We start from the raw sequence: 72,089 nt of genomic DNA on the forward strand, positions 1-72,089 counted from the left end.
GATGTGAGGACAGCGCGTCGGCTAGGGTAGTACGGCGTGGGCGTGGTGGTGGAGGCGCGGGCACAGGCATGGTGGTGGAGGCACAGGCACGGCGGCGGAGATGCAGGCACGGTGAGGGCAAGGCAGCGTGAACACGGTGATATAAATGAGGGCCCCCTTGTGTTAGTTATAGAAGAAATGGATCTAATCCACATGAGTTGAAGCGACCGGACGCACCGGTGAAAACGACCGGACTCAAAAAAACCAGAGTCCGGTCGAGTACAGAGAGGTCTAGAAATGCCCAAATGGTGATCGGACGCGTCTTATGACACGTGACTGGAGACGCCTTAGAGTCCGATCGTTCTTGAGAACCAACACTCACAAGACCGGACGCGGAGGCACATCACACTTGACGCTGGGCAAACACTGTTCAGCGTCTGGTCCTCCTTCAGGCAGCAGTTCCTCAGAAGTACTAACCGGACGCTCGGTAGCAGAGTCTGGTGCAACAAGCGTCCGGTCACACTTCAGCTACTATTTGCTTCGATCCTACACGCCGTTTTTTCCCAATCGAGTCCCAACTTTAATAAGACCAAATAAACACAAATTGGGACTGATACGAGAGACTTCTCTCAAACCCTCAAAAAAATTTAAAATAATTTGCCTTCGGCTATAATCTTTTTAGGAAATAGGCAACAAAAGGGCGAGGAGCAACATGTGGCCACACAATAGAGTTTAAAAAAAAACCAATAGGAGCTTCAAATGCTCTCCTATTTGTAGACGAACACAGCGGATGCTCAAAAGATAACTAAAAAGAAATGACAAAGTAACACACATGCATATGCAATGCAATACTGAGAAAGTAAATCTAGTTGCTTGTCAAGTTTGATCCAAGGTTAAGCTTCTTCACACTGCTTTTCGGCGGTTATCTTAACCATGTTAGACAAGCCCTAAGTGCATTACTAAAAATTAAACATGTTTATATTACAATGCAATGCAAGGGACAACATGCAAGCTCATTTTTTAGTGAAGTTACTTAGGTCAAGCACATTGAGCTCATTTCCTCAACCGACTAAAATGTAGCCTCATCTAGCGGTTTTGTGAAGATATCCGCCAACTTGATCCTCAGGTCCTTACACCTTCTAGTGATATATCATTTTTAGCAACATGATCTCTAAGAAAGTGATGACAGATATCTATGTGCTTGGTGCTGAGAGTGTTGAACTAGGTTACTTAGCAAGTTTTACCGTGCTCTCATTGTCACACAAAGAGGTACCTTTTCTAGAACTACACCATAGTCTAGAAGAGTTTGCTTCATGTAAAGAATTTGTGCACAACAAGCACCCACGGCAATGTACTCCGCCTCGGCGGTGGACAAGGCCACACTATTTTGCTTCTTAGAGGTCCAAGACACTAGTGATCTACCAAGCAAATGGCACCCTCTGGATATGCTTTTTCTATCAATTTTGCAACCGGCATAATCCGAATCAGAATAGCCAACTAGTTGGAATCTAGCTCCTTTGGGATACCAAAGACCAATGCTTGGTGTGTGCTTAAGGTACCTAAGGATTCTTTTAACGGCAACCATGTGAGCCTCCTTAGGATTAGCTTGAAATCTAGCACACATACACACACTAAACATGATGTTCGGGCCTAGATGCGGTCAAATATAATAAACTACCAATCATAGAATGGTAGAGAGTTTGATCAACCGATTTACCTCTCTCATCTAGGTCGAGATGTCCATTAGATGGCATTGGTGTCTTGATTGGCTTACATTCATCCATTTTAAACCTCTTGAGAAGATCCTTGGTATATTTTTCTTAGAGATGAAAATCCCTCTCTCATTTGCTTGACTTGAAAACCAAGAAAGAATGTAAGCTCTCCAATCATAGACATCTCGAACTCCTTCGACATCAATTCACCAAACTCTTTGCAATAGTCTTCATTTGATGAGCCAAATATGATATCATCAACATATACTTGACAAATGAAGATCTCTCCATCAAGCTTCTTGGTGAATAGTGTGGTGTCGACCTTCCCAATGGTGAAGCCCTTCTCAATGAGGAAATCCCTAAGGCGCTCATACCAAGCTCTTGGGGCTTGCTTTAGCCCATATAGCGCCTTGGACAACCTATAAACATGATTAGGATATCTAGGGTCTTCGAACCCGGGAGGTTGATCAACATAGACTAGTTCATTTATGAAGCCATTTAAAAATGCACTTTTAACATCCATTTGATATAATTTCATTTCATGATGAGATGCATATGCAAGAAGGATACGAATGGCTTCAAGTCTTGCAACCGGTGCAAAGGTCTCTCCAAAATCCAACCCTTCAACTTGAGAGAACCCTTTGCAACTAGCCTTGCCTTGTTCCTCACAACGATGCCTTGATCATCTTGCTTGTTGTGGAACACCCACTTTGTTCCAATGACTCTTGCATCTTGTGGTCGCTCTTCAAGTGTCCAAACTTCATTGCGGGTGAAGTTGTTCAATTCTTCATGCATGGCATTTATCCAATCTGAGATCTTGAAGAGCTTCTTCTACATTCTTAGGCTCAATGCAAGAAACAAATGAGTGATGTTCAATAAATGAAGCAAGTTTTTGAGAGCGAGTCATTACACCCTTTGAAGGACTCCCTATGATGAGATCTTGTGGATGTGCTTGTAAGTAGAGGGTGAAGTTTCTTCTATCAACCACTTGAGGAGGAGGTTGTGGAGCATCAACATCTTGAGCTTGTGCCACCATTTGATCATGGAGACATGAGTATCTTCATTTTCTACTCTCCCATCTTTATCATCATCTTGTGGCACATTTGATGAAGAGGGTGGATCAATCACTTGTACATCATCTTCATCATCTTTGGGCTTGATGTCTCCAACCTAGAAATGTTCCTCACGACCTCCCTCAATGGTTCATCACTTACAATCATCAAGATTCTCATTGCTTCTTGGGAGACATATATTCATCAAATTCCACATTATATGTTTTCTTCAACCAAACCGGTGGCATGATTAAATACTCGATATGCTTTAGACTTTGATGAGTAACCAAAAGAAAACCAATATCACAACGTCTTTAGAACTTCCTAGGTGTTGTCCGCTTCTTGTAGATTAAACATTTGCAACCAAACACCCGGAAGAATGAGACATCCAGCTTCTTCCCATTGAGCAACTCAATAAGGGGTCTTGCCAAGAAACTTTTGAAGAAATAGGCGGTTGGATGCATAGCATGTCAGGTGTTGATAGCTTCCACCCATAGAGCTCGGGTGTATTGTACTCATCAAGCATTGTTCTTGTAAGGGTGATAAGTGTCCGGTTCTTTCTCTCTACTACATCATTTTGTTGAGGAGTGTATAGTTGTAGAGACCTCATGCTTGATCCCAACTTCATCATAATATGCTTCAATGTTTGTGTTGTCAAATTCTTTTCCATTGTCACTTCTTATCTTCTTGAGCTTCACTTCAAATTCATTTTGTGCTCTCTTGGCAAACTTCTTGAAACATGCGGCCACTTCGGTCTTGTCATGAAGGAAGAACACCCAAGTATATCTAGAGTAGTCATCAACTATCATAAGACAATAGAGATTGCCTCCAAACTCTTGTAAGTTGTTGGTCCAAATAGATCCATGTGGAGAAGCTCTAGCACTCTTGTTGTTGACATGTAAGCTTTGGTTGGATGAGTGTTTGCAACTTGCTTGCTGGCTTGACATGCACTACAAAGCTTGTCCTTCTCAAATTTCACATCCTTCAAATCTCTCACCAATTCATTCTTCATTAGCTTCTTGAGTGAGCTCATCCCAACATGTGCAAGTCTTCTATGCCAAAGCCACCCAAGTGATGTTTTGGTGAATAAGCATGTCTTCAAGTTTGCATCTTCGGAGGTGAAATCCACTAGATATAGGTTGTTGTATCTAAAGCCCTTGAATATAACTTGATCATCATCTTTCTTTGACACAACCACTTCCTTCTCGGTGAACAAACATTGAAAGCCAAGATCACACAATTGACCAACGGATAGCAAGTTGAAACTCAATGAAGCAACATATAGCACATTTGATATTGAATGATCATTTGATATTGCAACTTTGCCCAATCCTTGAACTTTGCCCTTTGAATTATCACCAAATGTAATCCTTTCTTGACCATCTACTTCTTCATCTAGTGAGGTGAACATACGAGGATCACCGGTCATATGTTGAGTGCAACCACTATCAATAACCCAATGACTTCACCGGTCTTGTAGTTCACCTACACATAAGAGATCAAGCTTATTGTTTAGGGACCCAAACTTGATGAGGGCCCTTGACTTTCTCAACTAGTGACTTTGCAACCCAAATTTGCTTAGGCCTATTCTTGTTGGGTGGACCTAAGAACATGACTTTCATCTTTCCACTAGAATCCTTTCTAAGCATGTAGTGAGCATTGAAGGCAAAGGGTCTAGCATGCTTGGGCAAGGGTTGTGGTGGTGGAGTTTGACACTCATGAGCAAAGTGACCTTCTTGTCCACACTCAAAGCATCTCTTTGGCTTAGGCTTTGACTTGTATTGTTGTTGATGTTGAGCTTGAGCTTTCTTCTCTTAATTTGCCAAGTACCCAATACCACTTCTATCCTGTCTTCATCATGGTGTTCATGAGTAGCTCACTTTAGAGATATTGGCCTCTTGTGAACTTGCTCAAAACTGGTCTTGAGATGCTTCTTTCTCCAACTTGAGCTTCTTGTTTTCTTCTCTAAGTTCATCATGATTTTTCTCCATCTTGAGTCTCTTGTTCTCTTCTTTAAGCATCTCATTCTCCATAGCCATATCATAATCATTGTCAAGATTCTCTATCACAATTGTTTTGGTGGTTGATAGCTTTTCAAGATCTTTCTTGAGCTTTTCATTCTCACTCTTGAGCTTGACATAATCATCATAGTTGTTGGACTCAACCACCTTCTTGCCTTTGCTACTAGAACCTTGCTCAATGCTCTCAACAATCAAGTCATCACATGATGTAGCTATATCAATCTTAACAACATTGTTAGTAGCATCATGTGGCTCATTGGATAATAACTCATGAGAAAGAATCAAGATTGTCATGATTAATCTTGAGATTGGTGTACTCTTCTTTTAGCAAATTTTAACTAGTGGTAGCTCATTATGTATCCCCTCAAGTTTATCATGTTTTTCTCTAAGCTCCTTTTTAGAGGTTTTGAGCTCCTTGAGTTTGGATGACATAATTTTATTTTCTTCTCTAAGCTCAACACTAGCTTTTTCGGCTATGTCATACTTTGCTAAGAGTGAGTCCTTCTCAAGTTCTAGCTTTTCATTTTTAGCTCTTGTCTTTCTAATGATTTTAGTGTATTAGTTTAGCAACTTGACAAGATCATCATAAGAAGGTGATTCAAATTCTTCATCACTATCACTACCACTTTCATCATTGCTAGCTTTATCATCATCATCATTTTGTATGTTTCGTTCACCCTTGGCCATAAGGCATAGGTGTATAGAGGATGATGGCGGCGGTGTCGGTGAAAATAGTGAAGAATCAATCACAAGAGCGGCCACCTTCTCCTTCTCATTCTCACTTTCATCATCGGATGAGCCACTCGATGATTCAATGTCCGTGAGCCAATCACCAACATTGTATGCCTTGCCATTCTTCTTCTTCTTGTGAAATTCCTTCTTCTTGCCATCTTTCTTTTGTATGGCTTATTCTTCTTCTTCTCATCATCATCTTCATCACTTGAGTCATCTTTCTTGCCCTTGTACTTCTTCTTGTACTTGTCTTTCTTAGGTTTGGGGCATTGATGAGCAAGATAACCAAGTTCTCCACAATTGTAGCAATCCATTTCGGAGATAGGCTTCCTTCTACTACTAGTGAAGAAGTTCTTATTCTTGCCATCAAACTTGACACCATTCTTGTTTAGCTTCTTAATTATCTTGGCGGTTCTTCTCGCCATGAGAGCAAGACTTGCATCATCAATCTCATCATCACTTGAGCTATCATGATCAACTCTTGCTTTGCCCCTCTTCTCTTGGCTAGCCTTGAATGCCAAATCATTCTTCTTGGTGGAAGAAGAGCCATCTTGTGGAGTGATGTGCATGTACATCTCATGTGCATTGGTCTTCCCCAATATTTGAGTTGGTGTACCGGTGGAAAGATCACCTTGATGAAGCACCATCACAATATGTCCATACTTGTCAATGGGGAGGACACTCAAGATCTTTCTCACAACATTGGATGGTTGCATTTGTGTGAGTCCAAGCCCATTGACTTCCTTTATAAGAACATTCAAGCGTGAATACATCTCGTTGGCACTTTCTCTAGGAAGCATCTCAAATGAATTAAGCTTTTTCATCACAAGGTGATAGCGTTCCTCACGCTCACTCTTGGTTCTCTCATGGAGCGCACAAATATCCAACCATAGTGCATGGGCGTCTTTGTGGTTCCGCACATGATTAAATACATCCTTGCAAAGGCCTCTAAAGAGGGTGTTTCTAGCCTTTGCATTCCACTTCTCGTAGTTAACCTCATCACCTTGAAGGTTGGCGGGATCCTTAGGTTTTGGGAAGCCTTGTGAGGCGGCTCTAAGAACTCCAACATCTAAAGCCTCTAGGTATGCCTCCATGCGAATTTTCCAATAAGGAAAATCATCTCCCTCAAAGATAGGAGGGGGTCTATCCCCGTGAGACACCTTACTCTAGGCGGTTAAGCCTAATTTAGGTAGCATGAGGCTCCGATACCAATTGAAAGGATCAAGATGCCCAAGAGGGGGGTGAATTGGGCTAATTCTAATTTTTACAATAATTAAGCCCTACACTTAGCCCATTTCATCCCTTGTGCTTATAATGTGTTTCTATTGTTCTACCGCACAAAAGTGTTGCACCCTAGGTTCCAATCCTACTCTAGCATAGCAATTCTAGAAATGTAAAGGCATGAAATGAATTGCACAAATATAAATGCTCAAAGTAAAGAGAGGGAAAGGAACACGGCGATGTTTTCCCGATGTATCGGAGAGTCGCCACTCCCCACTAGTCCTCATTGGAGCATCCAGCGCAAGGGTGTAGCTCCCCCTTGATCCGCGCAAGGATCAAGTGCTCTATACGGGCTGATTCTTTGACACTCCAGTCGCGATGAATCGCCCACAACCGCTCACAACATGACTTGGGTCATCCATAAGCTCCATCAGGATGATCACCAAGCTCCCAATCACCACCGAGTCGTCTAGGTGATGGCGATCACCAAGAGTAACAAGCACAAACTCTCACTTGACTAAGACAAGCCTAATGAGATAGGTGGATGCACACTTGCTACTCCCTATGCACTAATGAGGTCCTTAGTCTTGGATTATCAAATCTCAATTACCCCACTAGGCTCTTGCTCTCCCTTGCACTCCAAATGTGTTTCTCAGCTGAACAAATGGGCAAGAGACCTCCCATGGAACGAGTGAGATAAGTATTTATACCCCCTCATTCAAAGCATAACGGTTGGAGGCCAACTCATAAGTTCGGGGTGACCGGACAGGCCGGTCTGGGTGACCGAACGCTCCGATCAGTAGTACACGTCACTTGTGTCAGAGAGAGCCGTTAGCTCTGACCAGGACTCTGACCTGCGTCCGGTCAGCACCCACCAGGACGTGTTCTGGTCAGCAAAATGCCCCTCTAGGATGCTCTCTGATGTTGATTCGGACGCAGGCACCCTAGCGTCCGATCATGTACTATCAGCGTCCGGTTCAGTACATGACTGTAGCTGACTGATCAAATGAAATGACCGGACTCTTCAAGCTGACGTCCGGTCACAACCAAACCGACGTCCGGTCAGTCATTTGACCCTCCATTCACTTCCAATTCAAAATCCTTCGTGAATGAAGTTGACTTCTATCGATCTTAGGGCTATTCCTGAGCTACCTAGTGCTAAGTTTGACACGTGTGCACCACACCTAATCCATTAGACTCACCTAGGTCAAGCTACTAGTCCATACCCCCCTTAATAGTATGGCTAAAGGAAAAACAAAGTCCTAAACTACTCTAAGTGTCTCTCCAACGCTAAACGTCACTTAGAACTAGTCCCTCTGGACTCTGACCTGCGTCCGGTCAGCACGCACCGGATGCATCCGGTCAGCAAAATGCCCCTCTAGATGCTCTCTGATGTTGATCGGACGCAGGCACCCTAGCGTCCGATCATGTACTATTCAGCGTCCAGTCAGTATATGACTATAGCTGCTGATCAAATGAACTGACCGAACTCTTCAAGCTACGTCTGGTCACAACCAAACTAGTGTTCGATCAGTCATTTGACCCTCCATTCACTTCCAATTCAAAATCCTTTGTGAATGAAGTTGACTTCTATCGATCTTAGGGCTATTCCTGAGCTACCTAGTGTTAAGTTTGACATATGTGCACCACACCAAATCCATTAGACTCACCTAGGTCAAGCTACTAGTCCATACCCCTCTTAATAGTATGGCCAAAGGAAAAACAAAGTCCTAAACTACTCTAAGTGTCTCTCCAACGCCAAACGACACTTAGAACTAGTCCGTCCTTAACCTTGTCGTTCATCATTTGAAAACTGAAATGATTTCCATCGATAGGGACATGACAACCATGATTGCCCAATTAATTTCCATTAACATGACCTAACTCAAATTGCCTCTATAAAACACACGTTAGTCATAGTAATCTCATGTCATCATTAATCACCGAAACCCAACTAGGGGCCTAGATGCTTTCAGCCCCCACAAGTCACGCAATTTTTCACGCAAAGTACACGCGCAAGCAGATGCGCTCGACCTCAGGCCTTGCTTGTAGCTGCGCTGACCACTCCAGCCCCAAAGTCACTCGTGACTAAAGGCTAAGTACAATCATTTGGTATTCACTTTGCTAGATTTTCAAATGAGTTTGTGACACCCTAAATGAATTCAAATGAAAAATGTTACAACTAGAAAGTTATAGATATTGTTGAGTACTACAACTTTGGTGTTAATCGTTTCTTCATGCAAGATCTTTTGAAAAATTGGATTCAAAATGTGAGAAATTCCAACAGAATTTTACTTAGATATAAATGATTTCAAATAAAAAAGTATTCAACTACAAAGTTGTATAGCTCTTCGAGATCTATAATTTTGGTTTTTGTCATTTCTCTATCGGAGCTTGTTTCCAAATTTCAACTTCAAAATGTGAGCATTTAAAACTGAGTTTTGGGATCATAGATTATTTCAAATGAAAAAGTTATCAACTGTAATATTTTAGATTTTCTTGAGATCTATAACTTTATTTTTGATCATTTCTCCACCTGAGATCATTTGAAAAAAAATTAAAAAAAAGTGAATTCAAAATAGAACTTCAAACATAATTTTCTGGATATAAATGATTTCAAATGAAAAAGTTGTCAAATACAAAGTTGTAAATCTCTTCTGGATGTACAACTTAAGTTTGTCTTCTTCCAACTTCATTTAAAAAAGTTATGAATTTTATTGCACCTACTCCCTTAATTCCAAATTATAAGACATTCTCGGTTTTGTACATACATGGTAAAAGTTATGTATCTAAACATAATGTATATCTAAGTGCATAGTAAAAGTCGTGTATTTAGAAAAGCCAGAACGACTTATAATTTGGAATAGAGGGACTATTTTTAGAGACGATTCTAGATCTAGCCACATGTATAAATCGATTTGTAGAGACAGCTCTAGAAATCTATTTTTAGAGACGACTGGATCTATAGCCGCCTCTAAAGGTAGAAGCATTTTTAGAGGCAGCTGAAAATACTAGCTGCTTTGAAAAACTGATTTCTAAAGGCGGCTCATTTTAGAAACTATTTTTAGAGAGAAATTTTGATTAAGTCGTCTCTAAAAAAGAGCTTTGCCGCTAAAAATGTCTTTTTTTAGTGATACAGAAAATTCAACATCTTAAATGTCTTGGCGTTAGACTGCGACAAATGTTTGTACCATTGCATTAACTGTAGAGGGTACTTTAGGATCTAGAATCCATTTTTAGATAAAATATAAATTATTTGTTGTTTGCATAAAATATATACTATAAGCATTAAACTTTTAACTTAACACACAATATACCCGCAAAAAAAAACTTATAACACAATAAATTGCAATAACTAGGGCATGGCCAAGTCGCTAACGCTGTGTACAGCCGAACCATCTTTTGCGAGAAATATTGATGCACTAATAATCATTCTCATCAGCAGCAGGGTGGATCAATTATATTAACAGCTGATTCATTACATAAAGTAGCATATCATTTACTCTTATTTATCAACCAAATTAACTTTTAAAAAACAGCCACTTGGCTAACCATTTGATCAGGGGCCCAAGCCCAGTTAATCATAACCCAAAATCAATAACAAACCATCCTGTACTTGTTACTTCATTTCAGCTCACCAATTCGTAACACATGAATATATAGACGATCATCGCGTGCCCGTGCTGCCACAGATGGAGCCTCGCCTAGAGCATGAACGGGACAGCACGCGAGGTCATGAAACAATCAAAGATGAGAGGGTTTCACAATGCTTACCTGGATTTTGTGTTTTTTTTTATAAGACTGCTTACATGGATTGTGCACCAGCTTCAAAAGATGACATCTATATTTCAGTAATACATACGCAGCACAGAGAAGGTTTACTTACTTTGCTATCAAGCAAATCAACGAATAACTGTATCATTGACACACAAACCAAACCAGCAACAGCTAATTCAAATCACTTACTGTATCTAATGACAATCGACACAAGCACACTACACTAGTAAACTATCAACACACAATGGGTTTTACTTACAACAAAACTAGCTACAAGCTACGTACAAGGAGAACCAACAGTCCAACACGCACTAGAGTTACACGCAATCGTATATTCACTTACGCCTGTATTGTCAGCAGTCTAATGCTGGTGCTCACTTCATGTTGCAGCAACTGCACGGTCCTATTTGTATGATAGAGGGCCAGATCTCGACACTGCGAATCTCTGAAGCGAGCCAGCACCATGGCTGCTCCCGGAGCTTGAGCCCTCGACAAACTTCACCTTCCCTGCTCGCACTGAAGTCGAGAGGTCCGGAGCGTCTCATGCTCCGCAGCTGTCCAGTCCCCCTATCCGCATCGTAGCCATCATCGTGCTGGGACCCCGACGAGCTGTAGTAGCTTGGCTCGAAGGTGTGAGACCTGGGAGTTGTCTCCGGTCGATTTTGCCTTGTGGACTGGGGACGCGTGCGCTAGAGAGATCAGAGGTGACTGCCTTGGGGATTGCTCCATCAGTTCCGAGGCCATCAGTGAGGCTCCGTATAGCTGGTGGTATATTGAGCGCAGGATGGTGTATGGTATGTGAACTTCTAAGGTGCTCCTTGGGAGGTAGGGGGACAGCTCGCAGAGTTGATCCAGGAATATCAGCTTTGGAACGATGTGTGGCCTGCATTTAGTGTCATGTAAAAGCCAGCAAACAAGCTATAAAACCTTGCCAACCAAAATCCAAAAATTGCAGTGTGCACCAGGTCAATCCAGTACCTGCTAGTGTCGTTCCATGAATCCAGGACGATCCCTGCAGACAATTTGACGTAGATCTGCATAGAAGATCTAATATTCGCTTCTGCTGAGACACGGCTTGGTAACTCAGCCTCTTGCAGCTCATCTGTATGCCCATTTGAAAGAGAATTTATTCGCAGCTCCCTTTCGACCCTAGTGTATTCGCTTCCCCCAACCACAGCACTTACACACCTGCACAAATACAAGAGATGGATTCGATTCGGTCACCTGTACCTTATTCCTAATAGTATCCTTTTTATCCATCAACTGTCTAATAGAAACTTTCAAATAAAAGTATCTATAATGTAGAATGTGAACACTAGGAGGATTTTAGGAAATCAATAGTCAATATAATAGTGAGAGGCTAGTCTCATGAGAATAGCTACAATCAAAGGTAAGAGGCTTTGTCTATCATGGATACCGATGACTAACAAATGTTGACATCAAACATAGACTTGCACCAGTCAAACATTATTATAGGAAACAAGTCCTTACCTTGCTAGGCAGTGCAAATTGTTATTGAATCCACCTATACTGACATCATAAACAGCACCATTCCAAATGTTGGACACCATAAATGCAGCACAAAGGTATGGAAGTAGGATCCAAGAATTATCATTAGCTGCACCAGCTTCTGCCAGAATTGAGTGTACCCACTCAGCATCATGTTTGTCACCAACACCAACACTGCTTGCAACCTTTCTCAATCTAATTATCTCATTTTTATCAGGTACCTCGTCTGGCAACTGCAAGGCTAATCCTTTGAGCAGAGAATATATGAGAGGTACTTTCTCTTCAAGGACTGCTCCAACAGCCTCAACCAACAGTCGACGGAAAGTTATTGCCTGCCCTGCTTGAATACAGAGGTCAGCCAATGTTTCAAGATCAATAATTTGCTTCAGATTTCGCATCCCTTTCAATCCTATCGCCAGAATTTACACTTCCAGCTAGGCCCTCTAGGGCATCATGATTTGACCTCAACTGCTGAATCAATACAATTTAAAAGCGCAGATGTATGCTCCCTTAGCATCTTATCCATTTTATCTATTCCATAGCCACCAAAAAGACGAACAAGTGATTTAAGTTCTCTTTTATCTGTAAATGCTTCAGCTAAACATCCACCACCAATAGGTTGTGAGCTCCTGAAGCAATTTTGGATTGCATCAAAAGCAACTCCAATGCGAGAAGCATCCTTTACTACATTCTCAATATACCAATTGCATATCGTCTCGAACAGCAGATCCCCCTCCTTGTGTCCCCACTGGAGTCTCAAACATTTGCAGATTAGGAAATGGACCAGTATAACTCTCTGCTAGCAGCACTTCACGTATGCCTTCAGTAAGGTCCATACTTAATATGCTGCTCTGCTAGATGGATGATGCCCAGATGTCTTCTTAGAAGAGATTCTATGATTGATGGTCGCTGAATGCAGTTCTCAGTTCTAATCATACTATGAAATCTTCTCCTGAAATTTCCTACGATGCAGTCTCTCATGTACTGTGAAATTAACAGAATCTAGTTAAGTCAAACAACTCAATGTAATTGTCTTGATTCCAATAAAAGCTTCCTTTATCTAAAAAAGTGTAAGTCAAACAAGGATATGCATGCCAGTTTAAGGAATAAACAACATAAGCAGTAATTTCCTTTAGAAAATACAAAATTCCTTGCATCGTTCTTTTTAGATCCCTGTTGTCATAAGATTATTACCTTAACATGAAAAATAAGGATATTATCCACCAGTTTAATAGCCATGAACCACCAATCATCTTATTATGGCATATTATTTGTTATCCTAAAAACCTAACATGTTGTAAGGTTCCCAAACATGCATATTTACTTCCTCTCAGTGAACATAAATTGTACATACCTCACGTAGAACAAAAACATGGTTGAGAACACAAATAGGCTCCATGTCATTTAGAACAGAACACAAACTTGTCAGCCTTTGCATAGCAGCTTCCAGCCTGTTTTTGAGGCATAAATAATTATACTGAAGTCAATAGAATGATGGAAATATTTAAAGTGGTGTGAAGTAACAAATTGACTGACATCTTAATTGATGAACTATTATCAGGATAGCTCTCATGTCCTGGAGTTAACAAGCTTGAAACACCTTTTGCTCTTGTTGTGCTATTTAAGCGAAGAGCTGCTTGCTCTGGGGAAAGCTGGCAAGATTTTAGAAGTGAGACTTCAAAGATATAACCTATGAGCCAAAAAATCATAAATATAAACTCAGAAGTTATCTACCTGCATCTCTAATGAGCCAAATCCACCTTCTGAATCTAGAATATTTATCAAACCTTCCAATCCACCCATGATAGACTCAATAAGGGACTCCACATAAGAGATAGAATCTCTGCCAATTTTGTTAACCTACATTGCAAACAAAGAAAGATTCACTAATTAATATGCCAAACACGGAAGAGAAGTGCAACCCTGTAGAGGAGGAATCTCAGTAACAGATTGGGGACATATTGTTATGTCATAATAAGAGTTGGAGCATATAGGATTATTATGTCAATGGCAGTTCAAAGCCTTCACATCCCAAGGCATAGGCGGCTGGCTTGCTTCTTGCTCAACAGATCAAGCATAGCAAATGTCCATCTTGCCAAGCAAAAATTAATAGTATATGTGTCGCCTTATAATATATTACTAATCCTCAAAGCCAGCCATGTTGCAGAGCACATCTTCAGGATGCTGTAAGCATCAAAATAATGCTCAAACTGAAATCATATAGATGAATTCAAATATACACCTCTTCAGGAATAATTGCAGAAGCACATTCTGGAAAACTGCAAGCTGCTCCAAGCCAAGCACAACAATGCTGTGGACGACCTTCTGGGCCAAACATTGTATTTCTGAAGACCTGTGGGTCCCAGCAAAAAAAAGGGACTTATAATCAGCATAAAGTCTTACTAGAGAAGATTTAAAGGACTATGCGAATCACACAGCAATAGAAACTTACTGTGGTAAGATGCTGATGATAAAAGTAGAGTTTTTTAAGGCTTCCATGTTTGGAGAGTTGGCTCTCAAGTTCATCCACACATCTGCAGAGCATGTTAACTCTAGTGAGGTTCAAATGATTCTTAAAGAATTTTGATTCAAATTCAAGTATTTGAGTTCTTGCCAAAAGCACAATAACAGAGAACAAGAACTATACAGATGCATGCACAATAAGCAACTACTTTAGTTATTCTACTTTACCAGCTATATTTGTAGTAGTGTAAAATATAGGGATAAGGGACATGCACTTAAATGGCATGAAGATGGTATAAAACAAAGTGTAATTTTAGGAGCATGAAATAGGATTATTTATTTATGTTGGGCCAATTATGCCCGTACCTCTTTGCCTTGGTAATGGATGAAGTTACCAGGAACATACAAGGGGATATCCCTTGGTGTATGTTGTTCGCTGATGATATAGTGTTAGTGGACGAAAGCCAAAAAAAAAAGGGCGTACCCAGTGCAGAGAGCTCCCGCTCTGTGCGGGGTCTGGGGAAGGATGTCAGTGGCAAGCCCTACCCTCGCCTGTGCATTGCGAGGAGACCGCGACTCGAACCCGGGACCTTCCGGTCACAGGCGTGAGTAAATAGGAAACTAGAGTTATGGCGGCAGACCCTTGAGTCTAAAGGTTTTAGATTGAGCAGAACTAAAACCGAATACATGAGATGCGACTTTGGCGGAGTTGCACAAGAAGAGGGAGATGTGAGTTTGGAAGTAGTGCCTAAGATGGATACCTTTCGGTATCTGGGATCGATGCTACAGAGGGATGGAGATATTGATGCGGACGTTAGCCATACAATCAAAGCAGGGTGGATCAAGTGGCGACAAGCTCCTGGAGGGTACTACAAAAGCTAAGAGGCAAGTTTTATAGAACGGCGATTAGACCGGCTATGTTGTATGGAGCAGAATGTTGGCTTACAAAGATTCGACATGTTAACAACTGAGTGTTGCAGAAATGCGTATGTTGCGATGGATTTGTGGTCTCACAAGAATGGACCGAGTTCGGAACGATGATATACGTGATCGCGTAGGGGTAGCACCAATTGAAGAAAAGCTTGTCCAACATCGGTTGACGTGGTTTGGCCATGTCCAAAGGAGACCTCCAGAGGCACCAGTGCATTGTGGAGTCCTAAGCCAAGCTAATAATATGAGGAGAGGTAGAGGAAGACCGAAATTGACATGGGGGGAGGCAATAAAAAGAAATTTAAAAGCTTAGGATATACCTAGAGATCTATGCTTGAATAGGAGTGCTTGAAAAGCAGCTATTGAAGTGCCTGAACCGTGACTTGGGACTCTTGGTGGGTTTCAACTCTAGCCTACCCCAACTTGCTTGGGACTGAAAGGCTATGTTGTTGTTGTTGTTATGTTGGGCCAATTATGCAAAGCACCTTACAGAAGGTGGAGTTAACTCAATACCACATTAACCACAGCAAAGACGCATAATGGGAAATTACCATCCCATGCTTGGGCCTGGGGCCACATGCCATTGACACATAGGATAGCATTTTCCAAATCATGACCCTTTCAGAAAAATATTGGCTGGCAAAAAAAGATAAAAATCTAGCTAACACAAATTAAAGCAGATCTTTCCAATCACCTTGACCAATTATATGCAGCATTGCCTTCTGACACTAAACCTTCCTTCCCAGTAGACACAGTAGCCTTCTCCAAGTGCTTAATGTTTATCGAGGATCGTGAAGACGTGACTATCATCAAAATGGAGAGCCAGTGCTTACGCAGATCCTGCAGCATCAATATCAGGTTTGAAAAGTTCAAAAGGTAAACTTAAATGGAAGACTAAGCATATAGAATTAGATACACAGTTGGTGACATACTTTTCGCTGGTTAATGCAACCAGCAATGTAAAAGAAAACCAAAACCAAGGTGTGAAGCTTTCAAGTTTCAACAAGCAATAGAATATGGTGTTCAACCTTCAACGTGATTAAAAATCATAAAATTGTCAACACATAGAAAAGAGTAAGGTAGCATTCAATAGAGCACAATTCACAGATAATGAGTTCGAGGAGAAGCAAAGTGAGCACTTTTTATCAACAAAAAATAGCTCTGGTGGTAAAGCAAATATATTCTCATCAGTATCTAGAAGTTAGTTTTTGAACAACACCATTGAAAAGTATTCAAAAACTACCTTACAATCCAGAATCTTGATAAATATTAGAACTGTAGTTATCTACATGTAGACTTAAAACATGTGCTACTGCTCAAATGAAACAGTTTTGAGAGGGAAAGCGTGAGTGCTGGAAATTATGCATAACAAACTTGAACTGAAATTGTATAATGTTGTGTGGACCAACAAGAAAACCTTTGCATCAATCTACCTATTACTGGGCATAGAAAATCGTATTGACAACAAGAGTGCAGAAGTTGTAGGAAAATTAGGTATATCATCATAGGTCATTGAGTAAATCTGTATATGATATTAGGTTGTTAACTTACAGTCAAGTCAGCGGTAATGGCAGGAACACTTTCCCCCTGAGGTTTTGGAATGTTCTCCAGACAATGGAGGACTTGCTGAAAAAGGCCCTTCAGTGTTGCATCTAGGTCAAGAGCAACCATTCCTGGAGTACCAAGCAAGAACCGTATTCTTCCAGCACTGGATGACAAATATGATAATGCATAACCTTTTATTGCTGCAAAGAGGAAAAGGTATCATTTGATAAAAAATGAAAAATTTTCAACACTGCTAGTTTAGGACAAACTTAAGTTTTTTTGTTTGTATAATACTTTATTAGCCCAAAAATAAAGAGATGTGCATCAGTATATAAATTCAGCACTGAAAAATGATAATCTTCTTAAGGCATAAATGAAAATTTTACTTAACTCATATTAATGAATATGATCCTACCAGTTGAATCTAATACGCTATATTCTAAAAAGATAGTGCTTGCAACATGAACTAAGCAAACGTTAACTAGCCCAGAATGGGCATGCCAGCTACAAGCCTACAAACTTGTTCACTTGTTCTGACCTCAACATCATAATAAGGTATTTTACTCACAATGACTGCCCTATAAGGCACAGCTAGGACTAGACAAGGAAAAATATTAAAAGAAACACTCAAATAAGGCAACAGGTTTGGAAGAACCTGCTATGTATTTACGAACCAGGCAACAAAGTTTGCCTATTCCATCTAGTAAGAAACCAATAGTTGGGTCTGTCGCATCCTGAAAGTTCAGTCAACAATTAGTATGGAAGGGAACAACGATTTATTTTTTTATTTTATTTTTTTGAGATGAGGAGAAACCTCTGCTTTTAGAAAGCAATAGAATACTGAAACAACGATTCATTGAATCCAAGGAAAAAATAACATCAGAGTAACTCACAATGTCAACAGTTTTCACTCGAGTAGATTTTGATGCTGCAACCCCCACATGTTGGAAGTACCAAATCACCTCGCATTGAGACAAAGCAAGAGCAGAAAAGACCATCTGCACAATGTACCGGCATTATATGTACATCACTTGTGGAATAACATGATCTTAGGTGTGTCCCTCGATATGAAATCATGAAGATCTTTGAAAGTATATAGAGCCTACTCAAGTCTCATGGAATCTACCAAGGTTATCCTTAGTGCACAGAGAAATATTCTCTGGAAATCCATCAGTAGCTAGTAAATCCAAATTAATCACTTCTGCATTTATTTTCTCTTTCTTGTGAATTACCCTCTATTTTGACTATTAATTAATAATACAAATATATAGCGCAATATACTACTGTTTTCCCCTAAAAAGGATATTATATACAGATAAGTTGCCTTACATAAAAGTTGAATTGTTTACAAGTGTAAATGAAAAAAAGATGTCTAATATGTCCAACACCCCAGAATAACTGGTAGAAATGTATGGTAGGGTACATCTTTTATCATGGTTATCAAGGCGGTAAGGTGAGGCGTGGTGACTGACTACTGCCTTACGCTTAAGCGACTAAAGTGTGAGGCGAGGCGACGCCTTAAGTATTAGAGATATGTATAAGTCTAACTCAAGCATCCTCCTCGGATCTTCTGCGGCGCATCATCGACCGTCTTAGCTCCGAGTTCGCCATGACGGACCTTGGGGCTCTACACCACTTCCTCAGGCATCTCCAGTCACCCAGGTCCTCCGACGGCCTCCACTTGTCCCAGAGACAGTATGCCGTCGTACCTTCTTCAGCGGGCTGGCATGGCTGAGTGTCACCCCACGGAAACACCGGTTGACTCCAAGTCCAAGCTGTCTGCCACCGATGGAGCTCCAGGTTGCTAGCCCTTCAGAATACCTGGAGCCTTGCTAGCGCCTTGCAGTATCTCACGCTGACTCGGCCGGACATTGCCTACGCCGTTCAGCAAGTCTGCCTCTTCATGCACGACCCGCGAGAGCCGCATCTTGCTCTGATCAAGCGCATCCTGCGCTATGTGAAGGGCACCCTCGACGCCAGTCTGCACCTCGGCATTTGCAGCGTCTCATCCATCACGGCATACTCCGACGCTGGCTAGGCTAGATGTCCAGACTCTCGGCGCTCTACATCAGGCTATTGCGTCTTCCTCGGAGACAACCTAGTTTCCTGGTCTTCAAAACGGCAGACCACGGTGTCTCGGTCCAGTGCGGAGGCAGAGTACCGAGCTGTTGCTCACTGCAGTTGTTGAGTGCTGCTGGTTGCGCCAGCTTGCTTGAGGAGCTTCATATCTCGATCCCTTCGGCGACCATTGTCTATTGCGACAATGTCAGCACAATCTACATGACCTGCCAATCTGGTTCATCATCGTCGCACGAAGCATATTGAGATTGACATTCACTTTGTTCGTGAGAAGGTGGCTTTGGGGCAGTTCAGAGTGCTACATGTACCCTCAGCTCATCAGTTTGCGGACATTATGACTAAGGGACTGCCTGTACAGTTGTTCAATGACTTTAGGTCCAGTCTCTGCGTCCAGTTCCCTCCCGTTGTGACTGTGGGTGGGTATTAGAGATATGTATAAGTCTAACTCATGTATATTGTATCTTGGCTATATATATGAGATCCACCCCTCCCTAATGGGAGTGAGGTGTTATCCCAATATTCTACATTAAGAATTTAAGGAAAACTTAAAACAGCAGCTTAGAGCAATAGATGATGAAGAAAAAAGAAAAAGAATAGAAGAGTAAGAAATGGGCTGGCCCAGCCCACCAGGCAGCCCATGCGCCCCTCCCCCCTCCTGGTGTGGCTTCATCTAGAAAGGTTTCCATCTCTCAAACTCCCGATCCCCTCCAGCGCCACCGCTCCACTCACTCTCTCTCGTTCCCCACCACTGCCCAGATGTGCTGCTCTGCTTCCCTCCGCCCCTCTGCTTCCCCTCCCTCACTGCTCAGCGCTCTCAGGATCGACAGGCGCCTCCATTCTTGAGGGGGAAGAGGGCGCGGCCTCCTGTTCCTCTACCGCTCAGTGGTAAGCAGAATCTCCCTCACGCCCTCTCTCTCTCTCTCTCTCTCTCTCTCTCTCTCATGCGCTCTATTTCTCCCGCGCACTCTCTCGATTTTTTCCGCCATTTCTCCATGGATCTCCCGCTTTTTCCTGCCCAGATCACCCGTATGGCGCTTGCCACGAGCAATTTGGCACAATTCGGACGCCAAAGCACCGTTTTTTGGACGCCTCAGCTGTAAGGTGGACACCATACGAATCTAAGGTGAGTTGTCTGCTGTGGGCGTCATGCGTGCAGCACTTTGGCGCTTAAGCGATGCCTTAATAACACTGTCCTTATCATTCAGTTTTTTGTTACCTTATAAATTTATAAACATTTTACTTTTCATCAGAAGCTCAAGCATCATTCAAAGAGACTAATATTGGACAAAACATAAAAATATCAAATGCCAGAATCTAATGCATCAACTTTGAGGTCTCATTTACAACAATCAAGAAAAGGTAATAGATTAGTAGTTAACGAAATGTGATACTTGGCACCGAACCTGAATATTAGGTGCTAGGAGGCTAGGTTGATCTGTGAAAAATAAAACCATCCTTCCAATTTCCTGCTTAAGAAGAATTCTCCTTTCACGATGCATAGCATCACATGACACTAGTGCTTGCTCATGCACTTCCCTGTAGAGAGTTAACACAAAACATTAACAAACATCTGAATTCTGAAGAATGACGCCGAGTAGATAAAATCAAAAAGTCCAATAAAAAAAGCAATGACACCAGAAGGGAAAAATGCTAGGTAAAACAGTTCCCAAGTTATGAAGTTAAAAGTCAAAAGAACCAACCAAGAATAGGCTATCTGAACTTGGCAAATCCAAAAAAGTGAATATGCAGAAAGACTTCAAAAAACAATAATCAAAGTATAAGGTAAATAGCCCAAACTTGTGGAACAACAGAACCCTTCACATTACAAGCTATTTTGGAGCATAGGGAAAAGCATAGATGAAAAGGCTGTGCAGGACATACGTTAACATTCTCTCAACCTGCTTTGCAACATTGTACTCCAGATCAGCTTCCTTTTGCTTAGCTCGGCCAGATTTAGCCATTCTCTTTGATTCTAGAACTTTTGGAAGAACGTAAAGTTGATAATTTTCATGAAGTAAGATGTACTACACAAACAAATGAAAGACCAAATTAGAATAGTGACACCAAAGAATTAATCATGCTACCACATTGTCTTTAATTTTACCTCATCTCTGAACAGAGGAAGTATTAAGTTCTCTTTCAGAACAACCTGAAAGTGACCAAGAAGAAACAAATCAAGGCTAAATCACAAATAACATGCTGGTTGCACTGAGGAATCTAAGTTTGGTGAATCTTTACTAATACTAGTACAGTTTCTTGTAACTGATTCATGAAAGATGCTTTCAACCAAATCGATCTAAAATTAGAAATAAATAAATGCTTTTAAAAAGCCACCATAGCACCAAACCGAGACTTACCAGATACCAACATAAGACTTCTTATGATAAAATGGAGTGAGAAAACAAGATGTATGTGCCACTATGTTGGTGGATGTAAGTGTAAAGTGCTCATTGAAACCATTATATACACTGTAATTATTAACTATTCAGGAAAAGAGGGTACGAAACGAACAAAAAAAGACATAGGGCATACCATGGCAACATCTATACTGGTAACCCTAAGTAGTTCATCAGGACAAACAAGATATCCTAGAAGAACCCACTCACGGTATGATGTGACATTAGCCAAGTCTTGGGCCCTCTGGAAGGAAACAGAATCACGTTAAATCTCTAAATTATAATACACATTTATCATGGTATTGGCAGAATAATGAACAGACATTTATGCTCTCATGATTTATCATCTCTAACAGTTGAAGTACTAACCATTGGGTGGGCGGAATTTGTTAGGATGTCTGGATAACGTGGATGAAATGGACTGAGGAAACCTTCGTTCCTTAACTTCTTTGTATCAGTTGAAAGGAAGATAATTGGGCCAACAGCTTCCAGGACCTGAGGAACAAAACATTACAGTCAAAGCACAACAACAACAACAACAACAAAGCCTTTAAGTCCCAAACAAGTTGGGGTAGGCTAGAGTTGAAACCCAGCAGAAGCAATCAAGGTTCAGGCACGTGAATAGTTGTCTTCCAAGCACTCCTATCTAAGGCTAAGTCTTTGGGTATATTCCATCCTTTCAAGTCTCCTTTTATTGCCTCTACCCAAGTCAACTTCGGTCTTCCTCTGCCTCTCTTCACGTTACTATCCTGGCCTAGGATTCCACTACGCACCGGTGCCTCTGGAGGTCTCTGTTGGACATGTCCAAACCATCTCAACCGGTGTTGGATAAGCTTCTCTTCAATTGGTGCTACCCCTAATCTATCACGTATATCATCGTTCCGAACTCGATCCCTTCTTGTATGACCGCAAATCCAACGCAACATACGCATTTCCGCGACACTTATCTGTTGAACATGTCGTCTTTTGGTAGGCCAACATTCTGCACCATACAACATAGCAGGTCTAATCGCCGTCCTATAAAACTTGCCTTTTAGCTTCTGTGGTACCCTTTTGTCACATAGGACACCAGATGCTTGCCGCCACTTCATCCATCCTGCTTTGATTCTATGGCTAACATCTTCATCAATATCCCCGTCTCTCTGTAGCATTGATCCTAAATATCGAAAGGTATCCTTCCTAGGCACTACTTGACCTTCCAAACTAATATCTTCCTCCTCCTGAATAGTAGTGCCGAAGTCACATCTCATATACAGTCAAAGCACCAAAAAACAATTTAGATAGAAAATCTAAGTCAGATGCTGTAAAGGTACTAACAAAATGCATGTGCTTTTCAAAAGTGTTTAACTGCTGATCTATATTGTATTTCAATTTATAAATTCATAGCACAAAGCATTGATCTTAATATCATACACCCTGTGAATAAAGATGTGTAGACAATCTCTGCTACAGAAGATGCTCAATGCCACATCAAGTGCTCACAAAATCCATAGAACATACTCGAATCCCATCCTTTATATTAAATATAACAGCAGAGATAAGGTATCGGATACAGAAGGAAAAAAAAGCTTGGCAATAAGAACGACAAGTAAAACAAATGGGAAAAAATCACAAAACTAGTCAAGCAACAGATTGTAAGAAAAATAATTGGCCCTCCAAATATACTCAATGCTAATGCAAGTATGCAAAACTGACCCTAAGAAGCTTTTTCTATAGCCTATTTCATGATCATAGTACTGAATGATGGGAGGAAGTAGCCTAGCATGTAACACATTTAAGAGTTGAACACTCAAATAGCATATGAAGCTTAATTCCTAGTTATTACTACTGCAATGGAGAATGACATGAGTACCACCTCTCCAATTCTTGGGCTCACAAAATTAAGATCCTCATGCAACCCCTTGATAGGTGGATCATAAGAATCCACAAATTGAACCAATCTGTGTATAGATAAACAATAGTCAGTGAAGAAGAATCTATAGACTAGACTGGACATAACAAAAAAATGATAAGGTAACAATAAACCATTCATGACACAAAAAGAATATCACAGGGATGGGGTTAAATAGTCCCTCCAGTCAAACATATTTGATATTTTTTTCTCGAACAACGCAGGAGAGCTGCGTGTCATTTCATTAAGAAGAAAGAAACAGAGGGCCGGCAGGAACCGGCCAAGTACAAACAAACTCAACCCCTCCCCCCCACACACACACCACCAACAGGAAGCAAACTCTTACAGAAAAATAAAAGAAGCAACAACTAGAACCCTGACCAACCTACACACAATCTAAGTGGCCAAGGACAGTGACCGGGCAAGGAGCTCTTGGAGTTTAGAAGCTCCTGCCAACCCCCAAAAACTGCATTCATCAGCTATCACTCGGAGCAGATCTGGAATGCTAGGCCTAGCATGCTCAAAAACACAAGAGTTCCTGTGTTTCCAGGTTTCCCAATCTACCAGAATAACTAAAGATTTGAACCCCTTTTGCAAATCTTTTGGAATAAGCCGAAGACCTTTCCTCCACCAGCTAGAGAATTTAGTGTCTGACGTTGAGGGCACTAGAGCAGGTAGATGTAGGGCTTGGAGAATTGAAAACCAAATCTGCCTGGTGAAGACACAGCCCACAAGGATGTGCTGAATGGTTTCTTCCTCTTGATCACAAAAAGGACAAGCCTCTTTTAGCAAGTCGGTCTGCCGTTCAACAACAATTGTTGATAGCCAACCAAATGAAGAACTTGCACCGGAGTGGAGCCCAACTCTTCCAAATCTTCTTCCATCGTGCAAATTTGATGGTCCCGACAAAGAAAGCAGCATACCCTGATTTGCTGGTGTAAGTACCTGACTGAGTTAACTTCCATCTAAACTGATCAGGTACTTCCTGCTGCAAGGTCAATCCCTCCACTAGATCCCAAATACTGAGATAATCTTCCAAGACTTGGACAGTTAGCGCACCTTTGATATCTGCCGCCCATCTCCGATTATTTAGAGCCTCAGCTACTGTCCTTCTATTGAGCGACCTTTTGGGAATAGCTTTGATCAAATTTGGGGCTAGTTCATTGATGGTTCTGCCGTTCAGCCACCTGTCCTTCCAGAATAAGATTGATTCCCCGTTACCAACAATACAGTCAACCGCCAAGCGAAACATTGCTTCTGCGCACTGAGGAATTTGAACCTGAAAACCAGCCCAAGGTCTTGAGGGGTCTGTTTTTTGGGCCCAAAGCCAACGGATCCTAAGAGCCCAGCCAAGTTTTTCAAGATTATGGATCCCCAAGCCACCAAACTCAAGCGGGCGCTGTACCCTTTCCCATGAAACTAAACAATTGCCTCCATTGCTTGTTCCTGCCCTTTCCATAAAAATCCTCTCCTCCTTTTATCCACTGCCTTGATTACCCATTCAGGGAGATCAAAGGTAATCATTAAATAAATGGGGGTGGCTGTCATGACCACCCGCACCAAGATCAATCGACCAGCCCTATTCATTAGCTGTGCCTTCCACCCTGGGAGAAGATCAGCCACTTTATCAACTAGAGGTAGCAGCACCTCCTTGGTGGGTTGGGAAAGGTATACTTGATATTTGATTTTGCATGTTCTTCGATGCATACCTTTGACCACTAATTTCTTCTAGAGTATATCCTTAAAATCCTTCAGATTTATGAGATGCTGCAGGTATTTTTTTTCAAGACGATTCAACACATATAACTTAAATGTTTTCAAACTAAACAATTAAAAGTTATTGATGTTTGTAGTTTATATAAGGTTTAGCTAAATCTTGTCCGAATTGGCATGTTTTTATGGCCGGAGAGAGCAGTAAGTGCACAGGCTACAGTCTGTGGTACCACTCCAGATATAAACAATAATACATTGAAAACATGCAACAATGACAGTGTTTAAATTTAAAATTCTTATAAGAGCGATTAAGATATTTATATTTATATCTAGTGATGCTCAGGACGGCCATAGCGGTCATGTTGTTTGCTAGTATGGGCGGTACTGTAGCCCCCCGCGTGTGTCCTTTGTTTTTTTTTTTTCTGTTTCTTGTTGTAGTTGGTAGGGGATTCTTCCTCTCCCATTGTACTGTTCCCTTCTTAATGAAATAATGCACAGATCTCAAAGGAAAAAAAAGATTTATATTTATCAATAAAGTACATAAGTGCCTGAAGGCAGAATGCCAATCTGACTTAAATTATGTTTACACAGGGATTACAAATATATAGAGCCTTAGCCTGGGAAGGCCAGGGGCTAAGCCCACATAGGGTGGCGCATAGCAAAGTAATTAGGAGTAACTAACACAATAACCAAGGAGACACTATGGTAATCTAACACCCCCCCGCAGTCGGAACGTCGCTAGAGCGGACATTCAGACTGGAACGAAATTCTTGAAACACAGAAGAAGGAAGACCCTTGGTGAAGACATCAGCGAACTGGGAGGTGGTGGGCACATGAAGCACACGGACAGCACTAATGGCAACGCGTTCTCGGACGAAATGGAGGTCGATTTCCACATGCTTGGTGCGCTGATATTGTACAGGGTTGGTGGAGAGGTAGACGGCGCTGACGTTGTCGCAGTAGACGATGCAGGCGGAGTCGAGTGGGTGGTGTAGTTCCTGGAGAAGATGCCGCAACCAGGAAGCTTCAGCGACGCCGTTGGCGACAGCACGGTACTCTGCCTCAGCGCTAGAGCGAGAGACAGTGGGCTGTCGTTTAGAAGACCAGGAGACAAGGCTGCCACCTAGGAATACAGCATAACCAGAGGTGGATCGGTGAGTGTCCGGGCAGCCAGCCCAGTCAGCATCAGTGTAGACGACGAGCTGTGTCGGAGAAGTCCGAGGAATAATGAGACCATGATCAAGAGTACCCTGGAGATAGCGGAGGATCCGTTTGGCAGCAGAACCTCCCGAGGATCGTGCATGTGAAGGCAAACTTGCTGGACGGCATAAGCAATGTCGGGCCGGGTGAAGGTCAAGTACTGAAGAGCTCCCACAAGGCTACGGTAGGCTGTGGGATCAGCAACAGGAGGACCATCATCAGCAGAAGCCTTGGCGCAGGTATCAACAGGGGTGGAGCATGGTTTGCAGTCACTCATGCCATGGCGAGCCAGGATGTCCAGAGCATATTGGTGCTGGGAGAGAAATAAAGTGTCACCCCGTCGTTGGACTGCCATGCCAAAGAAGTGGTGAAGTGGGCCAAGATCCTTCATGGCGAATTCCTTCATCAAAGCATCAATGACCCGGCGAAGGAGCTGCTGGGAGGAGGCAGTGAGCACAATGTCGTCCACATAGAGCAGCAAATAAATGGTCTATGTACCGCGATGGTAAACAAAGAGAGATGTATCTGATCTTGCTTCAGTGAAACCCAAGGAGAGCGGGAATGAAGCAAAACGGTTGTACCATGCACGGGGGGCTTGCTTCAAGCCATAGAGAGATTTGTTGAGCCTGCAGACGTGCTGAGGAAGAGCTGAGTTGGCGAACCCTGTTGGCTGAGAGCAGTACACTGTTTCTGAAAGAGTCCCATGGAGAAAAGCATTTTTGACGTCTAGTTGATGAATTGGCCAGTCCCAGGAATAAGCCAAAGTGAGGACTGTGCGAACAGTTGCAGGTTTGACAACGGGGCTGAATGTTTCATCATAGTCAATACCGGGACGCTGTGTAAAGCTGCGAAGAACCCAACGAGCCTTGTATCTGTCCAGCGAGCCATCAGCGTGAAATTTATGTTTGAAAATCCACTTGCCTGTGACCACGTTGGCCTTGTCGGGGCGAGGAACAAGGTTCCAAGTGTGATTTTCCATGAGAGCAGCATATTCATCTTCCATGGCGCGACGCCAGTGAGGATCAGCAAGGGCGTCGCGGCAAGACCGGGGAATCGGGGACCGAGCCTCGGCGTGGAGATGGAGGCGCGGCTGTATGTATCCAGACTTCCCACGGGTCATCATGCCATGAGTATTGTCGACCGGTGGGATGGGGACAGCACCAACAGGACGTTGAGGATCAGCTTTGATGAACCGTGGTGGAGATGGGATGATGTTGGAGCGGCGAGGAGGAGCGGCAGCTGGTGGTGGTGTCGGCGGTGAAGGAGGAGCAGCTGGTGAAGGGCGCCGGGAGTAGATGTTGTTGAAACGGGAAGCACGCGGGGCCACAGGGGGCGCCGGGGCTGCTGCCAGAGGCGGCACAGGGGGTGCTGCTGGGGCCGGGGCAGCTGCCAGAGGCAGCACAGGGGGTGCTGCTGGGGCCGACGGGAACACCTGGGAGGGCGCTGAAGGCACCGTTCGTGGCTGTTGTGCCACGGACGGTGCGTGCCGAGGCGCGGAGAAGCCTGGTGGAGGAAGCCGGGACGCTGGCCCAGCCGGGCTGAGGGGCCAGAGCACCGACGAGGTGTCGTCAGGCAACTCGGACGCAGCCTACGGCACGGTCTGCAGAGGGGCGTCGAGAGGCCGCACAGATGTACCTGCAGAAGGTGAAAGAGCTGGTAGAGGCTCATCATTAGTTAGAAAATCAAGCTCTTCGGGAGGTGAGGTCCGGTGTCCAGAGAAAGGAAAAGTCGTCTCGTCGAAGATGACATGACGAGAGATGATGACACGGTTGGAGGTGAGGTCGAGACACCGGTAGCCTTTGTGATCGGGGGAGTAGCCGATGAAGACACACAAAGTGGAGCATGGGGCAAGTTTGTGGGGGGTGGTGGCAGTGAGGTTGGGATAGCAGGTGCACCCAAAAACTCGAAGTTCATGGTAGGAGGGTGGAGTACCATGGAGTGCGAAGAAGGGAGTAGTCATGTTGAGGGTCTTGGTGGGAAGACGGTTAAGAACATATGTGGCAGTGGAAAGGGCGTCGGCCCAGTAGGGGGGCATGGACGCTTGGAAGAGTAGCGTGCGGATGACATTGTTAGTGGTGCGGAGGGTGCGCTCAGCTTTGCCATTTTGCTGAGAGGTGTAGGGACATGACATGCGAAGAGAGACCATGAGAGAGGAAGAAGATGAGGGAGACAGAATTGTCAAACTCGCGACCGTTGTCACATTGGACAGATTTGATGGGGCACCCAAATTGAGTACGAACATACGCGAAGAAACTAGAAAGAGCGGAAAAGGTGTCAGACTTAAGGCGAAGTGGAAAGGTCCATAGAAAATGAGAAAAATCATCAAGGATAACTAAATAATATTTGAATCCAGATACACTGAGAACAGGCGATGTCCATAAATCACAATGTATCAGATCAAATGGTTTGGAAGCCCTCGACGAAGAACTAGTAAACGGAAGACGCACATGATGTCCTAGCTGACAGGCATGGCATAAATGGTCGTCAGCAGGCTGACTGCAGGCGATCGAAGAAGAGTGAGTGAGGCGTTGAAGAGCTTCCTTGCCGGGGTGACCAAGACGGCGGTGCCAGATGGACGATGAAGGAGTGGCGACAAGAGTGCAGGGAGCAGAAGGCGTCGATGGTAGCTGCAAGGTGTAGAGGGGCCCCGAGCTGTTACATCGAAGGAGGACGTGCCTGGTACGAAGATCCTTCACTGAAATGCCAGAAGGGTCAAACTCAATAGAAACATGATTATCAGTAGTGAATTGGCGAACTGATAAAAGGTTTTTAATAATGCCAGGAGCAAGAAGAACATTGTTAAGGCGAAAAGGACCAGGAATGATCGAGTAGCCAGTGCCAACAACAGGGAGAGTGGCACCGTTACCCACCACGATGGAGGAGGGAAAGGGGGAAGAGGATGTGCGGGTAACAATACCAGGGTTGGAGGCAATGTGGGAGGAGGCGCCGGAGTCGAAAACCCAGTCCGTGCTGTTCGGCGGAGTGGGTGGAGTGAGCGAGACAGTGCTAAAAGCCTGGGCGAGGGAATGAGGATCCCAGGGAGACCACGCTGGAGGAGGCGCATGAGGAGTAGGTAGCAGCGCCGGTGAGTAGAGGCCCGGTCCTGGTGGAGGTGCCAGGTAGCCAGGGGAAGGCACGCCAGCCATCATGGCGTGCTGCTGAGGAGGAGGGACGCCGGCGCGTGCTGGTGGAGTGCGAGGACCGCCAGGCGTGGGGCAGGGCCATATGTGAATGGATCCGGACCACGGGTTGTAGAGGACGGCCACTGGGGGCCGCCTTGGTTGCCCTGGTTGCGCTCGCCGCGGCGACGCCGGCCACGGCCACTGCCTGAAGAGCCCCTACCGGTAGGGAGCACGCCCTGAGGATGAGGGGGGCGCGGAGAGGCAGAACTGGATGCCGGCGCAGTGGAGGGCGGCCTGCTTGATGAGGAGGCGAAAAGGGCAGAAGGAGCCGCTGAGGGCTGCACCATGTTGAGCTCGGCGAGACGAAGATCAGTGCGGACGTCCGCAAACGGAGGGAACGGCTTCTGCCGAGTGATGAGTTGAGCCATGAACTAGAACCACTCATTGAGGCCCCGCAGGACGTTCAGCACCAGTGTGCGGTCGTTGAGGGGTTCACCAAGATCAGCGAGGGCGTCAGCCATGCCCTTCATCTTGCGGCAGTAGTCATCAACGGAGAGATCGCCTTGAGAGAGGTTGCGGAATTCAGCATCAAGGAGCAAAGCCCGGGACTCACGGTTCCCCAGGAATTGCTGCTCAACCCCAAGCCAAGCCACCCGAGCAGTGACACCATCGTGCTCGTGGATGATGTCAAGGAGGTCGGTGGAGATGCTGTTGAAGATCCAGGAGACGACCACGCAGTCCATGTGGTACCAGACCGGATCGGTGGGGCGGGAATCGTCGCTAAGGACATGGTCCTTCAGGGAGTACCGACCAAGAGCAAGGAGAAGGTAGCTGCGCCACTTGTAGTGGGGTCGAGGACGATGGGGACCAGATACTTGATGTTCTGGACGACGCAGGCCTGGCTGTGCAGGTGCGCAATAGCAGCAGCCTCAGAGGAGACAGAGTGCTCGTCGTTGTCGTGGGCTTCATCGTCGTGGATGGCCTCCAGACGAAGTCGCTCCCGAATGGCAGCCACTTGCGCCTCCAGGGCGTCGGCCTGTGCGCGCTCCTTGGACAGGGCATCGGCAGCAGCACGGACGTGCTCCTGGGCGGCGGCGGCGGACTTGAGAAGGTCCGCCTCCTTCTGGAGCTGGACGGCGCGCTCGGTGTTGGCCGCTCGAGTGGCAGTGGCTTCTTCCTCGAGCCGCAGGGCGGCCGCGGTGGCATCGTCGCGCAGCAGGGCCGTGTTGGCGGCAGTAGCAGCGGCTGCAGCAGCCGAGGCGCCGGTGTTGGAATCGCCGGTGAGAGGAGGCGGTGCGGCGGCTGAAGCGGCCATGGGCGCGAGCGGAAGCAGAGGAGAGGAAGGGGCGGAAGCAGCGTGCGGAAGCAGAGAGGTGGGCGGGAGAGGAAGGGTCGGCACAGGACCCGAATTAGGCGTCTGATACCATGAAGGCAGAATGCCAATCTGACTTAAATTATGTTTACACAGGGATTACAAATATAGAGAGCCTTAGCCTAGGAAGGCCAGGGGCTAAGCCCACATAGGGTGGCGCATAGCAGAGTAATTAGGAGTAACTAACACAATAACCAAGGAGACACTATGGTAATCTAATAGTGCCAATACTTAAAAAGCAGCATACTCGGGCTTACAGACTGTTGATCTTCAATTTTTTAATTATGTTTTGCACTGCACGCATATTTGTATTTTCATTTTAGCAATAATCAAGAATAATATTAACACACATGATTAACTAATAAAGAATGATCTATATTTGTTTTCATGCAATTTTTATAACATACCAGCAACTGGCATATAGAAATGACAAATTACGATAAACAATATAATCCTAGTGCTAAAAAAGGTTTTAAAAGGTGGAAGCAACTTTTATTTTCCAAAGGTAATGCCCATACCGGTGATAAAACTCAAAATCACGACCATCCTTTAGCATTACGTGCAAGATGTTGTAAACCTGGAGGATCATCTTTCTTGGCATCTGCAAACAGAAGTTCAGGTAGGATATTATTTTGGTAAAAGAGAAAAATACTACTATTTAGAGTAGTAATATATTTCAAATATAATGAAATTAAGAACACAGTTACCTTGTCAGAGAAAAGATTCACTCGGACAAATGAACAGAACAGATCCATAAAAGCATGAAGAATTAAAGAGTTCTGGTGTGGCTGTGAAAACAATGCAAACATAATCGATTACGCAGACAATAACGACAGGTCATTTCAATCAAGACCAAGAGATCTCTTACCAGCAATGTTATGACCGTGCTGCTCAAATCCAAAATAAGTCGCAAAGCTTGTTCACGAAATGCCAGCAAATCAAGAAGCAACTGATGGGATGAAATTTGGAAGGAAATCAGCAAAATGAGGAGAGAAAAAAACATCGTCAGTGGGAATGAAGGTAATTACCTAAGCTAGTAAGTCAGTAATTTCTAAATACACTTTTATGGCATAGAAAGACAACGGTTAGTTCAGGGCAGTGCATCACTCCAGCTACGGACTACGGTACCAACTGTTGGCACGTATTCTAACCAGCCTTTTGTAAATTGCAAGTACAGCCTTTTTTTCTGGTTCATATAGTAAGCTCGATACTCATGCAGACTTAGGGGCAGCGAAGTTATGCTACCAAAAAAAAGGCTGACCGTGCTAGCATGTGCAGCCTTCACAGATACCATGTCTGATGAACCCAAGTTTGGAAAACGTATCAGGTGAAACGACAAATGGAAAATGAGCAAGTGCAATAAGTCACACAGAATTAGAGTAGGTGAGGTACTATGTCATATAAGTTCAACAAAGATGCTCGGTTACTGAGAGCGGAATATAGTAAAACTCATAGATCAATTGATGCAATCCATTTTCCACAATTTGGACAGACTTGGGTGATACCATACACACATGTTTTGGATTGCAACACATATTTCATTAACAGAAAGAGGGGGGTTTACCCTAAAGGTTCAGATTTCTTTATATGCTTGGCACATACCAGGATCCACTGCTCAAGATTGTGCATGTAACCTTCAGCATTCTCGTTTAAAGCATCAAGAGCAAACTTATCTACCTGCAAAGCATCAGAGTGATTGACTCGCCAGTCACCACCATATTAAACTAAATGAACTCTAGGAAGGGAGCCAGATGAGCTGTGAACAGCTGAAGAAAACTGAATCCTTACCCTTTCCAGCTGCAGCTTGTTTGGATGCTCAGGAAACTTTTTTGACATCGTGATGCAAATTTTTGGGAAATTTGGAAAGGCACCAGCTTTCCAAAATGAATCTGAGAACGTGTGCGTGTTTGGATCTGGATAGTCCAGGATGCTGTTCAGCCGATACATTTTGGCCAGCAAGCCTTCTGCAACCTTTGACAGCTGAACCACTGGCTCCATCTGAAGATGTCTGTGGCCACCAGCAGAAGAGCCTTGCAGCCCATCAACACCCATGTTCCTCCAGGTTGCCAATGCCGAAGGAATTGGTTCTTCAACACTTAGATACTCAGACCATCGGGACATACCGCCGTCCACATCTTTGCTTTTGAACGAAACATGGGCCATCTCTTCCTTAAGTAGAGAACAGCTGCCTGGTCTTCAACTGCATTGCAAGTATGGACGCATAAGTTGAGGAAAAGCATATGCTGCCCACACATGCATGAGTTAAATTGGAACGAATGACATAGTCAACCTACATCAGCCCACTTCACGCCCTGGTGAACAAAACAGGCAATGAATTCACATTTTAAAATTACAGGCATGCCATCGGTTACCATCAAAATATGCCCACTAGTAGCCTAATGGATAAATGAAGCGGTTTAAAATTAAATAAAGCATAATGGAAGAGGAACAGCGCTGCAGGAAGCTTGAAACAGCAAACACAACCTATGGCCACTATACGTCCATGCATGTGTGATGTGTCAAAGTAAACACCCTAATTTTAACCGTGTCCACGCTACCCTTGTTCCAAAAAAAAAAAACGGCTGCCTTTCCCCACCAGTGGGGTTGATGCTGTGAATGTAATTGAGGAACCAAACATAGGAATGAAGGTTTGTCGTGTCCTTCCTCTTCCAATTTGGTCGGATCTGAGGGAGGGAGGGAGAGAGTCAGAGAGAGGAGCCCTTGCCGCGCGACTTGTGGATCTGGGCTGCCGGTCAGTAGGCCGCCTGGACGGCGCCGCTCGGCCTCCGCTTGCCCTCGGGCGTGGGGTCGCGCCGCCCCGCCAGATAGCGCGGCTCGTCTGCTCAGCTCGACCGCTCGGCCGCACGCACGCACGTCGCCGACGCCAACAGGAATGGCCACCGAGCGGCGAACGCACGCCAAGCAGCGCTGAATTGAAAATGGGAATGCACGCAGGACGGCAGGAGCGCACTGCGCACCCGAGGAGGTCGGAATCGAAGGAAGGATAATTTGCAATTGATGAGCACAGATACTCTGGAAAGCAAAGCAGATGAGCAAGTTGGAGCGCCTGAATCGACATGGAACCCGGCGGCATTTCACTACTGCAGGGATTGCTTGGGGACACGAACATCGGCACACCCCGGGCCGGGCGGAGAGCGAGGCGCAGCAGCAGCATCAGCAAGGAGACGGGCTCACCTGCGGGACGGTAGCGCGGATTCGGAGGTCCACCCCCGGGGGCTCGCTCAGCGCGGGGATGTCGGCGCCATTGCGCGGGGAGGGAGCAACAGCGACGGCGGTGGCGAGGCGTCCCACTCGGTAGGACCCCGCCTCGACGTGATGGGAGGGAGGTAGTGGAACCGTGGAAGGGGAGTGGGAGGGGAGTAGGCGACGGAAGGCGACCGGACCAGACGAGGACGGATGCGGTGGTTCGGAGTGCCGGATTCGTCGTTACGGAGAGCCTACGCAATTACGGCATCCCGGCCCCACTCTCGTGGCGCTGCGCGGTGGGGCCCACTTCTTCCCGCGGCCGGGTGGGTCTCCCTTCTGGCCTGCTGCTGCAGCGGAGCGGAGTGCCCGCCTGCGACAGAGGCTTCGCTGGACGGCTGTACCCCGAGAGTTCCTCCACCAACGGCGGCCCGGCCGTTCGTCCAGCATCGACGCGATCCGGCACCAACGGAGGAGCAACCACGACGCGACCGCAACTAGTATCAGTTAGATAGATAGTTAAATTTATTTTTATAATAAACTTATTTAAAGATATAAAATATTTGATATAAACCTAGTTAAATTTTAAAAAGTTTGACCAGTATGATTACCCTAGTAACACTTATTTTCGAACGGTGAGAATAAGGTAGAAAGAGGGTGGTAATCCAGTGTGGTTGCTGTAATTTTTTTAGTGCAGGCATAGGTATTCATTTCCATCAAACATCTCTATGTCCTCTCTGCGGGGAGCTGCGTTTGTACAGCTCCATGCATTTGGAAGGAGGAGCCATCCAATGCCTAGTCTGGAGCTGTTGTGTTCGGCAGGGCTCCACCAAAAAGCTCTATCCTAAGTATCAGCTATAGGGTTTTGCCAAGCAGTCCTTTGTATCTAACTAGGTTTTTGTTTGTGTGTTACGGCAAAAGCCAAAAAAAGGTCGGTCCATGAGATGTTTTAAATTGCTTTAAATTGTTCAAGAATGTTCTCGCAAAAAAAATGTTCAATAATGTTTGTCTTCAAAATCAAACATTGTCAACATTGTCGGGTGCAGCGACTCAGCAAAAGAAAAGGGACTCGGCGAGAATCAATGAGAACACGAGACGTCTTAAGGAGCTTCGTTAGGGTTTTGAACGGTCTGGACTCCTATTTTCATGGATGGATTGTTCAGATGTCCGCCTCTAAAAATGTTGGAGGCAACTACAGAGGCGATGGTGTTTGTGGTTGCCTCTAGTAGAAATAGGAAAGGTCGTCTTCCAAAATTAATTTTGTAATCATTTATTTGTGCTAATATAGTAATGTTGGACTATATTTATGTATCGAATAAAGTTCATTATTTGAGCATTCGTTCTATAAATTGTTGTTTCATTTTTTGTACACCTTGTTGTTTCCTTTTTAAGTTAATTCGAGTTGTCATCTATACTACATAATGTATTAATGCTAGGGCTGGATAGACCAAATCTTCCCCACCATAAGCTCTAGCAAGGACGAAAAACATGATTTTCCCTCCTCACGGAGATGGGTATGGCATTTGACCTAATTTATTCCATGGTGGCTCATGTCGTGTGATGATATGAGATTGTGAGAGTTTAGTCTCACATTGGTTGTTTAAGGCTGGGTTAGACTAACATATAAGGTTAAAATGCATATTACCAATCCTGATTAACCCTTCTATGTGAAGCGAGAACAAAATTGTGAGTGTGTTGGTAGGAGTGTAGAGTGGATCTAAACCGTTTGGACTTTATTAGAGTGTTACAGTTGGTACAGGAAAATAGCAATCCACGCTCGTTTTTTCAGTTGTTGTTTTCGGTAGTTAGTGTTATTGTTGCTCAGCCTCTTTGTTGCTCTGTTGTTTTATGGAGCGTGTTTAGCCTTCTTGTTTTCTAATATAATCGATGTATCTTTCAGAGAAAGGTGAAAGCATCTAGGCCCCTAGTTAGGTTTCGGTGATTAATGACAATACGAGATTATTATGACTAACGTGTGTTTTACAGAGGCAATTAAGTTAGGTCATGGTAATGGCAATTGATTGGGCAATCATGGTTGTCATGCCCCTACGATGGAAATCGTTTCGGTTTTTAAAGGATAGACGACAAGGTTAAGGACGGACTAGTTCTAAGTGTCGTTTGATATTAAAGAGACACTTAGAATAGTTTAGGACTTTGTTTTTCCTTTGGCCATACTATTAAGGGGGGTATGGACTAGTAGCTTGACCTAGGTGAGTCTAGTGGGTTAGGTGTGGTGCGCGCTTGTCAAATCTATATTTGGCCATGCAGCCCGCGGCCCGCCGGCCCGGCCCGTGGCCCGTTGTTTTGGCCCGGCCCGAGCCCGGCCTGGCCCGGTGGCCGCCGTGCCCGTGCCGGCCCGGCCCGAGACACCGGGCCATGCCTGGGCCGCCGGCCTGGCCCGTGGCACGGCACGGGCACGGCCCGGTGCATGATGCGGCCCGGTGGCGGCCCAGTCGGAGAAACGGCCCACGAAGGCAGGCCGCCGGCCCACCCCACGCACCCCTCTTAGCCTGATAGCCTCTCCCCTCGTCGTATATAAGCCGTCCGCGTCCGGCCGGCCGCGGCGCATCCCCCTCCCAAACCCTAACCTAATCCTCTTCGGCTCTTCCTCTCCCCCACCGCGGCTCTCTCAGTCTCTCGCTCTCGGCCTCTCGCTCAGTCGCTCCGCTCTCCCATTCTCGATCCAGATCCAGATCCACCGCCGCCGACGCCGATGTTCGTCCGTCCTCCCCGTCACCGGTGAGCGGTGACCGCGCCGGCACTCCTCCCTGGTCCCTGCTTCCCCGCCGTCTCCTCCTCCCTCCTTTTCCTCTACTCTCAGTCCCTCACTCCCCTCTCGGTGAACCATGTGAGTGTTCATGGTAGTCCCTCATCCTCCACCACCTCGCCGTCGATTCTAATCCATGTCTGTCTGTCTCATCCGCTGCTTGGCTGGCCTCTTCATCACCGGCACCGGGCTCCGGGTACACAGGTTGGACCGTTGGACTTCTTCCCTAACCCTAACCCTAGATCTATCATCTGTTCTTCTTCTTCTCACTTCTTCGTCTTCTTCTCACTTCTTCTTCTTCAGTTCTTCACTTCTTCTTCTTCTCGCCGTCGATTCTAATCCGTGTCTGTCTGTCTCATCCGCTGCTTGGCTGGCCTCTTCATCACTGGCACCGGGCTCCGGGTACACAGGTTGGACTTCTTCCCTAACCCTAACCCTAGATCTGTCATCTGTTCTTCTTCTTCTCACTTCTTCTTCGTCTTCTTCTCACTTCTTCTTCTTCAGTTCTTCACTTCTTCTCGCCGTCGATTCTAATCCGTGTCTGTCTGTCTCATCCGCTGCTTGGCTGGCCTCTTCATCACCGGCACCGGGCTCCGGGTACACAGGTTGGACTTCTTCCCTAACCCTAACCCTAGATCTGTCATCTGTTCTTCTTCTTCGTCTTCTTCTCACTTCTTCTTCTTCAGTTCTTCACTTCTTCTTCTTCTAACTTCTTCTTGCGTGCAGGTTGGCGCCTGACGCCGCGTCTTCCTCCTTTGGAGTAGACATGGCCAGGCCGCCCAAGCGCCCGTTGAGGGGCGGTGCTGGTGCTGCTGGAGGTCGAGGTCGGGCACGGCTGTCCGGCTCATCCGTGGGCGGTTCTGGCCTCGCAACGCGGGGGGAGAATCAGCATCCCCTCGGCGACGGCGAGGACCAGGCACCGTACGCGGATGACCTGCTGGAAGTCGAGGACGACGACGACATACATGATGATGCAGCTGGTCTGTTCGGCATCGACCTCGGTGACGGCAACCAGCCCATCGATGTCGATGGCGACGACGACGATGGTGGAGTTGAGGTATCCACTGACACTCATGGTACCTCCTCTGGTAAGAAAGTTTCTGCTGTTTGGGATTACTTCCATGAGATTAAGGAGAAGGGAATTCGAGTACGTGCCATCTGTAAACATTGTCATGCGCGATACACTACTAGATCGGCCGCTGGCACTGGCCATTTGAGACGGCACATGAATTCTTGTATGAAAAAACGTGATCAGGCTAGTCTTGTCCAGTCTAAGCTTGCTCTGAATCCTGATGGTTTGAACAATTGGGTGTATGATCCTTTGATTGCTCGCACTGAGTTGTGCCGTTTGATTGCTAGGCTAGACCTTCCTTTAGGGATAGGTGAGACTGATGCTTGGGAGGATTACATTAAGCGTGCTCATAATCCTCTATTCCAAAAGGTTTCTAGGCAGACCACCACTAGAGATATGTCTAAACTGTTTGATGAACAACGTGATATGCTTATGAAATCTGTGTTGCCTACTGCATCTTCTGTTTCTTTGACATCTGATATTTGGTCTGGTAATGCTAAAGAGGATTATATATCTGTGGTTGCTCATTATGTTAGTGCTGATTGGGAGTTACAGAAAAAAGTAATTGGTTTAAGGCTGATTAATGTTTCACATTCTGGTGATAACATTGCTGATAGGATTGCTAGTGTGGTTGAGGAGTTTGGTTTGATAGACAAGGTATTTTCTGTGTCTCTAGACAATGCTTCTGCTAATTCTAGGGCATATGAGATTTTGCAGCCTATGTTCTTTGGTTATTTGGGTTCTTATCCTGCACCTACCCCCACTGATCCTAACAAGGTGCAGTACTTGCTTGTGCATCAGCGTTGTGCATGCCATATCATCAATCTTATTGTTAAATCTGGCATGAAGAGGTTGAAACCTTATACTAAAGATTTCAGAACTGCAATAAGTTTTTTAAATTCCTCTAATCAAAGAATTGCATTGTTTAAAAACTACTGCAAGGCTCAGGGTCTTAGACCTAGGAAGTTTGGCTTGGACATGGATGTTAGATGGAATTCTACTTTTTTGATGCTCAAACATTTGCTGCCATACAAAGAAGTCTTTGATGTGTTTATTACCTCTAATTATGGTTCTACTTTATTGACTGCACAGCATTGGCATGTTGCTGAACAAATAATGATATTCCTGGAACTCTTCTATAACTCTACTGTTGTGCTGTCTGGGGTTTATTATCCCACAACTCCACTTGTTTTGCACCATATGCTTGACATGGTTGAACATTTGCAAAATGCTGAAAGAGATGCTAATTTTAGAATGATTGCTACTCCTATGAAGCTTAAATTCCTTAAATATTGGGAGAAAATTCCACTCATTTATTCATATGCATTCATTCTTGATCCTAGAGCTAAGATGAAAGGGTTCTTTAATGTGCTTGAATTGCTTGCTAAGGCAACTGGATGCATTTATAGTTCATACTATGCTGATGTAAAAGATGAATTGTATAAATTGTTTGGCAATTATGAACAGAAATTTGGTGTAGTGAGGTCTCAGAGGGTTTCAATCCCTTCAGCTCATACTGGTAAGACAAAACAGGCATGGGGAAGGATCTTTGGAGGTCCTGGTGATTCCCCTGTCTCTTCTTCCCCCTCAGCTCATACTCCATCTGTTGTTAGTGAGCTCAAAGCATACTTGGACAGTGACCCTGTCACATGTTATGAGGAATCCTTTGACATACTCCTCTGGTGGCGTGACCACAAGCTAACTTATCCAATCCTGTCTATTATGGCTAGAGATATTATGTCTGTCCATGTGTCTACTGTCTCTTCCGAGTCCTGTTTCAGCTATACATCTAGGATACTCGAAGATCGGCAGTGGCGCTTGTTGCCTGAGCATGTTGAGATGCTCACCTGCATCAAGGACTAGGAGCAAGGTGCAAGAAGAGAACAGCATACACCTGAGGACCTGGACCTTGAGGAGGCATTCAAGAACCTCTTCCTCGATGAACAAGGCGAAGGCAGCGGCTCCGGCAGTGTCAGCGGCAGCGGCGGTACTGCTGGTGCTGGTGTTGGTGCTGCTGGTGGATAGAAGAAGAAGAAGAGAAGATGAGAGGTAGTCACTCAACATTCAACTATTCAAGTTCCATTTTGCATCTTTTCTTTACATTCAAGTACTGCTGGTACTAACATTGCTTTGCTTGCAGGAACTTTTGGTGTGCTGTAGTGAGTCACTATGATCAATGAAGGAAGAACTTTGCTAGTTGCCACTGATGACCTGATGTTGTAATAGGATAGAACTTTTGCTGTTCCTGGCTTCCTGTTGCTGTGATCTGTGAACTCACTAAGTCACAATGACTTTGCCACTGATGTTGGCTATCCTAATAGGATAGAACTATAAGACCTTGACATTTAGAGCTGGCTGCACTCTTTTTTCCTTTCTAGGGTTTCTCACAAAGGTGAGTTTTACCTAAAGGTTTTTAATGAGGCAGCATTGCACAAAACAGCTCATTCTGAATATAAGTTCATCATCATATGATCTGTCATCTATGTGCTGTGTCACTGTGTGCCTGTGTGATTGTGTGAACTGTGAAGTGTGCATGGGCCATGGGCCGGCACGGCCCGGTGAAAATGGCCGTGCCCACCGGGCGGCACGGCACGGCAAAACGGCCCACAGGCCGTGCCATGGGCCGTTGGCTAGGCACGAGCACGGCCTAGGCATGGCACGGCCGCCACGACGGCCCGTCGAGGCACGATTCCGTGCCGTGCCGGCACGGCACGCCGGGCCAACGGGCCAGGCCGGCACGGCCCGATGGCCATCTATAGTCAAATCTAGCACTAGGTAGCTCCAAAGTAGCCCTAAGATCAATTGGAGCAAACTTCATTCACATATGATTTTGAGTTGGAAGTGAATGGAGAGTCAAATGTTGACCGGACGCTGAAACGGTTGAGACCGGACGCTGGCAGTAGAGTCCGGTCAATTCATTTGATCAAGGAGAAGTCGTCTGATTGCGACCGGATGCTGAGTGAAAAGTGATTGGACGCTGGGTGTCAGAGTCTGGTCAACTCCAGAGAGGTTCCAAAGAGGGAGAATCCTGATCAGACGCGTCCGGTCAGTGATGACCGGATGCTGGTCAGGTTCCAGTTACTGACCAAACGCTGAACAGCAAAGCGACCGGACTCTGGGTGCCAGCGTCCGGTCAACATCAGTAAGGGTCTAGAGAGCAGTTTTCATGACCGGACTCATCCGGTCAGTGCTGATTGGACGCAGGTCAGAGTTCGGTCACAACTTAACGGCTCTATGGCAGGGAGAACTGATCAGAGTGTCCGGTCACCTTGATCGGAGCGTCCGGTCACCCCGTAGAGTGGTGTTTCAACCTTCTAACGGTTCGTTTTGAATGAGGGGGTATAAATACTTCCTCTATTCATCCAAGGGAGGTCTCTTGTCCATTTGATCAGCTAAGAAACACCCTTGAGAGTGCTTTGGAGAGCAAGAGCCTAGTGAAGTGATTGAGATTTGAGAATCCAAGATTAAGGCCTCATTAGTGCAAGGAGAGTAGCAAGTGTGCATCCACCCTTCTCATTAGGCTTGTTGTGGTCAAGTGAGAGTTCATACTTGTTACTCTTGGTGATCACCATCACCTAGACAGCTTGGTGGTGATTGGGAGTTTGGTGATCATTCGGCGGAGCTTGTGGATGACCCAACTCAAGTTGTGAGCGGTTGTGGGTGATTCACCATGATGGAGTGTCAAAGAATCAACCTATATAGAGCACTTGATCTTTGCGCGGATCAAGGAGGAGCTACACCCTTGTGTGGGTGTTCCAATGAGGACTAGTGGGGAGTGGTGACTCTCCGATACCTCGATAAAATATTGCCGCATTCCTTCTCCTCTCTTTACTTTGAGCATTTACTTTTGAGCAATTCAATTCTTGTCTTTAGATTCTTAAAATTGCCATTCTAGAGTAGGATTGGAACTTAGGGTGCTAAACTTTTGTGCGGTAGATCATTAGAATCACATTCTAGGCACAAGGGGTAAAGTGGGCTAAGTATAGGGTTTAATTATTGCAAAGAATTTTAGAATTAGCCTAATTTACCCCCCTCTTGGGCATCTTGATCATTTCAATTGGTATTAGAGCCTCGTGCTCACGTATTTAGGCTTAACCGCCTATAGAAAAATATCTCATGGGGATGGACCTCCTCCTATCTTTGAGGGAGATGATTTTCCTTATTGAAAAATCCGCATGGAGGCGTATTTAGAAGCTCTAGATGTTGGAATTCTTAGGGCTGTCTCTCAAGGTATCCTAAAACCTAGGGATCCCACGCACCTTCAAGGCGATGAAGTGAATTACGAAAAATAGAATGCAAAGGCTAGAGACACTATCTTTAGAGGCCTTTTCAAAGATGTGTTTAACCGTGTGAGAAACCACAAGGACGCCTATGCACTATGGTCAGATATTTGTGCGCTCCATGAGGGAACAAAGAGTGAGCGTGAGGAACGCTATCATCTCGTCATGAAAAAGCTTAATTCTTTTGAGATGCTTTCTAAAGAGAGTGCTAATGAGATGTACTCACGCTTAAATGTTCTTGTAGAGAAAGTCATTGGGCTTGGACTTACTCACATGCAACCATCTGATGTTGTAAGAAAAATCTTGAGTGTCCTCCCCACTGACAAATATGGATATATTGTGACCATGCTTCACCAAGATGATCTTTCCACCGCTACACCAGCTCAAATCTTGGGAAAGATCAACGCTCATGAGATAGACATGCACATCATACCACAAGATGGCTCATCCTCTACCCAGAAGAAAGACAAAGACTTGACATTCAAGGCTAGCCAAGAGAAGGGCAAAGCAAGAATTGAGTATGAGAGCTCAAGTAATTATGAAATTGATTATGCAGGTCTTGCTCTCATGGTGAGAAGAACCACCAAGATGCTTAAGAAGCTCAACAAGAACGGTGTCAAGTTTGATGGGAAGAAAAAGAAGTTCTTCACTAGCAATAGAAGGAAGCCAATCTTCAAGATGGATTGCTATAATTGTGGAAAAGTTGGTCATCTAGCACATCAATGCCCCAAGCCTAAGAAAGACAAGTACAAGAAGAAGTACAAGGGCAAGAAAGATGACTCAAGTAATGAAGATGAAGATGAGAAGAAGAAAAACAAGCCATACAAGAAGAAAGATGGCAAGAAGAAGGATTTTTACAAGAAGAAAAATGGCAAGGCATACATCGTCGGTGATTGGCTCACGGACATTGATTCATCAAGTTGCTCATCCGATGATGATAGTGAGAATGAGAAGGTGGCCGCTATTGTGATTGACTCCTCATCATCTTCACCGACATCACCGCCATCATCCTCTACATACCTATGCCTTATGGCCAAGGGTGAACGAAAGGTATCAAATGATGATGAAAGTAGTGGTGATGAATATGCTAGCAATGATGATAGTGATAGTGATGATGATGAATTTGAATCACCTTCATATGATGATCTTGTTAAATTGCTAAATCAATACACTAAGATCATTAGAAAGTCAAGAGCTAAGAATGAAAAACTAGAACTTAAGAATGACTCTCTTTTAGCTAAATGTGACATAGCGGAAAAAGCTAGTGTTGAGCTTAGAGAAGCAAATGATGTTATGTCATCTAAACTCAAGGAGCTCAAATCTTCTAAGAAAGAGCTTAAAGATAAACATGATAAACTTAAGGAAATACATAATGAGCTCATCACTAGCTACAATATGCTAAAAGAAGAGTATACCAACCTCAAGGTTAATCATGATAATCTTGTTATCTCTCATGAGTTCCTTTCCAATGAGCCACATGATGCTACTAACCATGTTGTTAAGATTGATATAGCTACATCATGTGATGACTTGATCATTGAGAACATTGAGCAAGGTTCTAGTAGCAAAGACAAGCAAGTGGTTGAGTCCGACAACTATGATGAGTATGTCAAGATCAAGAATGAGAATGAGAAGCTTAAGAAAGATCTTGAAGAGCTATCAATCACCAACACTATTGTGATAGAGAACCTTGACCATGATAGTGATCTAATTCTTGAGAATGAGAAGCTCAAAGAAGAGAACAAGAGACTCAAGAAAGAGAAAAATCATGATGAGCTCAAAGAAAAGAACAAGAAGCTCAAGTTAGAAAAGAACATCTCAAGACCGGGTTGAGCAAATTCACAAGGGGTCAACATCTTCAAAGTGAGTTACTAATGAACACCATCATGAAGATGGATAGAATTGGAATTGGATACTTGGCACATCAAGAGAAGAAGGCTCAAGCTCAACACCATCAACAACACAAGTTAAAGCCAAAGCCAAAGATTTGTTTTGAGTGTGGACAAGAAGGTCACTTTGCCCATGAGTGTCAAACTCCACCACCATAACCCTTGCCCAAGCATGCTAGACCCTTTGCTTTCAATGCTCATTACATGCTTAGAAAGGATTCTTGTGGAAAAATGAAAGTTATGTTCTTAGGACCTCCCAACAAGAATAGGCCTAAGAAAATTTAGGTTGCAAAGTCACTTGTTGAGAAAGTCAAGGGCCCTCAACAAGTTTGGGTCCCTAAACAAGCTTGATCTCTTGTGTGTAGGTGAACTACAAGACCGGTGGAAGTCATTGGGTAATTGATAGTGGTTGCACTCAACATATGACCGGTGATTCTCATATGTTCACCTGTCTAGATGAAGAAGTTGATGGCCAAGAAAGGATAACATTTGGTGATAATTCAAAGGGCAAAATCAAAGGATTGGGCAAAGTGGTAATATCAAATGATCATTCAATCTCAAATGTGCTATATGTTGCTTCATTGAGCTTCAACTTGCTATCCGTTGGACAATTGTGTGATCTTGGCTTTCAATGCTTGTTCACCGAGAAGAAAGTGGTTGTATCTAAGAAGGATGATGATCAAGTTATATTCAAGGAATTTAGATACAATAACCTATATCTAGTAGATTTCACCTCCGAAGATGCTAACTTGAAGACATGTCTATTCACCAAAACATCACTTGAGTGGCTATGGCATAGAAGACTTGCTCATGTTAGAATGAGTTCACTCAAGAAGCTTATGAAGAATGAATTGATGAGAGGGTTGAAGGATGTGAAATTTGAGAAGGACAAGCTTTGTAGTGCATGTCAAGCTGGCAAGCAAGTTGCAAACACTTATCCTACAAAAGCTTTCATGTCAACAACAAGAGTGCTAGAGCTCCTTCACATAGACTTATTTGGACCAACAACTTACAAGAGTTTGGAAGGAAATCTTTATTGTCTTGTGATTATTGATGACTACTCTAGATACACATGGGTGTTCTTCCTTCATGATAAGACCAAAGTTGCATCATGCTTTAAGAAGTTTGCCAAGAAAGCACAAAATGAGTTTGAAGTGAAGTCCAATAAGATTAGAAGTGATAATGGAAAAGAGTTTGACAACACAAACAGTGAAGCCTATTGTGATAAAGTTGGAATCAAGCATGAGGTCTCCACAACATACACTCCTCAACAAAATGGTGTAGTAGAGAGGAAGAACCAGACACTTATCACACTTGCTAGAACAATGCTTAATGAGTACAACACCCCTGAAGCTCTATGGGTGGAAGCTATCAACACCATATGCTATGCATCCAACCGTCTATTCTTTCAAAAGTTTCTTGGCAAGACACCTTATGAGTTGCTAAATGGGAAGAAGTCAGACGTCTCATTCTTCTAGGTGTTTGGTTGCAAATGCTACATCTATAAGAAATAGCAACACCTAGGGAAGTTTCAAAGACGTTGTGATATTGATTTTCTTGTTGGTTACTCATCAAAGTCAAAAGCATATCGAGTATTTAATCATGCCACCGGCTTGGTTGAAGAAACATATGATATGGAATTTGATGAATCTAACGGCTCCCAAGGAGCACGTGAGAATCTTAATGATGTAGGTGATGAACCATTGAGGGAGGCTATAAAGAACATTCCGGTTGGAGACATCAAGCCTAAAGATGATGAAGATGATATACAAGTGATTGATCCACCTTCTTCATCAAATGTGCCACAAGATGGTGATAAAGATGGGAGAGTAGAAAATAAAGATACTCATATCTCTCATGATCATATGATGACACAAACACAAGATGTTGATGCTCCACAACCTCTCCCTCAAGTGGTTGATAGAAGAAATTTACCTCTACTACAAGCTCATCCACAAGATCTCATCATAGGGAGTCCTTCAAAGGGTGTAATAACTCGATCTCAAAAACTTGCTTCATTTATTGAACATCACTCTTTTTGTCTCTTGTGTTGAACCTAAGAATGTAGAATAAGCTCTTCAAGATTTGAATTGGATAAATGCCATGCATGAAGAGTTAAATAACTTCACTCGCAATGAAGTTTGGACTCTTGAAGAGCGACCACAAGGTGCAAGAGTCATTGGAACAAAGTGGATGTTCTACAACAAGCAAGATGATTAAGGCGTTGTAGTGAGGAATAAGTCAAAACTAGTTGCAAAGGGGTTTTTTCAAGTTGAAGGATTGGATTTTGGAGAGACCTTTGCACCGGTTGCAAGACTTGAAGCCATTTGTATCCTTCTTGCATATGCATCACATCATGAAATGAAATTATATCAAATGGATGTTAAAAGTGCATTTTTAAATGGCTTTATAAATGAACTAGTCTATGTTGATCAACCTCCCGGGTTTGAAGACCCTAAATATCCTAATCATGTTTATAGGTTGTCTAAGACGCTATATGGGCTTAAGCAAGCCCCAAGAGCATGGTATGAGCGTCTTTAGGATTTCCTTATTGAGAAGGGCTTCACCATTGGGAAGGTCGACACCACACTATTTACCAAGAAGCTTGATGGAGAAATTTTCATTTGTCAAGTATATGTTGATGATATCATCTTTGGATCATCAAATGAAGATTATTGTAAAGAGTTTGGTGAATTGATGTCGAAGGAGTTTAAGATGTCAATGATTGGAGAGCTTACATTCTTTCTTGGTTTTCAAGTCAAGCAAATGAGAGAGGGGATTTTCATCTCTCAAGAAAAGTATACCATGGATCTTCTCAAGAGGTTCAATATGGATGAATGTAAGCCAATCAAGACACCAATGCCATGTAATGGACATCTCGACCTAGATGAGGGAGGTAAAACGGTTGATCAAACTCTCTACCGCTCTATGATTGGTAGCTTGTTATATTTGATCGCATCTAGGCCCGATATCATGTTTAGTGTATGTATGTGTGCTAGATTTCAAGCTAATCCTAAGGAAGCTCATTTGATTGCCATTAAAAGAATCCTTAGGTACCTTAAGCATACACCAAGCATTGGCCTTTGGTATTCTAAAGGAGCTAGATTTGAATTAGTTGGCTATTCCGATTCGGATTATGTCGGTTGTAAAGTTGATAGGAAAAGCACATCCGAAAGGTGCCATTTGCTTGATAGATCACTTGTGTCTTAGTCCTCCAAGAAGCAAAATAGTGTGGCTTTATCCACCACCGAAGCGAAATACATTGCTGCGGGTACTTTTTGTGCATAAATACTTTACATAAAGCAAACTTTACTAGACTATGGTGTAGTTCTAGAAAAGATATCTCTTTTGTGTGACAATGAGAGTGTGGTAAAGCTTGCTAATAATCTGGTTCAACACTCTCGCACCAAACACATAGATATCCGCCATCACTTTCTTAGAGATCATGCTGCTAAGAATGATATTTCACTAGAAGGTGTAAGGACCGATGATCAATTGGCGGATATCTTCACTAAACCGCTAGATAAGGCTACATTTTGTCGTTTGAGGAATGAGCTCAATATGCTTGATTTTAGCAACTTCACTAGAAAATGAGCTTGTGTTGTCCCTTATATTGCATTGTAATATACAACATGTTTACCTCTTGGTAATTCATTTAGGGCTTGTCTAACATGGTTAAGATAACCGCTGAAAAGCATGTGAAGAATCTTAACCTTAGATCAAACTTGACAAGCAACTAGAATTACTTTCAAGTATTGCATTGCATATACATGTATGTTGTTTTGTCGTTTCTCTTCAATTACCCTTTTATTGCCTATTTTCTTAAAAGAAATTATAGCCTAAGAAAAAATACTTTGAAAATTTTGAGGGTTTGAGAGAGGTCACCCACATCAATCCCAATTGGTGTTTATTTGGGTCTTATTGAAGTTAGGACTTGATTGGGAACAGGCAGCGCGAAGGAACATTGAAGATTTTCTAAAAAAGGACGACCGGACGCTGGACCAGACTCTACCCCCTCTTCCGGTCAGTTCATAGGAGGTGAACCATTGCTGCACAAGAAGTGACCGAACACTAAAACAATATCTTTCCTACGTCCGGTCAGAAGGTGATCCTACGTCTGGTCAAGCGAAGAAGATGAACACAGGGTGGACCGGACTCTTGCCGCGTCTGGTCAGGGTTAACCGAACACACCCGGTCATGACTTGGGAGGTTTTGGACCTCTCTGTTGTCGAGCGGACTCCAGGTGGCAGCGTCTGGTCGTTGCCACCAGAGTGTCCGGTCAGTTGAAATCGCGTGGTTCCAAGACTTTCTCTCCTTTGCTTATCTGTCACATTGGGGGCCCCCATATAACCGCGCCGCCTTGACCTAATCTCGCACCCTACCCATGCCGACTTTGCCATCGCAACCTTACTCACCCGCACCGTGCGCTCGTGCCCTCACCGCCACATCCTAGCGCCGCCATGCCCACGCTCCACTCTGCCATGCCCGCGCTACTCCCGCACCACCGCATGCTCCCATGCCAGTGCTGCTCTGGAGCCACCGCTTGCTCCCATGCCTGTGTAGCCTGCCCACGCCACCTGCCAGCGCCACCAGCGCCGCCGCCATCATGATCCACGTCGGAACCCTAGCTACCATCACCAGCACCTCCATCGTCGTGCCCCTTCACCGCATTGCTCGGCCGCCGCACCACCTTGCATCGAACCCTAACCCTAGGCAATTCCTAGTGGTTCCCCGCGATTCGTTCCTCTGCTTTTTGGTTCGATGGTTCGTGAGGTACCAAGCTCTCGCTTTTAATTTTATATCTATTGCTTGCTTCTTAGGGTTTCGTATCTCTAGATGTATATTGTAATTATTCATATATCCGATCTATTCTATCGTGTAACAAGTCGGTGTTTTTGAGGTTACTTTGGCAGTGTCAGTCAACTCAGGGCCAAGCCCGCGAGTACGGATCGAGGCCAAGCCTCGGAAGTGACAGTTGGCAGTCGGTTCTTGTTAGTGGCAGTTGTTCTTTTTAGCTCTAGCAATGGCATGTGTCAAGAACACCGGAGTGGTCTAGGTGATGAGGATCCAAAGCCTCCGCCTTGCCTGTCTACTGGGGCAAAAGGCAAGGTGAAGAAGCTCACGACAAAGAAGCATAAGTTTGTAGATGCTGACACTGAGAGAGCAGCAGCAGTTGCAGCCACCATAGAGCGTGTAGAGAGAGGAGGAGCTCGAAGTGGTGTCCGCATTGCAAATCAGCTTTCTCCAGCATAAAGGGCAACCGTTGAGCAGGTTGAACGTCGTCATGGTAGTCCAACTGAGACTATCATGCTTGAAGGACGGTGGGTCACTTTAGAGGAGAGTCAGCCTCAGGGGGAGCCACAGTAGCAGGCACAGCTAGTAGAGCAGTTAGAGGGGACCGAGCAGACTCAGGAGGCAAAGTAGGCCAAGGAGACAGAGTAAGCACCTTAGCCATAGTTACGATGCTCTAGTCGTACTCGTGCTCGGGTGACACCGAGGCTAGAGATATAGCGGAGGGGTTCTCGTCTGCCTCCCAGACCACAGGGTCCGCCTCTAGTGACTTATCTTGACTTGAGGGCTACCACAGCCAAGCAGGTGCAGCAGCTCAGGTTTGTGCAGTTCGAGGACTGGTTCCCATCGAGGAGGGATGAGCGTGCTTTAGAGGGATTCTATACACTACTGTAAGAGGACTTCTACAATGCTTATCTGAACAGTGGGGTGGCTTTCAGGTCTTAGCGAGTTTGCTCTATTGAGTCAGTTATTGCAGCAGCAAGAGAGCAGATTCGCCCTCACCTATCTTATCTACTAGGGTTGACTGATTTACTTAGATGGACTTGCCGATATGTACCATCATGGGTCCATGAGTTCTACGCTACACTTTGGATTGACCTGGCCCATAGGTTCATACACTCTGCATTCAGAGGCCATGACTATAGGTTGATGAGCTTTAGGGTCAGAGAGATTCTCAGGATACTAGAGGCACCCATCCGCCTTCACGAGGTGTGCTATGGTCAGACAGAGCCTCCCAGACGCCCTCATAGCGGTCTTGTGCCTCCCACAGATTTGGTCCGACCCTACTTCATAGAGCCTTTTGGCGAGGGGTCGAGCAGGACACCAAGAGATCTTACTCCTACAGCGAGGCTACTTGATGCTATCATAAGGAGGACATTGTTCCCGAGGATGGGTTATCATGAGGGTCTAACTCGCATTCAGCTATGGTTGGTGAACTCTCTGATTCAGTAGACAGTCTTTGATATCTGGGATGTTATTCTATCAGATATGGAGGACACTCTTGCAGTGGAGTTCAGAGGCCATCGTCAGCTACCTTATGCTCACTGGATTACTTTTTTGATTCACAAGGCAGTTACAGTGAAGTCCCCACAGACTATGGCAGAGTATACTGGTGCTACTACAGAGTTCTCTCCATACAACATGACCCAGATGCTCCATCACAGCAGCGCGAGGGCACCTAGCCAGCCGCGCCATCGCTAGAGGTGCCAGAGGAGGAGTAGCTAGATGCTCAGCAGGAGGGTATGGTTGAGAGCGACCCCAGTGACAGTTCAGATGATGACTACCAGGATATCCCTTAGATGCCTCCTTGCCGACATGACAGTGAGGCCGTTGGCTCTAGCTCAGCTCCACCACAGCCACCATAGACAGACCCTGCTCTACTTGCTATTCTTGAGCGAATGAGGCAGGATCAGGCTCGCCAGGGCCAGGAGACCGCAGCAACCGTAGCACAGGTTCAGGCTAGACAAGATTACTATGACTAAAGTGTGTTTTGCAGAGGCAATTAAGTTAGGTCATGGTAATGACAATTGATTGGGCAATTATAGTTGTCATGCCCCTATGATGGAAATTATTTCGATTTTCAAAGGATGGACGGTAAGGTTAAGGACGGAATAGTTCTAAGTGTCGTTTGGTGTTGAAGAGACACTTAAAGTAGTTTAGGACTTTGTTTTTCTTTTGGCCATACTATTAAGGGGGTATGGACTAGTAGCTTGACCTATGTGAGTCTAGTAGGTTAGGTATGGTGCACACTTGTCAAATCTAGCACTAGGTAGCTCTGAAGTAGCCCTAAGATCAATTGGAGCAAACTTAATTCACATATGATTTTGAGTTGGAAGTGAATAGAGGGTTAAATATTGACCGAACGCTGAACTGGTTGGGACCGGATGCTGGCAGTAGAGTCCGATCAGTTCATTTGATCAAGGAGAAGTCATCTGGTTGTGACCGGACACTGAGTGAAAAGTGACCTGACGCTGGGTGTCAGAGTCCGGTCAACTCCAGAGAGGTTCCAGAGAGAGAGAATCCTAATCGGACACGTCCGGTCAGTGATGACCGGACGCTGGTCAGGTTCCAGTTACTGACCGGACGTTGAACAACGAAGCAACCGGACTCTAGGTGCCAGCGTCCGGTCAACATCAGTAAGGGTCCAGAGAGCAGTTTTCGTGACCGGACACGTTCGATCAGTGCTGACCGGACGCAGGTCATAGTCCGGTCATAACTTAACGGCTCTATGGCGGGGAGATCTAACCGGAGCGTCCGATCACCCCGCAGAGTGGTGTTTCAACCTCCTAACAGTTCGTTTTGAATGAGGGGGTATACATACTTCCTCTATTCATCCAAGAGAGGTCTCTTACCCATTTGATCAGCTGAGAAACACCCTTGAGAGTGCTTTAGAGAGCAAGAGCCTAGTGATATGATTGAGATTTGAGAATCTAAGATTAAGACCTCATTAGTGCAAGGAGAGTAGCAAGTGTGCATCCACCCTTCTCATTAGGCTTGTTGTGGTCAAGTGAGAGTTCGTGCTTGTTACTCTTGGTGATCGCCATCATCTAGATGGCTTGGTGGTGATTGGGAGTTTGGTGATCATCCAGCGGAGGTTGTGGATGACCCAACTCAAGTTGTGAGCGGTTGTGGGTGATTCACCGCGACAGAGTATCGAAGAATCAACCCGTAGAGAGCACTTGATCTTTGCGCGGATCAAGGGGGAGCTACACCCTTGCGTTGGTGCTCCAACGAGGACTAGTAGGGAGTGGCGACTCTCCGATACCTCGGCAAAACATCATCGCATTCTTTCTCCTCTCTTTACCTTGAGCATTTACTTTTGAACAATTCAATTCTTGTCTTTATATTCTTAGAATTACCATGCTAGACTAGGATTGGAACTTAGGGTGCTAAACTTTTGTGCGGTAGATCATTGGAATCACATTCTAGGCACAAAGGGTGAAGTGGGCTAAGTGTAGGGTTTAATTATTGCAAAAAATTTTAGAATTAGCTCAATTCACCTCTCTCTTAGGCATCTTGATCTTTTCAAAAGGGTGTTGAACCACATCCAAGAAGTGCGACATGCACTAAAGCATTATTGTTTGCTTGACATGACCACTACAAATGCAAGTCTAGACGACTTGAGAAATAATATGATCATTCCTTACGAAAATGAGTTGAACCACGTCCATGTGCGACACGCATTGAAGCCTTATTGTTTGCTTTAATATGACCACTTAGACGACTTGAGAAATACTCCCCCCGTCCCAAATTATAAGTCATTCCAAGAATTTTGAATAGTCAAAGCATCTTAAGTTTGACCAGTATATATTTGTATATTTGTGATTTATGAGCCTGATAAACAGACTAGCGACAGCGCATGTATGAAAGCAAGTTCCATATCTGCATGACAATATGAGCTCCAAGCCTCCAACTATCTGCGTCCAGCACGTGCATAATTGCAGGGAACCAGTTTGCTTGCATGTATGCATGCAGAATTACTCCGTGGCAAGGGGGGACAATAGCCCAGTCCCGCCTTCTGTTCGTTTGAACTTATCAGCTGGCTTATCAGTTAGAATCACTGTTCGTCTAAACGGTCGTTTAGCCCGTTTACACACTGTGTAAACACTACACAATGGTGCGCCGTTTCCGTTTAATCATCCGTTTACCCCGTTTAATTGGTTGTCTAGCCCGTTTAATGTGACGTTTTGCCCGAATAATGGCTAAACGGTAGGTGATCGACTATTTACAGTTTAGCGTTTAGAAAAACATTGGTTAGAATCTATAGTATTTTTCTCTCATAATAAAACAACTATAGCCGACTTATCAATCGGCTTTAATGCCGGCTCCACCGGTGCATTGATGCGCCGAGCTTGATTGCATATAGCGATGCTGTAGCTAGTACCTATGTACGATGCACATTATGCACGCAAAAGCAGTCATGATCCTTACGCGCGCGCTCTCTCTCTCTGTTCGAAATTGTGTATTTTGTTTCAACAGAACAATCCCTTAACCAACTTTTTTATTAATATTTACATGAAGTTTATGATAAAAAATGACTTTATTAGATCTATATAGAAATATGTGTACATGAAGTTTGTGATTTTGTATCATATAAATGAGATACCAAGAATAGTATCGGTTAAAGTCTTGTCCTAATAAAATGAAATACATACTTCCTCTATTCCATAAGTCATTTTGTTTTTTTTAGATATTATGTATTTAGATATACACTATATCTAGACTCTAGATACATATAGTAAAAATAATGTATTTAGAAAAACCAAAATACATTGTAATTTGGAGAAGTTCGAGTGCATCGAGGAGATGACCACTAACGTGGACGCCGTTCAGGGGCGCGTGCTGGCGGAGATCCTCGCCTGCAATGGTGACGTCGAGTACCTTACGAAACGTAGCCTCGCCGTTGGGGCCGTTGGCGCCGCAGCCACCCGAGCCAGTTTCCGGGCCAAGGTGCCCATGGTGAGGCACGAAGACGTGAAGCCGTACATCCTATGCGTCGCCAACGACGACACGTCTCCCGTCCTGACGGGCCCCGGCCACCTGATCTCCGAGTTCATTGTCACCACCGGCACTTCGGGCGGCGAGCCCAAGCTGAACCCCGCCGTGAAGGACGAGCTTGACCGCCACATGCTGCTCCACAGCCACGGCAGTCATGAACCAGTAACAGTTCATCATGAGTTCATTCATCCTATAGATAATACGTACGTGCACCCAATTTAACTGAACACGCGATTGCAGGCACGTGCCAGGGCTCGACAAGGGCAGCGGCCTCTACTTCTACTTCGTCAAGCCAGCAACGACGACGCCGGGCGGCCTGCCAGCGCGTACTCTCACGACGAGCCTCGTGCACAGCGATTAGTTCAAGAGGCGCCCACCGTACGACCCCAGCCAACGGCGGCTGTGCTGTGCGAGGACGCGTCCCAGAGCATGTACGCGCAGATGCTGTGCGGCCTGTGCCACTGCCACGCCGTGCTGCGCGTCGGCTCCGCGTTCGCGTACGGCCTCATTCGCGCCGTCTCCTTCCTGCAGCGCAACTGGAGGCACCTCGCCGCAGAACATTGAAACCGGCAGGCTCGTAGGCAGCCAGCGCATCACCGACCCCTCGGTGCGTGCGGCCGTCAATGCCGTGCGCCGGCCGGATCCCGAGCTCGCGCACTTCATCCGGACGGAGTGCGGCGGCGGCTGCTCGGAGGAGGGTGACTGCTGGGCCGGCATCCTCACGTGCGTTTGGCCCAACGCCAAGTACCTAGACGCTATCAGCACCGGCACCATGGCGCAGTACGTCCCGACGCTCCGTTACTTCAGCGGCGGCGGCTTGCCCATCGTTTCCACCGTCTACGGGTCCTCGGAGTGCTACTTCGGCCTCAACCTCCAGCCGATGTCCGGCGGCGACCCGGCTACTTCGAGTTCCTGCCCACGGACACCGTCATGCCCAGCATGGCCTACTTCGAGTTTCTGCCCACGGACAACGACGCCATGGCGGCGAGCCAGCTCGTGGAGCACGCCCGCGTGCAGTGCCGGTCATAGGATTTTAAGGTCATCTGAGGATCTCGTCGCAAGGGCCCCTCTTTACCGGGTATAAAATCTTATAATATATATGCGCTAATTTTACTTGCAAAACAAAAACAAATTCAATAACATATTTTTAATTTAACATGTCTAATAATTATCAAGGAACAATGTAGATTAAGCAATATATTTGTAGATGTATGATAATTATTGAGGAACAATATATATTAAAAAAATAATATATTCATTTTCTTTTCTCACCCATGACAAATGTTTTTTTAGGTAACATTCTAAAATTCTAACACCTAAATGAGAAGAAAAATATGACTATATGGGTACAAAGTACTAGAAGTTTGAAATATTATACAAATAATTAATTTAGATTAAAAATAAAAAGAAAAAAAATACATTGGCCCCGTTCGACTTACCCCGTATTCGGCTTGTTTTTTCAGCCGGAACAGTGTTTTTCTCTCACAACAATTTAGCCAGAAACAGTGTTTTTAGCCAGTTTTAGCCAAGATTTAGCAAACCGAACGGGGCCCTTGGGCCTAAACAGCTGATCGGTGATCGCAATTTATAAGAAGCCAAGAATTAAGACGTCGTCGTCGTGGAGCCCTGCCTAGCCGCCGTCCTCGTGCGCCGTGTCCGTATCTCCGGTAGTCTAACTCTTCGCAACGGCGCGGCTCGCCAGCTCCGCGTGTGTAAGGCGTACGTTGCGAACTCACGATCAGAGTGTGCTGTGTGCAGCATGACTCCTCGCCTCCTCTCTACCCGAGAGCCGTGGGGAAAGAAAATTAGGAAAGAAATACCGATGTTGTCTTTTTAGGCCACCTGGCCAGTTCTGTGTCTCTCTTCTTATTGGTTTGCTAATACCTAATAGACTATAGGACCTGGGGATTTGTATACCTAGGCTTGGGACCCTCCTCCGCTTGGGTCCTCAACCGTCGCACCTTGTGCCGGGCGTGAGTACGAGGTGGTGGTGACCACCTACGGTGGGCTGTACCCGTACCGCGTCGGCGACGTCCTTCGTGTGCTGGGGTTACACAATGTAGCGCCGGAGCTCCGGTTTGTGCGGCGTAGCAACGTGGTGCTGTCCGTCGACGTCGAGAGGACCGACGAGGCGGAGCTGTAGCACGCGGTGGGGCACGCATCGGCCGCGCTGCTCATCCCGCGCGGCGTAGGCGTCCTGGACTACACCACCTGGACGTGCGCCGAGGCGGTCCCGGGGCACTATGTCGTCTACTGGGAGCTGCTGCTGTCTTCGTCTTCGGCCACCACCGCAGTCGCCGAGACGACTGGAGTGGTGGACAGCGACGTGCTGGGCCGGTGCTGCTTGGAGATGGAGGAGGCGCTGAGCTACTCGTACCGCGAGGGAAGGATGGCGACTGGCTCCATCGGGGCGCTCGAGATCCGAGTGGTCCGGCCAGGTACCTTCGAGGAGGTTGTGGACTATGCCGTCGTCTCCCGCGGCATGTCCCTCGGGCAGTACAAGGTGCCGCGATGCGTGATGGTGTCGGCCATCGTCCAGCTGCTCGACTCAGCGTCGTGTCGCGCCACTTCAGCCCCGCGTTTCATTGCTACAGTAACTTCCACAGGGCGTTTGGTTTGGGCCTCCGAGGCTGGGGGTTGCCCGCCTCCGTTAATGCTTGGATTAACGGAGGTGGTCGTTTTCATTAACCGAGGCGGTCACAATTATCCGCAACGTAAAATCGATTTATAGAGACGGTTAACAAACAACCGCCTCCTAAAATCTATTTACGGAGGTGGGCCTCTAAAGTGGCATGCTTCCAAAAATAGATCCATTTTTGGAGGCGGGCCTCCGTTAATAGGCTAAGGACCAACAAGCCCATGAAAACTACGGCCGATACTACCCTTATCGGGCTTACATATATACCAGACTTAGGGTTTTCTTCTCAGCTCTCGCTCACTCTCTCTCAGCTCCTCCCTCCAACGACGCGCACGGCGCCCCTCTCTCTCCCTCACTTGCCCCTTCCTCTCCCTCTCCCCCATGAAAACTGTCGGGTTCATAAACCCGGGGTCCCTCGGGGACCAGCTTCCACACCAAGGCTTGGCCCAAGCAGGCAACACACAACTCGTGGGCTGGCCCAAGAGTCTAAAACAACAGGCCAGAAGGACGGTCCAGTCACCAACCGGAAGGCCTGGCCAAAGTGGAACGGCGCCCACTCATCGACTACTTCGGCCCACCTCTCCGACCGGAGCGCTCGCTTCGGACTCCAGCCACCTCCAAACGGCCTCTCCGATCGGAAGGCCTGGCCCAAGCGCTACTTCTGACTCTGACCCCGCATCTCCAACCGAGGTGCGCAGAAACCTTGCTCACCGCTCTTCTCCAACTGGCGTGACCAGAGCCGACTGGGGCCATCTGAATGGGGACGCCCGCTCGGAAGGAGCCAGGGACGAACGGAGAAAGCAAGCCAGGGCGCATAAGTCAAACCATGATACCAGGGACCATACCCTATACACCTGCAAGAATAGTACTCTGCAACCGCCCTGACACGAACAGTATTGTAGGCACCGACATTTCCCTCTATAGTATTGTAGGCGTCGTTAAACTCCCATACGGTCAGGCCCCCCACGTGCCTCTGGGCATCGATAGTGTTGTGTGCGTCGGGATTTACCGTATGGGGTGAATGTGGTGACACTCCTCACATGCCTCTAGGCATCAAACAGTATTTACAGGTACCGACGTCTACCATTCCTGAAGAAGGCAAACACAACCTCCCACATGCATCTGACATTCTACAATGACATCAACAGTGTTGTGGGCGCCTACCATTATTTTGTACCCGCCGGCATGGGCAACAAAGCTTAGTAGCATGCATACCCTCACCCTCTCACTTGTAAAGCCATCTCCTTTATCTATAAAAGGGGATGCGCTCCCTCCAACAAAGGGGCCCCTTTGAAGAGCCTTTCTTAGATTCATTAGGTCAACCAAGTTCACTAGTCCACAACCATAGAACCACCAGGTTCGGACCTCAAGCACACGCTTGAACACTTGGCTCATAGCGTAGCTCCTGTCGCTCTCAGCCCTTCCGACCGGAGCCGACCGGACCTCTTGTACACCCCATCTTTCTCCTTCTTGTTTGTAACCCCACTGCAAACTTCGAGCACCTGGGCTCAGGAATAAAGTCACCGACCAATCCAAACTGGACGTAGGGCACATTGCCTGAACCAGTATAAACCATGTGTCATTGAGTGCTAGGCCACCTCCGATCACAACGTACGGTAAAACTACAAATATTTACTATTTGGTCACATTCTGCACCGATAGTTGGCGCCGTCCGTGGGGAAGACGCTGTACGTTCAACACTTTTTGGTCATCGGATGGCCCACTTTCCCTCCACCCTCGCCATGGCGGGCTCAGGCAATACGATTCGCTTTGGCTCGCTGGAGTTCCCCGCACTCTCACCGTCTAGGATGCAGGTCCCACCTGTCTTCGAGCCATCCCAAGCCTTCCTCTCTAGAAGCCTGAACTTCGTCGCCGATCGGCTCGGCGTACTGCACCTCCGTGAGGAGGCTCACGTCCCAGCACCCGTCGGAGGGGCGCCCTCCATCGACTCCGGGACGCATGACTTCGATGACGCGGCATCTGCGCTTCATTCCAAGCAAACTCTCTGCTCAAACCCCGCTGTAAGTAATATGCGTACTATTATTTACTCTTTATCCACCATCTCTCGCCGATCATCAAGAGGGATCGCACCGCCCGCACCACAATCATCGTATGATCGGTTCTCCTATGGCCTCGCGTCCTCCATGGATGCATACGATCGGGGGCTCCGAAGGACGCTAGCGCCATCCCCCCTCACATCCGAATTTGTGGGAATGGCGAGCTATGCTCCCGCCGCTCTCCACGAACTCCTAGATGACGAGGGTGAGAGCGATGGCTCCAGCATCGGTGACGTGGCACCTCGCCACCATCCGTCCCGGGAGTGCTCTATGGCAGACGCTCTAGGACAGTCACCGACCGGACGACATGAGTCCTAGCCCTGAGGGCCCGGGACGACGGTGTTTACACCAGAATTTGGAAGAAGGATTTCAGAGGCTCGAAAGCTCCCAAAACCATGTCAGCAAGGGATCAATTGCATGTAGATCGAAAACAGCTGATTTAGATGCAGCACTAGAATCGACTTTCTTCAGATAGCGTCAGTGGATAACGACAGAAGCTATAATCGGCGCTGGGACGAGACATGCTGGACTATACAAAAAGGGAAAGATTAGAGTCCAAGTTATCTTAAATTAGGAATGTTTTCATGCCAAAGATTGTAACAAGTTGTGCTCGAGTAGGATTCATGTCTAGACTCTGGGTATAAATATCAAACCCCGGCTATTGTCAAACACACAATCAATCAAATACAAGTCAATTTACTTTTTCGGCTCCGGCCACCCCTTAGGAGTAGGAGTAGAGTAGATCTCGTTGAGTTCTTCAGCGAGTACGGCTGCATCGATCCGGTCGATCTCCACTGCTTGTCTGTAAGTACCGTCATGGTTTATACCTCTGTTCATATGGCTGCATCGATCCGATCGACCCCCACTACGACTCTGGTATAGGCTATCGACTCTTGCCTAGTTCAAGTATGGCCTATGTGATTCTGTCTCACACCCCATTGCTTGAACTAGACCAAGGTCAAGTTATCGGCTCTACCTTTGAATGGCAGTCTCTGGTAGATTCATTAAGTTACCAATATTGCTTATTGCTTTCATTGGTTATCTAATTACAGCAATATCACTCTGCCCGATTGAGATTGATCTGGATCGACCTTATATCTTATTCAACCCATCGTTTGCCAATCTAAAACTGATCTAATCTACACCTTAAACGATGAGTTATGTTTTTATCGGCTGTTTTATATCAATCTTAATCGTGCATAGCTGCGGTTAAGGCATGTTCGATCTTGAGTAGATCTATCGGTTAGCAAGAATCGTTCCATGGCCCGTTATCATGGCCTGTGGGATTCTACCTCTCACCCCACTGTTAGCACCGTGGAGTGGGGATCGTTAGTTGATAGATCCGTTCCTGAGAAGGCATGACTTTAACTGTGCGCTATGCCTGAATCGGCTGTTTAGCCGATATCGAGCGCTTTCACAAATAGTTCACATTACAAGACCATTGAAGTAGAGATAAGTTGAAAGATATGTTAGCCCCATGATCTTATTATTGTATTATAGCCTGCATGATTCTGCCTTATGCCCCACTGATATTAGTAATGAGTTAGGGTCATCGAGTCTATTGTTGTTTCTACAGCCTGCATGATTCTGCATCATGCCCCACTGGTCATGGCGATAGATAAGATCTAACATGTTCATTAGATTTATCTTTATTAAATGGTTAAGTGGTGTTGAATTGTTTCTTTATATAAAAGGGGTTCAATTACTTGTAATCATTAGCTCAGTTTAAACCGATCATCGTGGATATCTTATTGCCTTTGATTAATTCTTGCTCGAATTATGTTTATCCTGAATGATAACCAATTCTTCTTACATAACCCCATGAGCTTTAACCGATTTATTCTCATGAATATGCTAGAATCGACTATTTAGTCGATTTCCTCTCATACTGGCTCTTAGAGGCGCACATTCGGGACTGTCTAGCAACACCAACACGTTCCGCCCTTACTTACTAATAAGCTTTCTCTCCTTGTCAATTACAGGGTCAAACTGATTGGCACATCTCGGGAGGATTGCGTAGGATCGACCACCCTTACGCTGAAGCTAGGCGAATCTGCTCCATCGAGCGGACCCTTTTGACTTGCTGCGTGTGTCCTCGGCACGGAGACGAAAATTCTGTGTCGACACATGTTTCTGGCATGCCCGGTGGGACACCACAATCATCATGGCGGTTCACAACAACGACAACATCCTTATGGTACATTATGAAGACCTACCTGATGAAGATAAGGGTACCATCAACAAAGCTACAGAAGAATTTCAGAAAAAGTGGTTGTTGTCCTACACCAAAACATGTGACAGCACCATTATTCAGAAATTTCCACTACCAAGAGTTCTACTACATGGACAGACAGATACAGTCGAAGCTAAAGACAGGCGTTTCTTTGTGGAAGCCATAGACAAATCTATTCGTGATGCCCTATTAAGCCGCAATGAAGCTTTCGTTGACGCATTTCACAACGCCATGAAAGAGGCGATTCAAGGAATTCCAGTTAGTCAGGTTGGATCAACTTATTACAACATTCTAGATCCGTTGACCCAAGAGACTAATCAAGTCGGTACTAGCCATCATCAAGCAGCAAGCCAGTAGAAGAACCAGCAGATTGAGATTCCACAAGGGTATCATTATGGCACAGATTATAACACTCTTCACATGATACCAAATCCAGGATATCAAGGCACATGGGATTTCAATCCACAGATGGGTCAGCAAGTACCAAGAAATCCAAATCCGCAAGCTGACAAGTTGCTGCTAAAGGTGACCGAGATGATGAAGAATTAGTTCGGTTTGAAGCCAAAAGGGCTGACCTTTTCGTACAAACGCCCATACCCAGAGTGGTATAATTTGGTCGCTCTTCCTACAAATTACAGGCTCCCAGAGTTCGCCAAGTTCACTAGTCAAGATAGTACAAGCACAATAGAACATGTCAGTCGGTATCTTACACAATTGGGCGAAGCATCAGTTGAGGATGCCCATCGAGTTCGTTCCTTCTCCTTATCCCTGTCAGGGCCAGCCTTCACTTGGTTTTCATCACTGCCAATCAACTCCATTACCAATTGGGCTGACCTAGAGAAGAAGTTTCATACATATTTCTACACTGGGACTGGGGAAAAGAAGATAACCAATTTGACAACCATGAGACAGAGGACTAATGAATCGAGCACCGAGTTTCTTTAGAGATTTCAAGAGACTAGGAACTTGTGCTTCTCGTTGAGCTTGGCAGATGATCAGTTAGCTGCTTTAGCCATCCAAGGAATGCTGCCAATGTGGAAAGAAAAGCTGCTAGGACAAGAATTTGACAACTTGGGTCAATTGGCTCAACGAGTAACAACGCTCAATAGCCAATTCTAGAGTATACACAGAGATACCCGATTCTAGAAGAATACCACAGTAGCCGAAGCTTATAAACCATATTCGATTGATGACGACTATGAAGATGAAGAAGAAGAGGTTGCAGCAGCCAAATGGAATTAGGGGCAAGAAGACAGTGATGGTGCCAAATCCTTGGGTAGAGGAGTCGAGGAGAGTTATGACTTTGATGTTACTAAATTGGACAAGCTCTTTGATTTCTTACTTAAGAAGGGGCAGATCAAGTTGCCCGATGGTCATGTCATATTACCCCCTAATCAGTTGAAGAATAAGAAATTCTACAAATTCCATAACGCTACTTCTCATTCCACTAATGAATGCAGAATCTTCAGGCAGCATATACAGAGAGCTATTCAACAAGGGAGGCTCAAGTTCGATACACCTCAGAAGATGAAAGTTGATGATAATCCTTTCCCAGGAGATCAAAATATGGTTGATGTCGGGCTATTCAAAGGAAAAACTAAGGTTCCAACATCAGCCAAATCAAGAGAAGCTGGAACAGTTGATCCCAAGATGCAAATATCGGCTGATGAGTATAGAGAGATTAGAAAATGTCGTGATTAGCAAAAGAGCCGATATGAACAGGGGAAGCATCAAAGGATGGAGCGACAAAGCCGCGAGTTACATCTTGAATCTTATTGAATAAGTGGCAGTAGTAGAAGGAAAGGAATTATCAGCGATGGTTAGAGGATCAAGAATACCAGCGTCAACTAGAAGAAGAAAGGTATGAAAGGAAGCAAGCCGAATCGCATTGGAATTGCCCTTTCTTCAGATACTGCTGGAACAAAGGTTTGAAATTGCCTACCAGACACAACTATCCAGAATGCAGCAATCAATATTGGGAGTTTAGGCAATCTCAAATCAACCGCCGATCTATCCATGCCCAGGATGCATATCATCATAATAACATGGATTGATGCTTAAAAAATAAAAGTATTCATGATCGGCTAGAAAAAAGAGTTGTTGACCAAGACTGGGCTGATCATCAAGGAGGCAACGTGAAAGAATACTTTTGGTAGGAAGGCCAATGGTGCCCCGGAGGACTAACAAGGAGCTAGAAGAGAAGGGTGCAGCGCCTAAGGAATAGAGAGTTGGAACAGGCTCAAGTATCTAGTAAACCTCAAGTGTGGCGTGCCAAGCAAATAGCCGATAGAAAAGCAACCATCGGCTAATATCCAAATGGTTTTTCTGTTGCCATCAGAGTTCAGAGCTCCAGTAAATCAAGGAGTTTATTCAGATTTCGATGAATCAGAGTATGAAGAGATAGTTACCAAGTTGACAGTCGTACAGCAAGCGATATTTGACAGACCAGTCAAGCATCGGCACTTGAAAGCGTTATATATGAAAGGTCTTGTTGATGAAAAGCCGATGAGCAAGATGTTAGTAGACAGGGGTGCATCTGTCAATCTTATGCCTTATACTACTTTTCATAAGCTTGGCAAAGGACCAGAAGACGTGTTGGAAACCGACATGATGCTCAGAGACTTCGGAGGTAACATGTCTAAGACCCAGGGGGCAATAAACGTCGAACTAACAATTGAAAGCAAGACTCTGCCCACCACATTTTTTGTCATTGATGGAAAGGGGTCGTACAGTTTAATCCTCGGTCATGACTGGATCCACGCAAATTGCTACATACCATCGACCATGCATCAGTGTTTGATTCAATGGCATGGAGATGGTGTCGAATTGGTTCGCGCTGATGAATCTATGAGCATTGCAACAGCCGATCCAGTCTTTTGGGAACTGGGAGATTTCGAATGTTTCTCTGGCAAGACATGGGAAGGAGGCTTCATTAAAATTAGCAATGAAAGCCAACAACCGATGCAAGCAATCGGCTCTGAGAGTTTGTTTTAGTAAAAAATGGTACGGTTTCACATTGGCCATTGGAATGAAGGAAAACAAACATTAGGTTGTTCGACCTGGGTTGATTGCTTGTTCAACTTTTGATGTGAGAGTTTCTATGGCACATTATCCTAACACCCGGGCAACATTCGATAGCTGATTCATTCTCGACTCTAATAGCCGGTACCGTAAGGGTATCGCCTCTAGTTCAAAAAATGAAAATCTTCAAAGACATAAAAGCCAATACGACACGTGTCGCCTCTAGAACAAAAAACAAAAAGAACAAGAAACATTCACAGTCATGCACGAAGGCATCGCATTGAAACATAATCATAAAAGAATAGGAGTCTTTGTTCATTAGATTACCCTAAGTACAGACTAATCAAAGATCTTGTTCACCACATCCTGAGCGGATGTGATGTCTACTATGGCCTCCGCTGCAATGGTGAATTCTTCAAGCAGGTCCTCATGCTCCTTAGGGCTGTTGCCCATTGGGAAACATGTTTCCATGGCATGGAGCTCATACCCTGTATGGACTTATGCCACGGTTAGCGCCACCGCCACACCATGACGAACGCCATGGAGGGCGATCTCCCAAACGCAGACCAGAACGTCTTGGAGATGAGCATCGATGGAGGATCCCCGAGCATTGACAGCGTCTATGGCTGTGTTCGCCGCTAGTTGGAGGGATTCTAACTGTGCTGTCAGGGCTGACAATCACGAGAACAAGAAGACGGTCAAGATGAAGATAATGGAAGTTAGAGTAAAAAGCCTTCATGGGATTCATCTTACCCGCCACCATGGCGTCAGATTCGGCCAGCCGAGCTCGAATGGCGCTGGCCTCCTCTTCAGCCATGTGAAGGGTGGCCTAGGAAACCCCGAGGTGAATCTCCAGTTGGCCATTCTCCCAAGTCGCCTTGGAGTAACGATTTTGAGCCATCCTCCACTCATGAAGATAGTGCCGGGCGTCGTCGCCATTGTAGGAATCAGAGGAATCCGATGACGAGGCCGTCATAGAAGATGCAGCGTCAGAAGGCCCATCAGCCCTGGGAAGGGGATGGAGACTATCGTCCACAACAAACCTATAGGCAAAATCAGAACTATTCATCATCATAAGCAAGAGATGTCGATCTCACCTCATGCGTCGGAGACGTTGGTTCATCGGCATATTCTCCTCTGGGATTTCCTCCACCGCACGCTTACCTTGGTTATCTTCACTGGCCATGGAGGACGATTAGATCTACAAAGGGGAAAAAGAGAACCGCTACAGGATTTTGACAGGCGGAGAAGAACGGAGAAACAGTTGCGAGTAAAGATGTATTCAAGGCCGAAACCACCAGCCAGTATTTGAAGACCTAAAGCGAAGGGATGGATGCCTCGGGACGTGTAAAAGGCGCCACTTCACTAATGCCGATGGGAATACGGCGCTAAGCAACTAAAAGGCAGGAAATCGAAGGGTTCTCTTAATAGAAGCCGTGTTTTCAGACTTGGTTAAACTAAGGGCCTGGATCAGCTATATCAAATCGGCTCTTTAGCCGAAGAAGGAAGCATGAGTAAACAACGGAGAATATGATCGGTTCTACACAAGATCCACGATGACATGCAGATTGGGGCACCATGGGTCACTCTCGGTATTTCTAGTCAAAAGGCATCAGCTCCCACAGGCTATTGACCTCTCCAGCTGATCTAGAAATGCTCTCGAAGACACATTTATGATGATCAAAAGGCGAGACAGCCAGTGTGGTCGCCTAATCAGGGGAAACCTTATCAGCTCAGGCATTGTGCACTTGGTACATTTTGAGACGTTGGGAAGAGAAGGAGGATTTAGTGGATCAATGGGAAATATTTGAAGGAATATTACCCTAATGTTTAGATTAATACTCAGCTACCAATTCGCTTGACTAACAGCTCTAATAGCCGATACCAGAAAAGTATCGTTGCTGGTGCGAAAATAGACCCAGAAGAGTAAAAGCCGGTACAATGCGTATCATCCGTGGAGGCAAAGCAAGCATAAACAAAGTAATGCGCATGGTGCCAAGACAAGAAAAAATATCTGCTAAATGTCGCCTATTACAAACTACGGGCCGAGGGAAACCTTGCCTATTATGTCATCGGCCAAGGTATTAAAGGCTACAGAATTGGCGACACTCATGAAATCCTCAACCAAGCGCTCCTGCTCCCTAGGGTATGCTGCATCTAGAAAACCATGGGGAAGAAGCTAAAGATTTTGGCCCGAACGGGCTTGGGCGGTAGCCAACGCCGTGGCAGCACCATGACGAACGCCATGGAGGGCAACAGCACCCCTGGCATTAACAAATCCTACCACATGATCCGCGGCTAATTGAAAGCTCTCCAGTTAGGCAGATAAGTCTAAAAGATTCAAAGAGGAGGTGATCAGAGTCTTGGAGACAAAATTGAAAAGAAACAGAGGTTACGACAGTATCTCACCCACAATTCTGGCCTTGGCCTTGGCCAACCTATCCTTCACCGAATCGACTGCAGGAGGTGACCGGCATCGAACCATGGCCAGGGCTGATTCTGCGAGGGATAGACACTCAGCGAGATTCTGGCCATGTCGATCAATGGAGGCAAGTAGATCATCATTATCAATCCATCTCATCTAATGGCAAGAGGGCTGGTGGCAAGCCATTGATAAGGAAGACCCTGAAGGCCGAACAGAGTCGGCCCTGCTCCCCGAGGCAGTAGAGGCATCACAGGATACACCCTCCTAACGACGAAGGCACTGATGCGATGATGCAGATCTGTTAAGAGCCTCCTCAGCAGGCCTCTTGCTGTTCTCCATAATCTCAAACCTATAGAAGAGCAAGAACTATACTAAGGATGTAGAAGGTTTGAGACAGGACGGGTAGCTTTCTGAGCCCCAGCCGTGGTCCGTATATATAGCTCGGGAGGTGAGGAGATGGATTTCATCGGGGGTGTGAAAACTAAAAACAGATACGGAAACGGATCGGCACTCCGGGGTTTCAGGGGACAAATAACGAAGAGATAACAGATTCAGACTTGTTGCTTCCCCATATTACGAAGTGTCGTGGGATGGGTTCAAAGAATTTACATTGACCAAAAATTAACCCCCCAAGACTTCTTTGGATTGAAGGGAGTTTGGGTCCCCACAAGGCCAAAGGTTATCATGAATCAAGTCACATCGGCCAGTTAGCAAACTTGTATCAGAAGAAAGAGGAAGGTCGCCCGCTTAACAGATGCCTAACCAGTTTTCTCGATGACTGGAAACTGTGGGAAAGAAGCATGTGGCTCTCCTAGTGGGCGTTTGATGAAGCAAACGAGGGGAAGGTGTCCACACATTTTAGCCCTTGTAAGCACTAGAACAGCTTTGCGAGCATGGAGAGAAGACTCAGGTGGTATCACAAGACTTCTTCTAGCCGCAATAGCTGATTCTCTTACTCGACAAGGTGCTAGAATGAGCGACACGATCACCTTATGCACAAGAATTCTTCTAACCACTCAAGATCTTCATGGCAAAGGGATGAACCATGGAGGGTCCGGTGAAGTCAGAGTTCGAGAAGGCAGGAAGAAGAGAAACATAGCTAAATAGTTGAGTTGCTCTCGCCAGGGTCGAATAAGCATTTTATAGCCGACCCGGGAAGATGAATCCAAATGTCCGTGAAACAGTGGTACTCTTACAAAAGTCTTGGTCATAGGCTCATGAATGGACGCAAGCGGCAACGAACGGTGGACCCTAGATCAAGGTTCTCTACCTGTGACTATGGACCAATCAGGGATGCAGATAGGATAATTTTGAAATAAAATTACTTTTATCCCAAAATTGGAGGGCATGTGTTTACACCAGAATTTGGAAGAAGGATTTCAGAGGCTTGAAAGCTCCCAAAACTATGTCAGCAAGGGATCAATTGCGTGTAGATCGAAAACAGGTTATTCGGATGCAGCACTAGAATCGGCTTTCTTCAGATAGCGCCAGCGGATAACGACAGAAGCTATGATCGGCGCTGGGACGAGACATGCTGGACTTTATAAAAAGGGAAAGATTAGAGTCCAAGTTATCTTAAATTAGGAATGTTTTCATGCCAAAGATTGTAACAAGTCATGCTTGAGTAGGATTCATGTCTAGACTCTGGGTATAAATATCAAACCCCGGCTATTGTAAAACACACAATCAATCAAATACAAGTCAATTTACTTTTTCAGCTCTGGCCACCTCTTAGGAGTAGGAGTAGAGTAGATCTCGGTGAGTTCTTCAGTGAGTACGGCTACATCGATCCGATCGACCTCCACTGCTTGTCTGTAAGTACCGTCATGGTTTATACCTCTGTTCGTATGGTTGCATCGATCCGGTCGAGCCCCACTGCGACTCTGGTATAGGCTAGCTATTGACTTTTGCCTAGTTCAAGTATGGCCTATGTGATTCTGCCTCACACCCCACTGCTTGAACTAGACCAAGGTCAAGTTATCGGCTCTACCTTTGAATGGCAGTCTCTGGTAGATTCATTAAGTTACCGATATTCCTTATTGCTTTCATTGTTTATCTAATTACAGCAATATCACTCTGCCCGATTGAGATTGATCTGGATCGGCCTTATATCTTATTCAACCCATCGTTTGCCAATCTAAAACTGATCTAATCTACACCTTAAACGATGAGTTATGTTTTTATCGGCTATTTTATATCAATCTTAATCGTGCATAGCGTGCGGTTAAGGCATGTTCGATCTTGAGTAGATCTATCGGTTAGCGAGAACCGTTCCATGGCCTGTTATCATGGCTTGTGGGATTCTGCCTCTCACCCCACTATTAGTACCGTGGAGTAGGGATCGTTAGTTGATAGATCCGTTCCTGAGAAGGCATGACTTTAACTGTGCGCTATGCCTGAATCGGTTGTTTAGCCAATATCGAGCGCTTTCACGAACAATTCACATTACGAGACCATTGAAGTAGAGATAAGTTAAAAGATATGTTAGCCCCATGATCTTATTATTGTATTACAGCCTGTATGATTCTGCCTCATGCCCCACTGATATTAGTAATGAGTTAGGGTCATCGAGTCTATTGTTGTTTCTATGGCCTACATGATTCTGCATCATGCCCCACTGGTCATGGCGATAGATAAGATCTAACATGTTCATTAGATTTATCTTTATTAAATGGTTAAGTGGTGTTGAATTGTTTCTTTATATAAAAGGGGTTCGGTTATTTGTAATCATTAGCTCAGTTTAAACCGATCATCGTGGATATCTTATTGCCTTTGATTAATTCTTGCTCGAATTATGTTTATCCTGAATGATAACCGATTCTTCTTTCATAACCCCATGAGTTTTAACCGATTTATTCTCATGAATATGCTGTAATCGACTATTTAGTCGATTTCCTCTCATACCGGCTCTCAAAGCCACACATTCGGGACTGTGTGGCAACACTGGCATGTTTCGCCCTTAATTACTGATAAGCTTTCTCTCCTTGTCAATTGCAAGGTCAAATTGACTGGCACATCTTGGGAGAATTGCGTAGGATCGACCACCCTTGCGCTGAAGCTAGGCAGATCTACTCCATCAAGCGGACCCTTCTGGCTTGCTGCGTGTGTCCTAGGCATGGAGATGAAAATTCTGTGTCGACACACGGGCCTTCAGCCGACGTATCCGGAGAGCACCATTCCCATGATGTTTCCGACCGCCCACCAACATCACCAAATACACCAGGGAGATAAACCCAGGTATTTGGCTCAAAGACTTCTGGCTCGCCTGTCGGGCCGGAGGAGTGGATGATGACTATTTCATCATTTAGTATCTTCCCATTTGCGTGGGGGAGCATGTTCAGGCATGGCTTGAATTCCTCCTGCACAACAGCATCCGCGACTGGGTAGACCTCAAGAGGGTCTTTATCGGAAATTTCTAGGGAAGTATGTCCGCCCTAGAAACTCCTGGGACCTCAAGAGCTGCCAGCAGAAGCCCAGTGAGTCCTTGCGGGATTACTTCCATAGGTTCTCCCAATAATGCAACTCCCTCCCTGATGTCATTGACATAGACATCATCAGCGCGTTCCTCTTCGGGACGAACTGCGAGTCCCTGATTCACAAGCTTGGCTACCTGAAGCCCCGTACCACACGCGACCTGCTCGACGTCACCACTAACCACGCCTCTGGTGAGGAGGCGGTCAGAGTGGTCTTCAGTGGAGGCCAGGACAAAGTCAAGGCCAAGTGTGCGGACCAAGATGAGGGCCCCTCCACACAGAAGGGTAAGAAGAACAAAAAGGATCGGCGCCGATCGGACAACACCACGATGGTCGCCATGGCTGATTGCTCGGGCAAGCAGCCCCAACAGGGGCTGCCTGACCACTTCAACAAACTCATGGACAGTCCATGCACCAACCATGCCTACTCCGTCAAACACCTCTTCAAGGACTGCGAGCTTCTCAAACATTTCCTCTGATAGGCTGGCGGGCCAAAGGAAGGAGATGGCAAAGAGGTGGCGGCCAAAAAAGGAGGCGTGGCAGGCAAGGATGGAGATGGCTTCCCCAAACCTGAGGAGTGCATCATGATCTTCGGCGGGTCCAACGCCATCTAGACGAAACGCCAGCATAAGGTGCGCTATAGGGAGGCATACGCCGCCGAGACGGCCGTCCCCTCCTTCCTTAGTTGGTCAGAATCTCCGATCACCTTCGATCAGAGGGACCATCCCTCCCACATCGCAAGACCAGGATGCTACCCGCTCATTGTCGACCCCATCATCCGCAAGAAGTGCCTCACCAAAGTGCCGATGGACGGAGGCAGCAGCCTCAACATCCTATACATCGACACCCTCGATGCCATGCGCATCTCCCGATCGGAGCTCCACCCAGCAGGCTCCCCCTTCCACAGGGTAATCCTGGGAGCGCAGGCATACCCGCTCGAACAGATTGATCTACCCATCATGTTCGGTGGCCAGTCCAACTTCCACTCGGAGGTCCTCACCTTCGAGGTGGTAGACTTTCTAGGGTCCTACCATGCCATCTTGGGGCAGCCATGCTATGCGAGATTCATGGCAATCCCCAACTACACCTATCTCAAGCTAAAGATGCCAGGACCAAACGGCGTCATCACCATGAGTAGCGCCTTCTCGCACGCCTTCATGTGCGACCGCGAGCACTACGAGCTCACCACTGCGGTCGTCAACTCATCCGAGCTCCCGCGGCTCGGGGAGTCGTCGACCCCAACAGTCCCAGACTGCAACAAACCGACCTCCTCGATGGCCTTCCACCCGCTCAAGGAAACCAAGGCGGTGGGTATCGACCCCACCGACCCAACCAAAATGTTGTGGATCAGGACCCAGCTCCCGTCCAAATAGGAATGCGAGCTCATCGACTTCCTGCGTGCCAATCACGATATCTTCGCATGATAGCCTTCTGACATGCCGGGCATACCGCGGGAGGTCACCGAGCACGCTCTGCACCTCGTCCCGAGCTCGAAGCCCGCCAAGCAGCGCCTGCGTCGCTTCGACGATGAGAGACGCAGGGCCATAGGCAAGGAGATCGCTAAACTCTTGGCAGCCGGATTCATCAGAGAGGTATTCCACTCCGACTGGCTTGCCAATCCCGTTCTTGTTAAAAAGAAGACCGGGAAGTAGAGAATGTGCGTTGATTATACTGACCTCAACAAAGTGTGTCCAAAGGCTTTGCCACGCATAGACTAGATAGTCGACTCCACCTCAGGTTGCAAGATCCTCTCCTTTCTAGATGCCTACTTAGGCTATCACCAGATTGCGATGAAAGAATCCGATCAGCTCGCAACCTTGTTCATCACCCTGTATGGTTCGTACTACTATGTGACCATGCCTTTTGGCCTAAAGAACGCTGGCACCACCTACCAAAGGTGCATGCAGCATTGCTTCACCAACCAAATCGACCCGCTCGATCAGCCTAATCAACCCCAGTGGCCGAAACCAACGATTGTCGTCTATGTTGATGACATTGTGGTCAAAACGGCTCAAGCTCATGACCTGATCACAAACTTGGCCGCAACATTCGTGAACCTCCGAAGGTTCAACATCAAGCTGAATCTCGAAAATTGTGTTTTCGGGGTACCGAAGGGGAAGCTGCTTGGATACATCATATCCTAGCGTGGCATCAAGGCCAACCCCGAAAAGATCATGGGCATTTTCAGCATGGGCCCCATACGTAATGTCAAGGGCATACAAAGGCTCACCGACTATCTGGCTACCCTGAGCCACTTTATCTCTCGGCTCGGTGAATGGGGGATGCCACTCTACAAGCTCCTCAAAAAGACAGACGCCTTCGTTTGGACTAAGGAAGCCTAGTAGAATCTAGAAAGCCTCAAAGCATCTCTGACATCGGCCCCAATCCTTGTCCCTCCCGAATAGGGGGAACCCCTCCTCCTGTATGTCGTGGCAAGCAACCATGTTGTGAGTGCCGCCCTGGTCATCGAAAGCGAGGAACTGGGACACCAGGTCAAGGTCCAGTGACCCGTATACTTCGTCGGGGA

General features: G+C 45.6%; 1 protein-coding gene across 1 annotated transcript; it reads right to left on the bottom strand.

The window, feature by feature from the left end:
- Positions 1-10,582: 10,582 nt before the first annotated feature.
- On the bottom strand, positions 10,583-34,201 carry LOC136508262 (probable protein NAP1). The gene is given in 30 exon segments (XM_066502913.1): positions 10,583-11,000; positions 11,002-11,165; positions 11,167-11,377; positions 11,473-11,682; positions 11,986-12,395; positions 12,397-12,471; positions 12,473-12,721; positions 12,723-12,842; positions 12,844-12,987; positions 13,358-13,454; positions 13,540-13,655; positions 13,738-13,863; positions 14,246-14,356; positions 14,456-14,537; positions 16,091-16,236; positions 16,948-17,141; positions 17,597-17,675; positions 17,835-17,939; positions 20,424-20,556; positions 20,902-21,044; positions 21,125-21,169; positions 21,553-21,660; positions 21,786-21,911; positions 23,272-23,356; positions 31,233-31,315; positions 31,422-31,502; positions 31,583-31,663; positions 32,317-32,391; positions 32,503-32,914; positions 33,910-34,201. Coding segments are annotated over 29 exon segments (4,077 nt in total). The 5' UTR covers positions 32,878-32,914; positions 33,910-34,201; the 3' UTR covers positions 10,583-10,897.
- Between the last annotated feature and the right edge of the window lie 37,888 nt (positions 34,202-72,089).

This window comes from Miscanthus floridulus, chromosome 15 (genome assembly GCF_019320115.1).
Source record: "Miscanthus floridulus cultivar M001 chromosome 15, ASM1932011v1, whole genome shotgun sequence".
Lineage (NCBI taxonomy): Eukaryota > Viridiplantae > Streptophyta > Magnoliopsida > Poales > Poaceae > Miscanthus > Miscanthus floridulus.